This window comes from Melospiza melodia, chromosome 5, assembly GCF_035770615.1.
Source record: "Melospiza melodia melodia isolate bMelMel2 chromosome 5, bMelMel2.pri, whole genome shotgun sequence".
NCBI lineage: Eukaryota > Metazoa > Chordata > Aves > Passeriformes > Passerellidae > Melospiza > Melospiza melodia.
In genome coordinates this window covers 53,256,849-53,327,817 of record NC_086198.1, presented here as the reverse complement: position 1 = coordinate 53,327,817, position 70,969 = coordinate 53,256,849, and positions in this window count along the sequence as shown.

Below are 70,969 nucleotides of genomic sequence, written 5' to 3'. Positions count from 1 at the left end.
GGAGCCACTTGGTACTATCAAACCAGCCCAACTTGGCACTGTTGCCACCTTGGGTCTGGGAACCATGCTGCGTATCGTGGATTATAAGGAGCCAGCCGGCCACTCCCTGCCACAGGCCCCCAAACAGAAACAACGGCGCTTTTCCCTGGAAAACATAATTCCCCGGCCAACTATTTGATGGCAGATTGCAGGAGCCACTTGGTACTATCAAATCAGCCCAACTTGGCACTGGTGCCACCTCAGGTCTGGGAACCATCCTGCCTATCGTAGCTTTTCAGGAGCCAGCCGGTCACTCCCAGCCATAGGCGCCCAGACACAAAGCTCGGCCCGTTTCCCTGGCAAACCAAAGTAAGCTGCCCCGCTTCTTGATGGCAGATTGCAGGAACCACTTTTCACCATCAAAGTAGCCCGACTTGGAACTGGTGCCACCTCTGGTCTGGGAACCATGCTGCGTATCGTGGATTCTAAGGAGCCAGCCGGCCACTCCCAGCCACAGGCCCCCAAACACAAACAACGGCGCTTTTCCCTGGAAAACAAAACTCGCCTGCCAACTTTTTGATGGCAGATTGCAGGAGCCACTTGCTACTATCAAATCAGCCCAACTTGGCACTGGTGCCACCATGGGTCTGGTCACCATCCTGCCTATCGTAGCTTTTCAGGAGCCAGCCGGTCACTCCCAGCCATTGGCCCCCAGACAAAAACCTCGGCCCGTTTCCCTGGCAAACAAAAGTAAGCTGCCCCGCTTCTGGATGGCAGATTGCAGGAACCACTTGGTATTATAAAAACAGCCCGACTTGGCACTGGTGCCACCTCTGGTCTGGGAACCATGCTGCGTATCGGGGATTCTAGGGAGCCAGCCGGCCACTCCCACCCAAAGGCCCCCAAACACAAACAACGGCGCTTTTCCCTGGAAAACAAAACTCGCCTGCCAACTTTTTGATGGCAGATTGCAGGAGCCACTTGGTACTATCAAACCAGCTCAACTTGGCACTGGTGCCACCATGGGTCTGGTCACCATCCTGCCTATCTTAGCTTTTCAGGACCTAGCAGGTCACTCCCAGCCATAGGTCCCCAGAAACAAACCTCGGCCCGTTTCCCTGGCAAACAAAAGTAAGCTGCCCCGTTTCTGGATGGCATATTGCAGGAGCCACTTTGCACCATCAAACTTGCCCGACTTGGCACTGGTGCCACCTCAGGTCTGGGAACCATCCTGCGTATCGTGGATTTTAAGGAGCCAGCCGGCCACTCCCAGCCACAGGCCCCCAAACACAAACAACGGCGCTTTTCCCTGGAAAACAAAACTCGCCTGCCAAATTTTGACGGCAGATTGCAGGAGCCACTTGGTATTATCAAATCAGCCCAACTTGGGACTGGTGCCACCATGGGTCTGGTCACCATCCTGCCTATCGTAGCTTTTCAGGAGGCAGCCAGTCACTCCCAGCCATAGGCCCCCAGACAAAAACCTCGGCCCGTTTCCCTGGCAAACAAAAGTATGCTGCCTTGCTTCTGGATGGCAGATTGCAGGAACCACTTGGTACTATCAAACCAGCAAAACTTGGCACTGGTGCCACCTTGGGTCTGGATACCATGCTGCGTATCGTGGATTCTAAGGAGCCAGCCGGCCACTCCCAGCCACAGGTCCCCAAACACAAACAACGGCGCTTTTCCCTGGAAAACAAAACTCTCCTGCCAACTTTTTGATGGGAGATTGCAGGAGCCACTTGGTTTTATCAAATCAGACCAACTTGGCACTGGTGCCACCATGGGTCTGGTCACCATCCTGCCTATCGTAGCTTTTCAGGAGCCAGCCGGTCACTCCCAGCCATAGGACCCCAGACACAAAGCTCGGCCCGTTTCCCTGGCAAACAAAAGTAAGCTACCCCGCTTCTGGATGGCAGATTGCAGGACGCACTTGGTACTATCAAACCAGCCCAACTTGGCACTGGTGCCACCTTGGGTCTGGGAACCATCCTGCGTATCGTGGATTCTAATTAGCCATCCGGCCACTCCCACCCACAGGCCCCCAAACAAAAACAACGGCGCTTTTCCCTGGAAAACAAAACTCGCCTGCCAACTTTTTGATGGCAGATTGCCGGAGCCACTTGGTACTATCAAACCAGCCCAACTTGACACTGGTGCCACCATGGGTCTGGTCACCATCCTGCCTATCGTAGCATTTCAGGAGCCAGCCGGTCACTCCCTGCCATAGGCCCCCAGACAAAAACCTTGGCCCGTTTCCCTGGCAAACAAAATTAAGTTATCCCGCTACTGGATGGCAGATTGCAGGAGCCACTTTTCACCATCAAACCAGCCCAACTTGGCACTGGTGCTACCTCTGGTCTGGGAACCATGCTGCGTATCGTGGATTCTAAGGAGCCAGCCGGCCACTCCCAGCCACAGGCCCCCAAACAAAAACAACGGCGCTTTTCCCTGGAAAACAAAACTCGCCTGCCAACTTTTTGATGGCAGATTGCAGGAGCCACTTGGTACTATCAAACCAGCCCAACTTGACACTGGTGCCACCATGGGTCTGGTCACCATCCTGCCTATCGTAGCTTTTCAGGAGCCAGCGGGTCACTCCCAGCCATAGGCCCCCAGACACAAAGCTCGGCCCGTTTCCCTGACAAACAAAAGTAAGGTGTCCCGCTTCTGGATGGCAGATTCCAGGAGCCACTTGGTACTATCAAATCAGCCCAACTTGGCACTGGTGCCACCTCTGGTCTGGGAACCATCCTGCGTATCGTGGATTCTAATTAGCCATCCGTCCACTCCCAGCCACAGGCCCCCAAACGCAAACAGCGGCGCTTTACCCTGGAAAACAAAACTCGTCTGCCAACATTTTGATGGCAGATTGCCGGAGCCACTTGGTACTATCAAACCAGCCCAACTTGGCACTGTTGCCACCTTGGGTCTGGGAACCATGCTGCGTATCGTGGATTATAAGGAGCCAGCCGGCCACTCCCTGCCACAGGCCCCCAAACAGAAACAACGGCGCTTTTCCCTGGAAAACATAATTCCCCGGCCAACTATTTGATGGCAGATTGCAGGAGCCACTTGGTACTATCAAATCAGCCCAACTTGGCACTGGTGCCACCTCAGGTCTGGGAACCATCCTGCCTATCGTAGCTTTTCAGGAGCCAGCCGGTCACTCCCAGCCATAGGCGCCCAGACACAAAGCTCGGCCCGTTTCCCTGGCAAACCAAAGTAAGCTGCCCCGCTTCTTGATGGCAGATTGCAGGAACCACTTTTCACCATCAAAGTAGCCCGACTTGGAACTGGTGCCACCTCTGGTCTGGGAACCATGCTGCGTATCGTGGATTCTAAGGAGCCAGCCGGCCACTCCCAGCCACAGGCCCCCAAACACAAACAACGGCGCTTTTCCCTGGAAAACAAAACTCGCCTGCCAACTTTTTGATGGCAGATTGCAGGAGCCACTTGCTACTATCAAATCAGCCCAACTTGGCACTGGTGCCACCATGGGTCTGGTCACCATCATGCCTATCGTAGCTTTTCAGGAGCCAGCCGGTCACTCCCAGCCATTGGCCCCCAGACAAAAACCTCGGCCCGTTTCCCTGGCAAACAAAAGTAAGCTGCCCCGCTTCTGCATGGCAGATTGCAGGAACCACTTGGTATTATAAAAACAGCCCAACTTGGCACTGGTGCCACCTCTGGTCTGGGAACCATGCTGCGTATCGGGGATTCTAGGGAGCCAGCCGGCCACTCCCACCCAAAGGCCCCCAAACACAAACAACGGCGCTTTTCCCTGGAAAACAAACCTCGCCTGCCAACTTTTTGATGGCAGATTGCAGGAGCCACTTGGTACTATCAAACCAGCTCAACTTGGCACTGGTGCCACCATGGGTCTGGTCACCATCCTGCCTATCTTAGCTTTTCAGGACCTAGCAGGTCACTCCCAGCCATAGGTCCCCAGAAACAAACCTCGGCCCGTTTCCCTGGCAAACAAAAGTAAGCTGCCCCGTTTCTGGATGGCAGATTGCAGGAGCCACTTTGCACCATCAAACTTGCCCGACTTGGCACTGGTGCCACCTCAGGTCTGGGAACCATCCTGCGTATCGTGGATTCTAAGGAGCCAGCCGGCCACTCCCAGCCACAGGCCCCCAAACACAAACAACGGCGCTTTTCCCTGGAAAACAAAACTCGCCTGCCAAATTTTGACGGCAGATTGCAGGAGCCACTTGGTATTATCAAATCAGCCCAACTTGGGACTGGTGCCACCATGGGTCTGGTCACCATCCTGCCTATCGTAGCTTTTCAGGAGGCAGCCAGTCACTCCCAGCCATAGGCCCCCAGACAAAAACCTCGGCCCGTTTCCCTGGCAAACAAAAGTATGCTGCCTTGCTTCTGGATGGCAGATTGCAGGAACCACTTGGTACTATCAAACCAGCAAAACTTGGCACTGGTGCCACCTTGGGTCTGGATACCATGCTGCGTATCGTGGATTCTAAGGAGCCAGCCGGCCACTCCCAGCCACAGGTCCCCAAACACAAACAACGGCGCTTTTCCCTGGAAAACAAAACTCTCCTGCCAACTTTTTGATGGGAGATTGCAGGAGCCACTTGGTTTTATCAAATCAGACCAACTTGGCACTGGTGCCACCATGGGTCTGGTCACCATCCTGCCTATCGTAGCTTTTCAGGAGCCAGCCGGTCACTCCCAGCCATAGGACCCCAGACACAAAGCTCGGCCCGTTTCCCTGACAAACAAAAGTATGTTATCCCGCTTCTGGATGGCAGATTGCAGGAACCACTTGGTACTATCAAACCAGCCCAACTTGGCACTGGTGCCACCTTGGGTCTGGGAACCATGCTGCGTATCGTGGATTATAAGGAGCCAGCCGGCCACTCCCTGCCACAGGCCCCCAAACACAAACCACAGCGCTTTTCCCTGGAAAACAAAATTCGCCGGCCAAATTTTTGATGGCAGATTGCAGGAGCCACTTGGTACAATCAAATCAGCCAAACTTGGCACTGGTGCCACCATGGGTCTGGTCACCATCCTGCCTATCGTAGCTTTTCAGGAGCCAGCCGGTCACTCCCAGCCATAGGCGCCCAGACACAAAGCCCTGCCCTTTTCCCTGGCAAACCAAAGTAAGCTGCCCCGCTTCTGGATGGCAGATTGCAGGAACCACTTTTCACCATCAAATAGCCCGACTTGGAACTGGTGCCATCTCTGGTCTGGGAACCATGCTGCGTATCGTGGATTCTAAGGAGCCAGCCGGCCACTCCCAGCCACTGGCCCCCAAACACAAACAACGGCGCTTTTCCCTGGAAAACAAAACTCGCCTGCCAACTTTTTGATGGCAGATTGCAGGAGCCACTTGGTACTATCAAACCAGCCCAACTTGGCACTTGTGCCACCATGGGTCTGGTCACCATCCTGCCTATCTTAGATTTTCAGGACCTAGCCGGTCACTCCCAGCCATAGGCCCCCAGACACAAAGCTCGACCCGTTTCCCTGGCAAACAAAAGTAAGCTGCCCCGCTTCTGGATGGCAGATTGTAGGAAGCACTTGGTACTATCAAACCAGCCCAACTTGACACTGGTGCCACCTCTGGTCTGGGAACCATCCTGCGTATCGTGGATTCTAAGGAGCCAGCCGGCCACTCCCAGCCATAGGCACCCAAACACAAACAACGGCGCTTTTCCCTGGAAAACAAAACTCGCCTGCAACATTTTGATGGCAGATTGCAGGAGCCACTTGGTGCTATCAAACCAGCCCAACTTGGCACTTGTGCCACCATGGGTCTGCTCACCATCCTGCCTATCGTAGCTTTTCAGGAGCCAACCGCTCACTCCCAGCCAGAGGCCCCCCGACAAAAAGCTCGGCCCGTTTCCCTGGCAAACAAAAGTAAGCTGCCCCGCTTCTGGATGGCAGATTGCAGGAGCCACTTTGCACCATCATACTAGCCCGACTTGTCACTGGTGCCACCTTGGGTCTGGGAACCATCCTGCGTATCGTGGATTCTAAGGAGCCAGCCGGCCACTGCCAGCCACAGGCCCCCAAACAGAAACAACGGCGCTTTTCCCTGGAAAACAAAACTCGCCTGCCAAATTTTGACGGCAGATTGTAGGAGCCACTTGGTACTATCAAATCAGCCCAACTTGGGACTGGTGCCACCATGGGTCTGGTCACCATCCTGCCTATCGTAGCTTTTCAGGAGCCAGCCGGTCACTCCCAGCCATAGGCCCCCAGACACAAATCTCGGCCCGTTTCCCTGGTAAACAAAAGTAAGCTGCCCTGCTTCTGGATGGCAGATTGCAGGAACCACTTGGTACTATCAAACCAGCAATACTTGGCACTGGTGCCACCTTGGGTCTGGATACCATGCTGCGTATCGTGGATTCTAAGGAGCCAGCCGGCCACTCCCAGCCACAGGCCACCAAACACAAACAACGGCGCTTTTCCCTGGAAAACAAAACTCTCCTGCCAACTTTTTGATGGCAGATTGCAGGAGCCACTTGGTTTTATCAAATCAGCCCAACTTGGCACTGGTGCCACCATGGGTCTGGTCACCATCCTGCCTATCGTAGCTTTTCAGGAGCCAGCAGGTCACTCCCAGCCATAGGCCCCCAGACAAAAGTCTCGGCCCGTTTCCCTGGCAAACAAAAGTAAGCTACCCCGCTTCTGGATGGCAGATTGCAGGAGCCATTTTGCACCATCAAACTAGCCCGTCTTGGCACTGGTGCCACCTCTGGTCTGGGAACCATCCTGCGTATCGTGGATTCTAATTAGCCAGCCGGCCACTCCCTACCACAGGCCCCCAAACAAAAACAACGGCGCATTTCCCTGGAAAACAAAACTCGCCTACCATCTATTTGATGGCAGATTACAGGAGCCACTTGGTACTATCAAACCAGCCCAACTTGGCACTGGTGCCACCATGGGTCTGGTCACCATCCTGCCTATCGTAGTTTTCAGGAGCCAGCCGGTCACTCGCAGCCATAGGCCCCCAGACACAATACTCGGCCCGTTTCCCTGGCAAACAAAAGTAAGCTGCCCCGCTTCTGGATGGCAGATTGCAGGAGCCACTTGGTACTATCAAACCAGCCCGACTTGGCACTCGTGCCACCTCTGGTCTGGGACCCATCCTGCGTATCGTGGATTCTAAGGAGCCAGTCGGCCACTCCCAGCCACAGGCCCCCAAACACAAACAACGGCCCGTTTCCGTGGCAAACAAAAGTAAGCTGCCCCGCTTCTGGATGGCAGATTGCAGGAACCACTTGGTAGTATCAAACCAGCACAACTTGGCACTGGTGGCACCTCTTGTCTGGTAACCATGCTGCGTATCGTGGTTTCTAAGGAGCCAGCCGGGCACTCCCAACCACAGGCCCCCAAACACAAACAATGGCGCTTTTCCCTGGAAAACAAAACTCGCCTGCCAACTTTTTGATGGCAGATTGCAGGAGCCACTTGGTACTATCAAACCAGCCCAACTTGGCACTGGTGCCACCATGGGTGTGGTCACCATCCTGCCTATCGTAGCTTTTCAGGAGCAAGCCGGTCGCTCCCTGCCATAGGCCCCGAGACACAAAGCTCGGCCCGTTTCCCTGGCAAACAAAAGTAAGCACCCCCGCTTCTGGATGGCAGATTGCAGGAGCCACTTGGTACTATCAAACCAGCCCGACTAGGCACTGGTGCCACCTCTGGTCTGGGAACCATCCTGCGTATCGTGGATTTTAAGGAGCCAGTCGGCCACTCCAAGCCATACGCCTCCAAACACAAACAACGGTCCGTTTCCCTGGCAAAGAAAAGTAAGCTGCCCCGCTTCTGGATGGCAGATTGCAGGAACCACTTGTTGCCAAGTTGGGGTGGTTTGATAGTACCAAGTGGCTCCTGCAATCTGCCATCAAAAAGTTGGCAAGCGAGTTTTGTACTCCAGGGAAAATCGCCGTTGTTTGTGTTTGGGGGCCTGTGGCTGGGAGTGGCCAGCTGTCTCCTTAGAATCCACGATACGCAGGATGGGTCCCAGACCAGAGGTGGCACCAGTGCCAAGTCGGGCTGGTTTGATGGTGCAAAGTGACTCCTGCAATCTGCCATCCAGAAGCGGGGTAGCTTACTTTTGTTTGCCAGGGAAACGGGCAGAGCTTTGTGTCTGGGGGCCTATGGCTGGGAGTGACCAGCTGGCTCCTGAAAAGCTACGATAGGCAGGATGGTGACCAGACCCATGGTGGCACCAGTGCCAAGTTGGGCTGGTTTGATAGTACCAAGTGGCTCCTGCAATCTGCCATCAAAAAGTTGGCAGGTGAGTTTTGTTTTCCAGGGAAAAGCGCCGTTGTTTTTGTTTGGGGGCCTGTGGCTGGGAGTGGCCAGCTGGCTCCTTAGAATCCACGATACGCAGGATGGTTCCCAGACCAGAGGTGGCACCAGTGCCAAGTTGGGCTGGTTTGATGGTGCAAAGTGGCTCCTGCAATCTGCCATCCAGAAGCGGGGTAGCTTACTTTTGTTTGCCAGGGAAACGGGCCGAGGTTTGTGACTGGGGGCCAATGGCTGGGAGCACCGGCTGGCGCCTGAAAAGCTACGATAGGCAGGATGGTGACCAGACCCATGGTGGCACCAGTGCCAAGTTGGGCTGGTTTGATAGTACCAAGTGGCTCCTGCAATCTGCCATCAAAAAGTTGGCAGGCCAGTTTTGTTTTCCAGGGAAAAGCGCCGTTGTTTGTGTTTGGAGGCCTGTGGCTGGGAGTGGCCGGCTGCCTCCTTTGAACCCAGGATACGCAGGATGGTTCCCAGAGCCAAGGTGGCGTCAGTGCCAAGTTGGGCTGGTTTGATAGTACCAAGTGGCTCCTGCAATCTGCCATCCAGAAGCGGGACAGCTTAATTTTGTTTCCCAGGGAAACGGGCCGAGGTATTTGTCTGGGGGCCTATGGCTGGGTATGACTGGCTGGCTACTGAAAAGCTACGATAGGCAGGATGGCTACCAGACTCATGGTGGCACCAGTGCCAAGTCGGGCTGGTTTGATAATACTAAATAGCTCCTGCAATCTGCCATCCAGACGCGGGGCAGCGGATTTTTGTTTGCTGGAGAAAAGTTCTGTGGTTTTTTTTTGGGGGTATATGGCTGGACGTGGCCGGCTGGCTCCTTAAAAAGCTCGATACGCAGGATTGTTCCCTGACCCAAGTTGGCATCAGTGCCAAGTCGGGCTGTTTTCGTAGTACCAAGTGCGTCCTGCAATTTGCCATCCAGAAGAGGGGCAGTTGAGTTTTGTTTGCCAGAGAAAAGGGCCGTGGTGTATTTTTGGGGGCATATGGTTGAGAGTGGCCGGCTGGCCCCTGAAAATCCACGATAGGCAGGATGGTTCCCAGAACCAAGGTGGCACCAGTGCCATGTTGGCCTCGTTTGATAGTACCATGTGGCTCCTGCAATCTGCCATCCTGAAGCGGGGCTGCTTACTTTTGTTTGCCAGGGAAACGGGCCGAGATATTTGTCTGGGGGCCTATGGCTGGGAGTGAGCGGCTGGCTCCTGAAAAGCTACGATAGGCAGGATGGTGACCAGACCCATGGTGGCACCAGTGCCAAGTTGGGCTGGTTTGATAGTACCAAGTGGCTCCTGCAATCTGCCATCAAAAAGTTGGCAGGCGAGTTTTGTTTTCCAGGGAAAAGCGCCGTTGTTCTTGTTTAGAGGCCTGTGGCTGGGAGTGGCCGGCTGCCTCCTTTGAACCCAGGATACGCAGGATGGTTCCCAGAGCCAAAGTGGCACCAGTGCCAAGTTGGGCTGGTTTGATAATACCAAGTGGCTCCTGCAATCTGCCATCCAGAAGCGGGACAGCTTACTTTTGTTTCCCAGGGAAACGGGCCGAGGTATTTGTCTGGGGGCCTATGGCTGGGAGTGACCGGCTGGCTACTGAAAAGCTACGATAGGCAGGATGGTTACCAGACTCATGGTGGCACCAGTGCCAAGTCGGGCTGGTTTGATAATACTAAATAGCTCCTGAAATCTGCCATTCAGACGCGCGGCAGCGGATTTTTGTTTGCTGGAGAAAACTTCCGTGGTTTTTTTTTGGGGGTATATGGCTGGACGTGGCTGGCTGGCTCCTTAAAAAGAACGATACGCAGGATTGTTCCCTGACCCAAGGTGGCATCACTGCCAAGTCGGGCTGTTTTCGTAGTACCAAGTGCGTCCTGCAATTTGCCATCCAGAAGAGGGGCAGTTGAGTTTTGTTTGCCAGAGCAAAGGGCCGTGGTATGTGTTTGGGGGCATATGGCTGAGAGTGGCCGGCTGGCCCCTGAAAATCCACGATAGGCAGGATGGTTCCCAGAGCCAAGGTGGCACCAGTGCCATGTTGGCCTGGTTTGATAGTACCATGTGGCTCCTGCAATCTGCCATCCAGAAGCGGGGCAGCTTACTTTTGTTTGCCAGGGAAACGGGCCGAGGTTTGTGTCTGGGGGCCTATGGCTGGGAGTGACCGGCTGGCTCCTGAAAAGCTACGATAGGCAGGATGGTGACCAGACCCAAAGTGGAACCAGTACCAAGTTGGGCTGGTTTGATAGTACCAAGTGGCTCCTGCAATCTGCCATCAAAAAGTTGGCAGGCGAGTTTTGTTTTCCAGGGAAAAGCGCCGTTGTTTTTGTTTAGAGGCCTGTGGCTGGGAGTGGCCGCCTGTCCTCGCAGAATCTACGTTACGCAGCATGGTTCCCAGAGCCAAGGTGGCACGAGGGCCAAGTCGGGCAGGTTTGATAGTACCAAATGCATCCTGCAATCTGCCATCCAAAAGCGGGGCAGTTTACTTTTGTTTGCCAGGGAAACGGGCCGAGGTTTGTGTCTGGGGGCCTATGGCTGGGAGTGACCGTCTGGCTCCTGAAAAGCTACGATAGGCAGGATGTTTACCAGACCCATGGTGGCACCAGTGCCAAGTTGGGCTGATTTGATAGTACCAAGTGGCTCCTGCAATCTGCCATCCAGAATCGGGGCAGCTTACTTTTGTTTTCCAGGGAAACGGGCCGAGATTTGTGTCTGGGGGTCTATGGCTGGGAGTGACCGGCTGGCTCCTGAAAAGCTACGATAGGCAGGATGGTGACCAGACCCATGGTGGCACCAGTGCCAAGTTGGGCTGGTTTGATAGCACCAAGTGGCTCCTGCAATCTGCCATCAAAATGTTGGCAGGCGAGTTTTGTTTTCCAGGGAACAGCGCCGTTGTTTGTGTTTGGGCGCCTGTGGCTCACAGTGGCCGGGTGGCTGCTTAGAATCCACGATACGCAGGATGGTTCCCAGACCCAAGGTGGCACCAGTGCCAAGTCGGGCTGGTTTGACACTACCAAGTGGCTCCTGCAATCTGCCATCCAGAATCGGGGCAGCTTAATTTTGTTTGCCAGGGAAACGGTCCGAGGTTTTTGTCTGGGGGCCTATGGCTGAGAGTGACCGGCTGGCTCCTGAAATGCTACAATAGGCAGGATGGTTCCCAGACCCATAGTGGCACCAGTGCCAAGTTGGGATGATTTGATAGTACCAAGTGGCTCCTGCAATCTGCCATCAAAAAGCTGGCAGGCGAGTTTTGTTTTCCAGGGAAAAGCGCCGTTGTTTGTGTTTGGGGGCCTGTGGCTGGGAGTGGCCGGCTGGCTCCTTAGAATCCACGATATGCAGGATTGTTCCCAGACCCAAGGTGGCACCAGTGCCAAGTCGGGCTGGTTTGATGGTGCAAAGTGGCTCCTTCAATCTGCCATCCAGACGCGGGGCAGCGGATTTTTGTTTCCATGAGAAATGATCCGTGGTTTGTTTTTGGGGGTATATGGCTGGGCGTGGCCGGCTGGCTCCTTAAAAAGCTCGATATGCAGGATGCTTCCCTGACACAAGGTGGCACCAGTGCCACGTCGGGCGGTTTTCGTAGTACAAAGTGCGTCCTAAAATTTGCCATCCAGAAGAGGGGCAGTTGAGTTTTGTTTGCCAGAGAAAAGGGCCGTGGTTTGTTTTTGGGGGCATATGGCTGAGAGTGGCCGGCTGGCCCCTGAAAATCCACGATAGGCAGGATGGTTCCCAGACCAGAGGTGTCACCAGTGCCAAGTCGGGCTGGTTTGATAGTACTAAATAGCTCCTGCAATCTGCCATGCAGAAGCGGGGCAGCTTACTTTTGTTTGCCAGGGAAAAGGGCCGAGGTTTGTGTTTGGGGGCCTATGGCTGCGAGTGACCGGCTGGCTCCTGAAAAGCTACGATAGGCAGGATGGTGACCAGACCCATGGTGGCACCAGTGCCAAGTTGGGCTGCTTTGATAGTACCAAGTGGCTCCGGCAATCTGCCATCAAAAAGTTGGCAGGCGAGTTTTGTTTTCCAGGGAAAAGCGCCGTTGTTTGTGTTTGGGGGCCTGTGGCTGGGAGTGGCCAGCTGGCTCCTTAGAACCCACGATACGCAGGATGGTTCCCAGACCAGAGGTGGCACCAGTGCCAAGTTGGGCTGGTTTGATGGTGCAAAGTGGCTCCTGCAATCTGCCATCCAGAAGCGGGGAAGCTTACTTTTGTTTGCCAGGGAAACGGGCCGAAATATTTGTCTAGGGGCCTCTGGCTGGGGGTGGCTGGCTGGCACCTGAAAAGCTACGATAGGCAGGATGGTGACCAGACCCATGGTGGCACCAGTGCCAAGTTGCGCTGGTTTGATAGTACCAAGTGGCTCCTGCAATCTGCCATCAAATGTTTGGCAGGCGAGTTTTGTTTTCCAGGGAAAAGCGCCGTTGTGTGTGTTTTGGGGCCTGTGGCTGGGAGTGGCCAGCTGGCTCCTTAGAATCCACGATACGCAGGATGGTTCCCAGACCCAAGGTGGCACCAGTGCCAAGTCGGGCTGGTTTGTTAGTACCAAGTGGTTCCTGCAATCTGCCATCCAGAAGCGGGGCAGCTGAATTTTGTTTGCCAGAGAAAAAGGCTGTTGTTTGTGTTTCGGGGCCTGTGGCTGGCAGTGGACGGCTGGCTCCTGAAAATCCATGATACGCAGCATGGTTCCCAGACCCAAGGTGGCACCAGTGCCAAGTAGGGCTGGTTTCATAGTACCCAGTGTCTCCTGCAATCTGCCATCCAGAAGAGGGGCAGTTGAGTTTTGTTTTCCAGAGAAAAGGGCCGTGGTTTGTGTTTGGGGCCTATGGCTGAGAGTGACCAGCTGGCCCCTGAAAATCCACGATAGGAAGGATGGTTCCCAGATCCAAGGTGGCAGCAGTGCCATGTTGTGCTGGTGTGATAGTCCCAAGTGGCTCCTGCAATCTGCCATCCAGAAGCGGGGCAGCTGAATTTTGTTTGCCAGAGAAAAAGGCTGTGGTTTGTGTTTGGGGGCCTGTGGCTGGGAGTGGCCGGCTGGCTCTTGAACATCCATGATACGCAGCATGGTTCCCAGACCCAAGGTGGCACCAGTGCCAAGTGGGGCTGGTTTCACAGTGTCAAGTGCCTCCTGCAATCTCCCATCCAGAAGCGGGGCAGCTGAGTTTTGTTTGCCTGTGAAACGGGCCGTTGTTTTTGATTGGGGTCTGTGGCCGAGAGTGTTCGGCTGGCTCCTGACAACCCACAATACGCAGGATGGTTCCCAGACCCAAGGTGGCACCAGTGCCAAGTCGGGCTGGTTTGATAGTACCAAGTGGCTCCTGCAATCTGCCATCCAGAAGCGGTGCAGTTGAGTTTTGTTTGCCAGAGAAAAGGGCCGTGGGTTGTGTTTGGGGGCATATGGCTGGGAGTGGCCGGCTGTCTCATTAAAAAGATCGATACGCAGGATGGTTCCCAGACCCAAGGTGGCACCAGTGCCAAGTCGGGCTGTTTTTATAGTACCAAGTGCGTCCTGCAATTTGCCATCCAGGAGAGGGGCAGTGGAGTTTTGTTTGCCAGAGAATAGCGCAGATGTTTGTGTTTGGGGGCTTGTGGCTGGGAGTGGCCGACTGGCGCCTTAGAATCTGTGTTACGCAGCATGGTTCCCAGACCAGAGGTGGCACCAGTGCCAAGTTGGGCTGGTTTGATAGTACCAAGTGGCTCCTGCAATCTGCCATCCAGAAGCGGGGCAGCTTACTTTTGTTTGCCAGGGAAACGGGCCGAGGTTTGTGACTTGGGACCTAAGGCTGGGAGTGACCGGCTGGCTCCTGGAAAGCTACAATAGGCAGGATGGTGACCAGACCCATGGTGGCACCAGTGCCAAGTTGGGCTGGTTTGATAGTACCAAGTAGCTCCTGCAATATGCCATCAAAAAGTTGGCAGGCGAGTTTTGTTTTCCAGGGAAAAGCGCCGTTGTTTGTATTTGGGGGCTTGTGGCTGGGAGTGGCCGGCTCGCTCCTTTGAACCCACGATACGCAGGATGGTTCCCAGACCCAAGGTGGCACCAGTGCCAAGTTGGGCTGGTTTGATACTACCAAGTGCGTCCTGCAATCTGCCATCCAGAAGCGGGGCAGCTTAATTTTGTTTGCCAGGGAAACGGGCCGTGGGTTTTGTATGGGGGCCTATGGCTGGGAGTGACCGGCTGGCTCCTGAAAAGCTACGATAGGCAGGATGGTGACCAGACCCAAAGTGGAACCAGTACCAAGTTGGGCTGGTTTGATAGTACCAAGTGGCTCCTGCAATCTGCCATCAAAAAGTTGGCAGGCGAGTTTTGTTTTCCAGGGAAAAGCGCCGTTGTTTTTGTTTAGAGGCCTGTGGCTGGGAGTGGCCGCCTGTCCTCGTAGAATCTACGTTACGCAGCATGGTTCCCAGAGCCAAGGTGGCACGAGGGCCAAGTCGGGCAGGTTTGATAGTACCAAATGCATCCTGCAATCTGCCATCCAAAAGCGGGGCAGTTTACTTTTGTTTGCCAGGGAAACGGGCCGAGGTTTGTGTCTGGGGGCCTATGGCAGGGAGTGACCGTCTGGCTCCTGAAAAGCTACGATAGGCAGGATGTTTACCAGACCCATGGTGGCACCAGTGCCAAGTTGGGCTGATTTGATAGTACCAAGTGGCTCCTGCAATCTGCCATCCAGAATCGGGGCAGCTTACTTTTGTTTTCCAGGGAAACGGGCCGAGATTTGTGTCTGGGGGTCTATGGCTGGGAGTGACCGGCTGGCTCCTGAAAAGCTACGATAGGCAGGATGGTGACCAGACCCATGGTGGCACCAGTGCCAAGTTGGGCTGGTTTGATAGCACCAAGTGGCTCCTGCAATCTGCCATCAAAATGTTGGCAGGCGAGTTTTGTTTTCCAGGGAACAGCGCCGTTGTTTGTGTTTGGGCGCCTGTGGCTCACAGTGGCCGGGTGGCTGCTTAGAATCCACGATACGCAGGATGGTTCCCAGACCCAAGGTGGCACCAGTGCCAAGTCGGGCTGGTTTGACACTACCAAGTGGCTCCTGCAATCTGCCATCCAGAATCGGGGCAGCTTAATTTTGTTTGCCAGGGAAACGGTCCGAGGTTTTTGTCTGGGGGCCTATGGCTGAGAGTGACCGGCTGGCTCCTGAAATGCTACAATAGGCAGGATGGTTCCCAGACCCATAGTGGCACCAGTGCCAAGTTGGGATGATTTGATAGTACCAAGTGGCTCCTGCAATCTGCCATCAAAAAGCTGGCAGGCGAGTTTTGTTTTCCAGGGAAAAGCGCCGTTGTTTTTGTTTGGGGGCCTGTGGCTGGGAGTGGCCGGCTGGCTCCTTAGAATCCACGATATGCAGGATTGTTCCCAGACCCAAGGTGGCACCAGTGCCAAGTCGGGCTGGTTTGATGGTGCAAAGTGGCTCCTTCAATCTGCCATCCAGACGCGGGGCAGCGGATTTTTGTTTCCATGAGAAATGATCCGTGGTTTGTTTTTGGGGGTATATGGCTGGGCGTGGCCGGCTGGCTCCTTAAAAAGCTCGATATGCAGGATGCTTCCCTGACACAAGGTGGCACCAGTGCCACGTCGGGCGGTTTTCGTAGTACAAAGTGCGTCCTAAAATTTGCCATCCAGAAGAGGGGCAGTTGAGTTTTGTTTGCCAGAGAAAAGGGCCGTGGTTTGTTTTTGGGGGCATATGGCTGAGAGTGGCCGGCTGGCCCCTGAAAATCCACGATAGGCAGGATGGTTCCCAGACCAGAGGTGTCACCAGTGCCAAGTCGGGCTGGTTTGATAGTACTAAATAGCTCCTGCAATCTGCCATGCAGAAGCGGGGCAGCTTACTTTTGTTTGCCAGGGAAAAGGGCCGAGGTTTGTGTTTGGGGGCCTATGGCTGCGAGTGACCGGCTGGCTCCTGAAAAGCTACGATAGGCAGGATGGTGACCAGACCCATGGTGGCACCAGTGCCAAGTTGGGCTGCTTTGATAGTACCAAGTGGCTCCGGCAATCTGCCATCAAAAAGTTGGCAGGCGAGTTTTGTTTTCCAGGGAAAAGCGCCGTTGTTTGTGTTTGGGGGCCTGTGGCTGGGAGTGGCCAGCTGGCTCCTTAGAACCCACGATACGCAGGATGGTTCCCAGACCAGAGGTGGCACCAGTGCCAAGTTGGGCTGGTTTGATGGTGCAAAGTGGCTCCTGCAATCTGCCATCCAGAAGCGGGGAAGCTTACTTTTGTTTGCCAGGGAAACGGGCCGAAATATTTGTCTAGGGGCCTCTGGCTGGGGGTGGCTGGCTGGCACCTGAAAAGCTACGATAGGCAGGATGGTGACCAGACCCATGGTGGCACCAGTGCCAAGTTGCGCTGGTTTGATAGTACCAAGTGGCTCCTGCAATCTGCCATCAAATGTTTGGCAGGCGAGTTTTGTTTTCCAGGGAAAAGCGTCGTTGTGTGTGTTTTGGGGCCTGTGGCTGGGAGTGGCCAGCTGGCTCCTTAGAATCCACGATACGCAGGATGGTTCCCAGACCCAAGGTGGCACCAGTGCCAAGTCGGGCTGGTTTGTTAGTACCAAGTGGTTCCTGCAATCTGCCATCCAGAAGCGGGGCAGCTGAATTTTGTTTGCCAGAGAAAAAGGCTGTTGTTTGTGTTTCGGGGCCTGTGGCTGGGAGTGGCCGGCTGGCTCCTGAAAATCCATGATACGCAGCATGGTTCCCAGACCCAAGGTGGCACCAGTGCCAAGTAGGGCTGGTTTCATAGTACCCAGTGTCTCCTGCAATCTGCCATCCAGAAGAGGGGCAGTTGAGTTTTGTTTTCCAGAGAAAAGGGCCGTAGTTTGTGTTTGGGGCCTATGGCTGAGAGTGACCAGCTGGCCCCTGAAAATCCACGATAGGAAGGATGGTTCCCAGATCCAAGGTGGCAGCAGTGCCATGTTGTGCTGGTGTGATAGTCCCAAGTGGCTCCTGCAATCTGCCATCCAGAAGCGGGGCAGCTGAATTTTGTTTGCCAGAGAAAAAGGCTGTGGTTTGTGTTTGGGGGCCTGTGGCTGGGAGTGGCCGGCTGGCTCTTGAACATCCATGATACGCAGCATGGTTCCCAGACCCAAGGTGGCACCAGTGCCAAGTGGGGCTGGTTTCACAGTGTCAAGTGCCTCCTGCAATCTCCCATCCAGAAGCGGGGCAGCTGAGTTTTGTTTGCCTGTGAAACGGGCCGTTGTTTTTGATTGGGGTCTGTGGCCGAGAGTGTTCGGCTGGCTCCTGACAACCCACAATACGCAGGATGGTTCCCAGACCCAAGGTGGCACCAGTGCCAAGTCGGGCTGGTTTGATAGTACCAAGTGGCTCCTGCAATCTGCCATCCAGAAGCGGTGCAGTTGAGTTTTGTTTGCCAGAGAAAAGGGCCGTGGGTTGTGTTTGGGGGCATATGGCTGGGAGTGGCCGGCTGTCTCATTAAAAAGATCGATACGCAGGATGGTTCCCAGACCCAAGGTGGCACCAGTGCCAAGTCGGGCTGTTTTTATAGTACCAAGTGCGTCCTGCAATTTGCCATCCAGGAGAGGGGCAGTGGAGTTTTGTTTGCCAGAGAATAGCGCAGATGTTTGTGTTTGGGGGCTTGTGGCTGGGAGTGGCCGACTGGCGCCTTAGAATCTGTGTTACGCAGCATGGTTCCCAGACCAGAGGTGGCACCAGTGCCAAGTTGGGCTGGTTTGATAGTACCAAGTGGCTCCTGCAATCTGCCATCCAGAAGCGGGGCAGCTTACTTTTGTTTGCCAGGGAAACGGGCCGAGGTTTGTGACTTGGGACCTAAGGCTGGGAGTGACCGGCTGGCTCCTGGAAAGCTACAATAGGCAGGATGGTGACCAGACCCATGGTGGCACCAGTGCCAAGTTGGGCTGGTTTGATAGTACCAAGTAGCTCCTGCAATATGCCATCAAAAAGTTGGCAGGCGAGTTTTGTTTTCCAGGGAAAAGCGCCGTTGTTTGTATTTGGGGGCTTGTGGCTGGGAGTGGCCGGCTCGCTCCTTTGAACCCACGATACGCAGGATGGTTCCCAGACCCAAGGTGGCACCAGTGCCAAGTTGGGCTGGTTTGATACTACCAAGTGCGTCCTGCAATCTGCCATCCAGAAGCGGGGCAGCTTAATTTTGTTTGCCAGGGAAACGGGCCGTGGGTTTTGTATGGGGGCCTATGGCTGAGAGTGGCCGGCTGGCTCCTGAAAATCCACGCTAGGCAGCATGGTTCCCAGATGCAAGGTGGCACCAGTGCCAAGTCGGGCTGGTTTGATGGTGCAAAGTGGCTCCTGCAATCTGCCATCCAGAAGCGGGGCAGCTGATTTTTGTTTGCCAGAGAAAAATTCCGTGGATTGTTTTTGGGGGCATATTGCTTGGAGTGGCCGGCTGGCTCCTTAAAATGCTCGATACGCATGATGGTTCCCAGGCCCAAGGTGTCACCACTACCAAGTCGGCCTGCGGTTTTAGTATCAAGTTCATCCTGCAATTTGCCATCCAGAAGAGGGGCAGTTGAGTTTTGTTTGCCAGAGAAACGGGCCGAGGTTTCTATTTGGGGACATATGGCTGAGAGTGGCCGGGTGGCCCCTGAATATCCACGATACACAGCATGGTTCCCAGATCAGAGGTGGCACCAGTGCCAAGTCGGGCTGGTTTGATAGTCCCAAGTGTCTCCTGCAATCTGCCATCCAGAAGCGGGGCAGCTTACTTTTGTTTGCCAGAGAAATAGGCCTAGGTTTTTGTCTGGGGGCCTATGGCTAGGAGTGGCCGGCTGGCTCCTAAGAATCCACGATACGCAGGATGTTTCCCAGACCCAAGGTGGCACCAGTGCCAAGTCGGGCTGGTTTGATAGTACCAAGTGGCTCCTGCAAACTCCATCAAAATGTTGGCAGACGTGTTTTGTTTTCCAGGGAACAGCGCCGTTGATTTTGTTTGGGGACCTGTGGCTGGGAGTGGCCGGCTGGCTCCTTAGAATCCACGATACGCAGGATGGTTCCCAGACCCAAGGTGGCACCAGTGCCAAGTCGGGCTGGTTTGATTACACCAAGTGGCTCCTACAATCTGCCATCCAGAAGTGAGGCAGCTAAGTTTTGTTTGCCAGAAAAAAGGGCCGTGGTTTTTGTTGGGGGCCTGTGGCTGGGAGTAGCCGGCTGGCTCCTTAAAATCCACGATAGGCTGGATGGTTCCCAGACCCAAGGTGGCACCAGTGCCAAGTTGGGCTGGTTTGATAGTACCAAGTGGCTCCTGCAATCTGCCATCCAGAAGCGGGGCAGCTTACTTTTGTTTGCCAGAGAAATAAGCCTAGGTTTTTGTTTGGGGGCCTGTGGCTAGGAGTGGCCGGCTGGCTCCTTAGAATCCACGATACGCAGGATGTTTCCCAGACCCAAGGTGGCACCAGTGCCAAGTCGGGCTGGTTTGATAGTACCAAGTGGCTCCTGCAAACTCCATCAAAAAGTTGGCAGGCGTGTTTTGTTTTCCAGGGAAAAGCGCCGTTGATTTTGTTTGGGGGCCTGTGGCTGGGAGTGGCCGGCTGGCTCCTTAGAATCCACGATACGCAGGATGGTTCCCAGACCCAAGGTGGCACCAGTGCCAAGTCGGGCTGGTTTGATTACACCAAGTGGCTCCTGCAATCTGCCATCCAGAAGTGAGGCAGCTAAGTTTTGTTTGCCAGAAAAAAGGGCCGTGGTTTTTGTTGGGGGCCTGTGGCTGGGAGTGGCCGGCTGGCTCCTTAGAATCCACCATACGCAGGATGGTTCCCAGACCCAAGGTGGCACCAGTGCCAAGTCGGGCTGGTTTGATAGTCCCAAGTGGCTCCTGCAATCTGCCATCCAGACGCGGGGCAGCGGATTTTTGTTTCCATGAGAAATGGTCCGTGGTTTGTTTTTGGGGGTATATGGCTGGGCCTGGCCGGCTGGCTCCTTAAAAAGCTCGATATGCAGGATGGTTCCCTGACACAAGGTGGCACCAGTGCCACGTCGGGCGGTTTTCGTAGTACAAAGTGCGTCCTAAAATTTGCCATCCAGAAGAGGGGCAGTTGAGTTTTGTTTGCCAGAGAAAAGGTCCGTGGTTTGTTTTTGGGGGCATATGGCTGAGAGTGGCTGGCTGGCCCCTGAAAATCCACGATACACAGGATGGTTCCCAGATCCAAGGTGGCACCTGTGCCAAGTCGGGCTGATTTGATAGTACTAAGTAGCTCCTGCAATCTGCCATCCAGAAGCGGGGCAGCTTACTTTTGTTTGCCAGGGAAACGGGCCGAGGTTTCTGTTTGGGGGCCTATGGCTGAGAGTGACCGGCTGGCTCCTGAAAAGCTACGATAGGCAGGATGGTGACCAGACCCATGGTGGCACCAGTGCCAAGTTGGGCTGGTTTGATAGTACCAAGTGGTTCCTGCAATCTGCCATCCAGAAGCAGGGCAGCTGAGTTTTGTTTGCCAGAGAAAAGGGCCTTGGTTTGTGTTTGGGGGCATATGGCTGGGTGTGGCCAGCTGGCTCCTTAAAATGCACGATATGCAACATGGCTCCCAGACCCAAGGTGGCACCAGTGCCAAGTTGGGCTGGTTTGATAGTACCAAGTGGCTCCTGCAATCTTCCATGATCACGTGGAGAAATACTTTCTGGTTTCAGCCTCATGCTCTTTCTTCTCTCCCTCAACTTCTCTATCACCTCTCATCTGGTTCACATGCGCTGTCTTCAAGGTCCGCAGGCTACTTTTCACAGAATCTTCTGGCCTGATGAAGTAAGAATGATGAATAGAACAGAGCTGGGATCTATTTTCCAGTTTGGATAAAATGCATTCTGCACACAAATCCAAGGAGAACGGGCTGCCCCGATGCCCAGAAAATCTTTCACTCCTGCTAGTGTTCTACGTCAACCGCAACTTAGTCTGAAAGAAAAGCTTTTTCTCTGAGAGCATCTGAGAGGTTTGCATGAAGCACTGATATCTGACATATGCAATTTTGAATAGGAGAGGAAAAAGAAAATGGCAAGGAGTTTTTAATTTTAGTGGTTTCAATTTTAATTTCCGTGCACTTTTTCAAAACTTGTCAGCTCAAATGCCCATCAACATCTTTTAGTCATCTGTAAGTCAGTATTCATATAAAATGTGCTTCAAATCCAAAGAATTTCAAATTTGCACTCCAAGCTTCTATGCCTAGATTTATGATTTCCTACACATATTAGATGAAAGGAAGGCCTTTTTTACTGTGGGAGTGCTGGAACACTGGAACAGGTTGCCCAGAGAAGTTGTGGGTGTCCCATCCCTGAAAGTATTCAAGGTCGCCTTGGACGGGGCTTGGAGCAGCAACAAAGGAGAAGCTTGATGGTAGAGAAACAAAGTTGGACTATAGAAGAAACTCGGATTGAAGTATAGGATCAAGTTTTCTCTCAGCTCTTGGGGTAAATTCAAAGTTGTACAAAATGACATTTATCTGTGCTATTCACTACTGTAACAGAAAGTTTCATGAAAACTGTACAGAAGATAGTAAATTTTAAAAGAGATAAGAATTACAGCATAAAATCCATGGGATAGGTTACAACATGAGACACTCTCTAAGAGAAAATCTCTTTGTTTCAGCACTTCATCGGGGTAAGATTTCATGAAGTGCCAAAGAAGGCGGCAAAATATCATTCGGGACATTATTTACTGGAATTCAGCCTGGCCATTAGTAGGAACTGCCTTTGAACATATCATGTAGATATACCACACACACTTTCCCTTCACTGAAAAATTACTGTTTACAACAAATAAGCAATTGACGATCAAAATTGATTGAAAGCATCTTAAACATGTCAAGTATTTCATTGTAGATGATCTGTGATCCAAATGCTTCTTCCACCTTCGAGAGGGACAGAAGAATTCTTCCATATCATGATGGTTTAAAATTGTATCAACCAATGTTTTCTGCTGAAAAGATATCATCTATTTTTTTCTATTTTTGGAAGAAAATATTCCTAGACATACAACAGGTGAGAACTAAGTAATTTTAAAGAAACAAATGAAATGAAAATATTCTGTAAATAGAATGAAATGAAAAGCTGTGTTTTAAATAGGAGCTAAATATTAAACAGAATTTTTGTACCAGGCATTTGAATTACTGCACCAGCTCTTTTGCCCATCAAGAGAGGCATTTAGCATTTCAGTCTTTTCCAAGGTGTTCATGATCTGCTATGCTGATCTCTGTGTGTGCCTAGGTGTGTGTGGAGGGGGGGGCATATGAAGGGGAGTGTGTATGTTTGCTTTACAATTGTTGTGGCAGATTCATGCCTCAGCTCCACATTTTGTTTTAAAAAGGTCACACCGAGTGGATATGAAGTTTACTATCAACAAGAGATCGATTCCCAAATCATCCATTTGACTCTCCCTTATAAATCATGTGCTTTGTTGCATATTTATCAAATATACTTTCAAGCCAGATGGAGGAAGGAGGATGTGGGAATCCCTCCACCATCTTGCAACTTTTATGTAAGTAGGTTTTCAAGAAAATCATCATTTCTCTTTTAAATATGTCTGGAACAGGCATGATGGTAGTGTCAACCTGTTGGAGTTTTTGTTGCTGGAAGAAGTTGTACAAAAGGATTGGTTTTTACATTGACCAGTTACTGAATCAAGCGCAGGAATACATTGGAAATTTAGCTGGGGGTTCCTTTTCCCAGCAGACTACTTCTAGAACGAGCTTGTACACTGAAGCTGACTCTTTTGCTCTCTTTTTGTTTCTTTCCTATTTTCTTGGCTTCTTTGCCACTATCTAGACAATTTTGGAACTTTGTTCCCAACTAAAATGGTTTCAATAGTCTGATTGTGATCATACATTTTTACAAGGAATTTTTAAAATCTTTCCTCGAGTCCAGAAAGTCAAGGACTTAGATCTTTTTCTTCCCTTATCAATATTGCCATGAAATTGATAAATAAAGACCAACTCTTTATTTTTGTTTTTAACCCACGTAGATAATTCCCATCCATTAATCCATTTTGTGGACCAATAGCTGCCATTCTGATGGAAGCTGTCACTTCTTAACAATAGGCATTCTGTGACTATGTTGACTGCACTTTGGGTGAAGATCCTAACTGGTCTTAGATATACATAGGGAGAAATTTGCTCAGCCAGTGTCAGTCTTAAGCATGCGTATCAGAAGATCTTTCTAGAGCTGGGAATTTTCCCATGAAAGGGATTCAGTTAGGGAAGAGACACTTGTGCCAGAGTTTTACATTCTTCTTGAACACTGCTTAAGGAACTTAGATGCCATGTCCATTTGGATCTCTGTCTGCACAGAACTTTGTCATGCCAGCGCTTTGAAATGCATCTTGAAGAGAATTCACTAGCACAGAATGAAAGAGAGTGGAAGGGGTTGGTGGGGCTAACCAGGCCCAACCCCCCTGCCTAAACCAGGATACCTAGAGCCTCTTGCCCAGGATTCTATCTGGGTGTACTTTTAATGTCTTCAAAGATCCAGGCTCCACAATCTTTCTGGGCAGTCTGTGCCGTGGTTCAGTCACCCTGACAGTAAAGAAACATTTACTGATGTTCAAAGGCAATCTCCTGTATTTCAGTGTGTGCCCACTGCCTCTTGTCTTTTCCCTCAGCATCACTGAAAAGACACTGATTCCCTCCCCTTTGCACTATTGCTTCCATATGTATGTGTGATGCCATGTAGAGGTATGTCAAAAACCTCCCTGAAGCCCAGGCAGATAATATTCCCTTCATCTACCAGTCAAGTTGATTCATCAGAGGAGTTTAAAGTGATGTTCAGCATGAAATTCCCCTGAAAAATCATGCTAACTACATTATTTGGTCATCTGTCATGTGCCTGGCAAGGATTTCCAGGAAGAGCTGCTTCATCAACTTCCTGGGGATAAAAAAGAGGCTGGCTGGTTTGTACTATGGCGAGTCCTCTTAATTGCCTTTTTTGAAGATGGGTGTCATTTGCTAACATCCACTCTTTAGCTCCTCTTCTCATCTACACCTCGGCAAAAAGCTTTTCCACTATGTCTGGCTAGGAAAAACTGTGCCAGCACAGAAAACATCTCCCATCGTGTTCTAGAAGTTGCACGGATGTCTGCCAAGTGTTTGGCAGGAAGAAAAGAAAAGTTGTCCAAAACAGCTTCCAATCGAATGTTCCTGTGATTGGAAAAGTCAGGAGAGTGCAAAGGTACTGTTTTCTATCAGTTGGCAAGGTGCGCACACAATCCCAGTGTTGTACAGCTTGCTTCTTCACCTTCCCGAAGCTGCCGCTCTCGCCGGCTGCCGGAGCCCAAGAAGCGGCTTCTTCGCGCAAAGACGATTGTGCCGCTCACAGTGCTCTCCTTAGCGCGGCTTCTGCCGAAAGACGCCCGGCAGCGGCTCTTACCTCCGGAGAGCATCCTACCTTCGTCTTTAGCTCCTCTTCTCATCTACACCTCGGCAAAACGCTTTTCCACTATGTCTGGCTAGGAAAAACTGTGCCAGCACAGAAAACATCTCCCATCGTGTTCTAGAAGTTGCACGGATGTCTGCCAAGTGTTTGGCAGGAAGAAAAGAAAAGTTGTCCAAAACAGCTTCCAATCGAATGTTCATGTGATTGGAAAAGTCAGGAGAGTGCAAAGGTACTGTTTTCTATCAGTTGGCAAGGTGCGCACACAATCCCAGTGTTGTACAGCTTGCTTCTTCACCTTCCCGAAGCTGCCGCTCTCGCCGGCTGCCGGAGCCCAAGAAGCGGCTTCTTCGCGCAAAGACGATTGTGCCGCTCACAGTGCTCTCCTTAGCGCGGCTTCTGCCGAAAGACGCCCGGCAGCGGCTCTTACCTCCGGAGAGCATCCTACCTTCGTCTTTCGCGTCTTTTGTAGTCTACATCTTAGCAAAACGCTTTTCCACTATGTCTGGCTAGGAAAAACTGTGCCAGCACAGAAAACATCTCCCATCGTGTTCTAGAAGTTGCACGGATGTCTGCCAAGTGTTTGGCAGGAAGAAAAGAAAAGTTGTCCAAAACAGCTTCCAATCGAATGTTCCTGTGATTGAAAAAGTCAGGAGAGTGCAAAGGTACTGTTTTCTATCAGTTGGCAAGGTGCGCACACAATCCCAGTGTTGTACAGCTTGCTTCTTCACCTTCCCGAAGCTGCCGCTCTCGCCGGCTGCCGGAGCCCAAGAAGCGGCTTCTTCGCGCAAAGACGATTGTGCCGCTCACAGGGCTCTCCTTAGCGCGGCTTCTGCCGAAAGACGCCCGGCAGCGGCTCTTACCTCCGGAGAGCATCCTACCTTCGTCTTTCGCGTCTTATGTAGTCTACACCTCGGCAAAAAGCTTTTCCACTATGTCTGGCTAGGAAAAACTATGCCAGCACAGAAAACATCTCCCATCGTGTTCTAGAAGTTGCACGGATGTCTGCCAAGTGTTTGGCAGGAAGAAAAGAAAAGTTGTCCAAAACAGCTTCCAATCGAATGTTCCTGTGATTGGAAAAGTCAGGAGAGTGCAAAGGTACTGTTTTCTATCAGTTGGCAAGGTGCGCACACAATCCCAGTGTTGTACAGCTTGCTTCTTCACCTTCCCGAAGCTGCCGCTCTCGCCGGCTGCCGGAGCCCAAGAAGCGGCTTCTTCGCGCAAAGACGATTGTGCCGCTCACAGGGCTCTCCTTAGCGCGGCTTCTGCCGAAAGACGCCCGGCAGCGGCTCTTACCTCCGGAGAGCATCCTACCTTCGTCTTTCGCGTCTTTTGTAGTCTACACCTCGGCAAAAAGCTTTTCCACTATGTCTGGCTAGGAAAAACTGTGCCAGCACAGAAAACATCTCCCATCGTGTTCTAGAAGTTGCACGGATGTCTGCCAAGTGTTTGGCAGGAAGAAAAGAAAAGTTGTCCAAAACAGCTTCCAATCGAATGTTCCTGTGATTGGAAAAGTCAGGAGAGTGCAAAGGTACTGTTTTCTATCAGTTGGCAAGGTGCGCACACAATCCCAGTGTTGTACAGCTTGCTTCTTCACCTTCCCGAAGCTGCCGCTCTCGCCGGCTGCCGGAGCCCAAGAAGCGGCTTCTTCGCGCAAAGACGATTGTGCCGCTCACAGTGCTCTCCTTAGCGCGGCTTCTGCCGAAAGACGCCCGGCAGCGGCTCTTACCTCCGGAGAGCATCCTACCTTCGTCTTTCGCGTCTTTTGTAGTCTACACCTCGGCAAAAAGCTTTTCCACTATGTCTGGCTAGGAAAAACTGTGCCAGCACAGAAAACATCTCCCATCGTGTTCTAGAAGTTGCACGGATGTCTGCCAAGTGTTTGGCAGGAAGAAAAGAAAAGTTGTCCAAAACAGCTTCCAATCGAATGTTCCTGTGATTGGAAAAGTCAGGAGAGTGCAAAGGTACTGTTTTCTATCAGTTGGCAAGGTGCGCACACAATCCCAGTGTTGTACAGCTTGCTTCTTCACCTTCCCGAAGCTGCCACTCTCAGGAGGTAAGAGCCGCTGCCGGGCGTCTTTCGGCAGAAGCCGCGCTAAGGAGAGCACTGTGAGCGGCACAATCGTCTTTGCGCGAAGAAGCCGCTTCTTGGGCTCCGGCAGCCGGCGAGAGCGGCAGCTTCGGGAAGGTGAAGAAGCAAGCTGTACAACACTGGGATTGTGTGCGCACCTTGCCAACTGATAGAAAACAGTACCTTTGCACTCTCCTGACTTTTCCAATCACATGAACATTCGATTGGAAGCTGTTTTGGACAACTTTTCTTTTCTTCCTGCCAAACACTTGGCAGACATCCGTGCAACTTCTAGAACACGATGGGAGATGTTTTCTGTGCTGGCACAGTTTTTCCTAGCCAGACATAGTGGAAAAGCGTTTTGCTAAGATGTAGACTACAAAAGACGCGAAAGACGAAGGTAGGATGCTCTCCGGAGGTAAGAGCCGCTGCCGGGCGTCTTTCGGCAGAAGCCGCGCTAAGGAGAGCACTGTGAGCGGCACAATCGTCTTTGCGCGAAGAAGCCGCTTCTTGGGCTCCGGCAGCCGGCGAGAGCGGCAGCTTCGGGAAGGTGAAGAAGCAAGCTGTACAACACTGGGATTGTGTGCGCACCTTGCCAACTGATAGAAAACAGTACCTTTGCACTCTCCTGACTTTTCCAATCACAGGAACATTCGATTGGAAGCTGTTTTGGACAACTTTTCTTTTCTTCCTGCCAAACACTTGGCAGACATCCGTGCAACTTCTAGAACACGATGGGAGATGTTTTCTGTGCTGGCACAGTTTTTCCTAGCCAGACATAGTGGAAAAGCTTTTTGCCGAGGTGTAGATGAGAAGAGGAGCTAAAGACGAAGGTAGGATGCTCTCCGGAGGTAAGAGCCGCTGCCGGGCGTCTTTCGGCAGAAGCCGCGCTAAGGAGAGCCCTGTGAGCGGCACAATCGTCTTTGCGCGAAGAAGCCGCTTCTTGGGCTCCGGCAGCCGGCGAGAGCGGCAGCTTCGGGAAGGTGAAGAAGCAAGCTGTACAACACTGGGATTGTGTGCGCACCTTGCCAACTGATAGAAAACAGTACCTTTGCACTCTCCTGACTTTTCCAATCACAGGAACATTCGATTGGAAGCTGTTTTGGACAACTTTTCTTTTCTTCCTGCCAAACACTTGGCAGACATCCGTGCAACTTCTAGAACACGATGGGAGATGTTTTCTGTGCTGGCACAGTTTTTCCTAGCCAGACATAGTGGAAAAGCGTTTTGCCGAGGTGTAGATGAGAAGAGGAGCTAAAGACGAAGGTAGGATGCTCTCCGGAGGTAAGAGCCGCTGCCGGGCGTCTTTCGGCAGAAGCCGCGCTAAGGAGAGCACTGTGAGCGGCACAATCGTCTTTGCGCGAAGAAGCCGCTTCTTGGGCTCCGGCAGCCGGCGAGAGCGGCAGCTTCGGGAAGGTGAAGAAGCAAGCCGTACAACACTGGGATTGTGTGCGCACCTTGCCAACTGATAGAAAACAGTACCTTTGCACTCTCCTGACTTTTCCAATCACATGAACATTCGATTGGAAACTGTTTTGGACAACTTTTCTTTTCTTCCTGCCAAACACTTGGCAGACATCCGTGCAACTTCTAGAACACGATGGGAGATGTTTTCTGTGCTGGCACAGTTTTTCCTAGCCAGACATAGTGGAAAAGCGTTTTGCTAAGATGTAGACGACAAGAGAGGCTAAAGAGTGGATGTTAGCAAATGACACCCATCTTCAAAAAAGGCAATTAAGAGGACTCGCCATAGTACAAACCAGCCAGCCTCTTTTTTATCCCCAGGAAGTTGATGAAGCAGCTCTTCCTGGAAATCCTTGCCAGGCACATGACAGATGACCAAATAATGTAGTTAGCATGATTTTTCAGGGGAATTTCATGCTGAACATCACTTTAAACTCCTCTGATGAATCAACTTGACTGGTAGATGAAGGGAATATTATCTGCCTGGGCTTCAGGGAGGTTTTTGACATACCTCTACATGGCATCACACATACATATGGAAGCAATAGTGCAAAGGGGAGGGAATCAGTGTCTTTTCAGTGATGCTGAGGGAAAAGACAAGAGGCAGTGGGCACACACTGAAATACAGGAGATTGCCTTTGAACATCAGTAAATGTTTCTTTACTGTCAGGGTGACTGAACCACAGCACAGACTGCCCAGAAAGATTGTGGAGCCTGGATCTTTGAAGACATTAAAAGTACACCCAGATAGAATCCTGGGCAAGAGGCTCTAGGTATCCTGGTTTAGGCAGGGGGGTTGGGCCTGGTTAGCCCCACCAACCCCTTCCACTCTCTTTCATTCTGTGCTAGTGAATTCTCTTCAAGATGCATTTCAAAGCGCTGGCATGACAAAGTTCTGTGCAGACAGAGATCCAAATGGACATGGCATCTAAGTTCCTTAAGCAGTGTTCAAGAAGAATGTAAAACTCTGGCACAAGTGTCTCTTCCCTAACTGAATCCCTTTCATGGGAAAATTCCCAGCTCTAGAAAGATCTTCTGATATGCATGCTTAAGACTGACACTGGCTGAGCAAATTTCTCCCTATGTATATCTAAGACCAGTTAGGATCTTCACCCAAAGTGCAGTCAACATAGTCACAGAATGCCTATTGTTAAGAAGTGACAGCTTCCATCAGAATGGCAGCTATTGGTCCACAAAATGGATTAATGGATGGGAATTATCTACGTGGGTTAAAAACAAAAATAAAGAGTTGGTCTTTATTTATCAATTTCATGGCAATATTGATAAGGGAAGAAAAAGATCTAAGTCCTTGACTTTCTGGACTCGAGGAAAGATTTTAAAAATTCCTTGTAAAAATGTATGATCACAATCAGACTATTGAAACCATTTTAGTTGGGAACAAAGTTCCAAAATTGTCTAGATAGTGGCAAAGAAGCCAAGAAAATAGGAAAGAAACAAAAAGAGAGCAAAAGAGTCAGCTTCAGTGTACAAGCTCGTTCTAGAAGTAGTCTGCTGGGAAAAGGAACCCCCAGCTAAATTTCCAATGTATTCCTGCGCTTGATTCAGTAACTGGTCAATGTAAAAACCAATCCTTTTGTACAACTTCTTCCAGCAACAAAAACTCCAACAGGTTGACACTACCATCATGCCTGTTCCAGACATATTTAAAAGAGAAATGATGATTTTCTTGAAAACCTACTTACATAAAAGTTGCAAGATGGTGGAGGGATTCCCACATCCTCCTTCCTCCATCTGGCTTGAAAGTATATTTGATAAAATATGCAACAAAGCACATGATTTATAAGGGAGAGTCAAATGGATGATTTGGGAATCGATCTCTTGTTGATAGTAAACTTCATATCCACTCGGTGTGACCTTTTTAAAACAAAATGTGGAGCTGAGGCATGAATCTGCCACAACAATTGTAAAGCAAACATACACACTCCCCTTCATATGCCCCCCCCTCCACACACACCTAGGCACACACAGAGATCAGCATAGCAGATCATGAACACCTTGGAAAAGACTGAAATGCTAAATGCCTCTCTTGATGGGCAAAAGAGCTGGTGCAGTAATTCAAATGCCTGGTACAAAAATTCTGTTTAATATTTAGCTCCTATTTAAAACACAGCTTTTCATTTCATTCTATTTACAGAATATTTTCATTTCATTTGTTTCTTTAAAATTACTTAGTTCTCACCTGTTGTATGTCTAGGAATATTTTCTTCCAAAAATAGAAAAAAATAGATGATATCTTTTCAGCAGAAAACATTGGTTGATACAATTTTAAACCATCATGATATGGAAGAATTCTTCTGTCCCTCTCGAAGGTGGAAGAAGCATTTGGATCACAGATCATCTACAATGAAATACTTGACATGTTTAAGATGCTTTCAATCAATTTTGATCGTCAATTGCTTATTTGTTGTAAACAGTAATTTTTCAGTGAAGGGAAAGCGTGTGTGGTATATCTACATGATATGTTCAAAGGCAGTTCCTACTAATGGCCAGGCTGAATTCCAGTAAATAATGTCCCGAATGATATTTTGCCGCCTTCTTTGGCACTTCATGAAATCTTACCCCGATGAAGTGCTGAAACACAGAGATTTTCTCTTAGAGAGTGTCTCATGTTGTAACCTATCCCATGGATTTTATGCTGTAATTCTTATCTCTTTTAAAATTTACTATCTTCTGTACAGTTTTCATGAAACTTTCTGTTACAGTAGTGAATAGCACAGATAAATGTCATTTTGTACAACTTTGAATTTACCCCAAGAGCTGAGAGAAAACTTGATCCTATACTTCAATCCGAGTTTCTTCTATAGTCCAACTTTGTTTCTCTACCATCAAGCTTCTCCTTTGTTGCTGCTCCAAGCCCCGTCCAAGGTGACCTTGAATACTTTCAGGGATGGGACACCCACAACTTCTCTGGGCAACCTGTTCCAGTGTTCCAGCACTCCCACAGTAAAAAAGGCCTTCCTTTCATCTAATATGTGTAGGAAATCATAAATCTAGGCATAGAAGCTTGGAGTGCAAATTTGAAATTCTTTGGATTTGAAGCACATTTTATATGAATACTGACTTACAGATGACTAAAAGATGTTGATGGGCATTTGAGCTGACAAGTTTTGAAAAAGTGCACGGAAATTAAAATTGAAACCACTAAAATTAAAAACTCCTTGCCATTTTCTTTTTCCTCTCCTATTCAAAATTGCATATGTCAGATATCAGGGCTTCATGCAAACCTCTCAGATGCTCTCAGAGAAAAAGCTTTTCTTTCAGACTAAGTTGCGGTTGACGTAGAACACTAGCAGGAGTGAAAGATTTTCTGGGCATTGGGGCAGCACGTTCTCCTTGGATTTGTGTGCAGAATGCATTTTATCCAAACTGGAAAATAGATCCCAGCTCTGTTCTATTCATCATTCTTACTTCATCAGGCCAGAAGATTCTGTGAAAAGTAGCCTGCGGACCTTGAAGACAGCGCATGTGAACCAGATGAGAGGTGATAGAGAAGTTGAGGGAGAGAAGAAAGAGCATATGGCTGAAACCAGAAAGTATTTCTCCACGTGATCATGGAAGATTGCAGGAGCCACTTGGTACTATCAAACCAGCCCGACTTGGCACTGGTGCCACTATGGGTCTGGGAGCCATGTTGCATATCGTGCATTTTAAGGAGCCAGCTGGCCACACCCAGCCATATGCCCCCAAACACAAACCAAGCCCTTTTCTCTGGCAAACAAAACTCAGCTGCCCTGCTTCTGGATGGCAGATTGCAGGAGCCACTTGGTACTATCAAACCAGCCCAACTTGGCACTGGTGCCACCTTGGCTCTGGGAACCATGCTGCCTATTGTAGCTTTTCAGGAGCCAGCCGGTCACTCCCAGCCATAGGCCCCCAAACAGAAACCTCGGCCCGTTTCCCTGGCAAACAAAAGTAAGCTGCCCCGCTTCTGGATGGCAGATTGCAGGAGCTACTTAGTACTATCAAATCAGCCCGACTTGGCACAGGTGCCACCTTGGATCTGGGAACCATCCTGTGTATCGTGGATTTTCAGGGGCCAGCCGGCCACTCTCAGCCATATGCCCCCAAACACAAACCACGGAACTTTTCTCTGGCAAACAAAACTCAGCTGCCCCACTTCTGGATGGCAGATTGCAGGAGCCACTTGGGACTATCACACCAGCACAACATGGCACTGCTGCCACCTTGGATCTGGGAACAATCCTGCGTATCGTACATATTCAGGAACCAGCCGAACACTCCCAGCCACAGGCCCCCAAACACAAACAACGGCCCATTTCCCTGGCAAACAAAACTCAGCTGCCCCGCTTCTGGATGGCAGATTGCAGGAGCCACTTGGGACTATCAAACCAGCCCGACTTGGTAATGGTACCACCTTGGATCTGGGAACCATCCGGCGTATCGTGGATTTTCAGGGGCCAGCCGGTCATTCCCAGCCATATGCTCCCAAACACAAACCTCGGCCCTTTTCTCTGGCAAACAAAACTCAACTGCCCCTCTTCTGGATGGCAAATTGCAGGACGCACTTGGTACTACAAAAAGAGCCCGACTTGGCAGTGGTGCCACCTTGGCTCTGGGAACCATCCTGCGTATCGTGCATTTTAAGGAGCCAGCCGGCAATTCCCAGCCGTATGCCCCAAAAAGAAACCACGGACCTTTTCTCTGGCAAAAAAAACTCAGCTGTCCCGCTTCTGGATGGCAGATTGCAGGAGTCACTTTGAACCATACAACCAGCCTTACTTGGCACTGGTGCCACCTTGGATCTGGGAACCATCCTGCCTATCGTTGATTTTCAGGGGCCAGCCTACCACTCTCGGCCATAGGCCCCCAAACACAAACCACAGCCCTTTTCTCTAGCAAACAAAATTTAGCTGCCCCGCTTCTGGATGGCAAATTGCAGGAGCCACTGGGTACTACAAAAACAGCCCGACTGGGCACTGGTGCCACCTTGCGTCTGGTTACCATGCGGCGTATCGTGCATTTTAAGGAGCCAGGTGGCCACTCCCAGCCATATGCCCCCAAACACAACCCACGGCCCTTTTCTCTGGCAAACAAAACTCAGCTGCCCCGCTTCTGGATGGCAGATTGCAGGAGGCACTTGGTACTATCAAACCAGCCCGACTTGGCACTGGTGCCACCTTTGGTCTGGGAACCATCCTGCGTATTGTGGATTGTCAGGAGACAGCCGACCACTCTCGGCCACAGACCCCAATCAAAAACAAAGGTCCGTTTCCCTGGCAAAAAAAACTCAGCTGCCCCGCTTCTGGATGGGAGATTGCAGGAGGCACTTGACACTGTCAAACGAGCCCCACTTTGTACTGGTGCCACCTTGGGTCTGGGAACCATGCTGCGTATCGTGGATTTTCAGGAGCCAGACGTCCACTGCCAGCCACAGGCCCCCAAACAAAAACCACAGCCTTTTTCTCTGGCAAACAAAACTCAGCTTCCCCGCTTCTGGATGGCAGCTTGCAGGAGCCACTTGGTACTATCAAACCAGCCCGACTTGGCACTGGTGCCACCTTGGGTCTGGGAACCATCCTGCCTATCGTGGATTTTAAGGAGCCAGCCGGCTACTCCCAGCCACAGGCCCCCAACAAAAACCACGGCCCTTTTTTCTCGCAAACAAAACTTAGCTGCCTCACTTCTGGATGGCAGATTGCAGGAGCCACTTGGTGTAATCAAACCAGCCCGACTTGGCACTGGTGCCACCTTGGGTCTGGGAACCATCCTGCGTATCGTGGATTCTAAGGAGCCAGCCGGCCACTCCCAGCCACAGGCCCCCAAACAAAATCAACGGCGCTGTTCCCTGGAAAACAAAACACGCCTGCCAACTTTTTGATGGAGTTTGCAGGAACCACTTGGTATTATCAAACCAGCCCAACTTGGCACTGGTGCCACCTTGGGTCTGGATACCATGCTGCGTATCGTGGATTCTAAGGAGCCAGCCGGCCACTCCCAGCCACAGGCCCCCAAACACAAACAACGGCGCTATTCCCTGGAAAACAAAACACGCCTGCCAACTTTTTGATGGCAGATTGCAGGAGCCACTTGGTACTATCAAACCAGCCCGACTTGGCACTGGTGCCACCATGGGTCTGGTCACCATCCTGCCTATCGTAACTTTTCAGGAGCCAGCCGGCCACTCCCACCCACAGGCCCCCAAACACAAACAACGGCGCTTTTCCCTGGAAAACAAAAGTAAGCTGCCCCGCTTCTGGATGGCAGATTGCAGGAGCCACTTGGTACTATCAAACCAGCCCGACTAGGCACTGGTGCCACCTCTGGTCTGGGAACCATCCCGCGTATCGTGGATTCTAAGGAGCCAGTCGGCAACTCCCAGCCACAGGCCCCCCAACACAAACAACGGCCCGTTTCCCTGGCAATCAAAAGTAAGCTGCCCCGCTTCTGCATGGCAGATTGCAGGACGCACTTGGTACTATCAAACCAGCCCGACTTGGCACTGGTGCCACCTCTGGTCTGGGAACCATCCTGCGTATCGTGGATTCTAAGGAGCCAGCCGGCCACTCCCACCCACAGGCCCCCAAACACAAACAACGGCGCTTTTCCCTGGAAAACGAAACTCGCCTGCCAACTTTTTGATGGCAGATTGCAGGAGCCACTTGGTACTATCAAACCAGCCCAACTTGGCACTGGTGCCACCTTGGGTCTGGGAACCATCCTGCGTATCGTGGATTCTAAGGAGCCAGCCGGTCACTCCCAGCCATAGGCCCCCAGACACAAACCTCGGCCTGTTTACCTGGCACACAAAAGTAAGCTACCGCACTTCTGGATGGCAGATTGCAGGAGCCACTTTGCACCATCAAACCAGCCCGACTTGGCACTGGTGCCACCTCTGGTCTGGGAACCATGCTGCGTATCGTGGATTCTAAGGAGCCAGCCGGCCACTCCCAGCCACCGGCCCCCAAACACAAACAACGGCGCTTTTCCCTGGAAAACAAAACTCGCCTGCCAACATTTTGATGGCAGAGTGCAGGAGCCACTTGGTACTTTCAAACCAGCCCAACTTGGCACTGGTGCCACCATGGGTCTGGTCACCATCCTGCCTATCGTAGCTTTTCAGGAGCCAGCCCTTCACTCCCAGCCATAGGCCCCCAGAAAAAAACCTCGGTCCGTTTCCCTGGAAAACAAAAGTAAGCTGCCCTGCTTCTGGATGGCAGATTGCAGGAGCCACTTGGTGTTATCAAACCAGCCCGACTTGGCACTGGTGCCACCTTGGGTCTGGGAACAATCCTGCGTATCGTGTGTTCTAAGGAGCCAGCCGGCCACTCCCAGCCACAGTCCCCCAAACACAAACAATGGCGCTTTTCCCTGGAAAACAAAACTGGCCTGCCAACTTTTTGATGGCAGATTGCAGGAGCCACTTGGTACTATCAAACCAGCCCAACTTGGCACTGGTGCCACCATGGGTCTGGTCACCATCCTGCCTATCGTAGCTTTTCAGGAGCCAGCCGGTCACTCCCAGCCATAGGTCCCCAGACAAATACCTCGGCCCGTTTCCCTGGCAAACAAAAGTAAGCTGCCCCGCTTCTGGATGGCAGATTGCAGGAGCCACTTGGTACTATCAAACCAGCCCAACTTGACACTGGTGCCACCTTGGCTCTGGGAACCATGCTGCGTAACCCGGATTCTAAGACGACAGGCAGCCACTGCCAGCCACCGGCCTCCAAACAAAATCAACGGCGCTTTTCCCTGGAAAACAAAACTCGCCTGACATCTTTTAGATGGCAGATTGCAGGAGCCAGTTGGTACCATCAAACCAGCCCAACTTGGCACTGGTGCCACCTTGGGTCTGGGAACCATCCTGCCTATTGTTGCTTTTCAGGAGCCAGCCGGTCACTCCTAGCCCTAGGCCCCTAGTCATAAACCTCGGCCCGTTTCCCTGGTACACAAATGTAAGCTACCCCGCTTCAGGATGGCAGATTGCAGGAGCCACTTTTCACCATCAAACCAGCCCGACGTGGCACTGGTGCCACCTTGGGTCTGGGAACCATCCTGCGTATCGTGTGTTCTAAGGAGCCAGCCGGCCACTCCCACCCACAGACCCCCAAACACAAACAACGGCGCTTTTCCCTGGAAAACAAAACTCGCCTGACAACTTTTTGATGGCAGATTGCAGGAGCCACTTGGTACTATCAAACCAGCCCAACTTGGCACTGGTGCCACCATGGGTCTGGTCACCATTCTGCCTATCGTAGCTTTTCAGGAACCAGGCTGTCACTCCCAGCCATAGGCCCCCAGACACAAACCTCGGCCCGTTTCCCTGGCAAACAAAAGTAAGCTGCCCCGCGTCAGGATGGCAGATTGCAGGAGCCACTTTGCACCATCAAACCACCCCGACTTGGCACTGGTGCCATCTTGGATCTGGGAACCATCCTGCCTATCGTAGCTTTTCAGGAGCCAGCCGGTCACTCCCAGCCATAGGCCCCCAGACACAAACCTCGGACCGTTTCCCTGGCAAACAAAATTAAGCTGCCCCGATTCTGGATGGCAGAGTGCAGGACGCACTTGGTAGTGTCAAACCAGCGCGACTTGGCACTGGTGCCACCTTGGGTCTGGGAACCATCCTGCGTATCGTGGATTCTAAGCAGCCACCCGGCCACTCTGAGCCACAGGCCCCAAACACAAACAACGGCGCTTTTCCCTGGAAAACAAAACTCGCCTGCCAACATTTTGATGGCAGATTGCAGGAGCCACTTGGTACTATCAAACCAGCCCAACTTGGCACTGGTGCCACCATGGGTCTGGTCACCATCCTGCCTATCGTAGCTTTTCAGGAGCCAGCCGGTCACTCCCAGCCATAGGCCCCCAGACACAAACCTCGGCCCGTTTCCCTGGAAAACAAAAGTAAGCTGCCCCGATTCTGGATGGCAGATTGCAGGAGCCACTTGGTACTATGAAATCAGCCCAACTTGGCACTGGTGCCACCATGGGTCTGGTAAACATCCTGCCTATCGTAGCTTTTCAGGAGCCAGCCGGTCACTCCCAGCCATAGGCCTCCAGACACAAACCTCGGCCCGTTTCCCTGGCAAACAAAAGTAAGCTGCCCCGCTTTTGGATGGCTGATTGCAGGATGCACTTGGTACTATCAAACCAGCCCGACTTGGCCCTGGTGCCACCTTGGCTCTGGGAACCATGCTGCGTAACGTAGATTCTACGAGGACAGGCGGCCACTCCCTGCCACAGGCCTCTAAACAAAAGCAACGGCGCTTTTCCCTGGAAAACAAAACTCGCCTGACAACTTTTCGATGGCAGATTGCAGGAGCCTCTTGGTACTATCAAACCAGCCCAATTTTGCACTGGTGCCACCTTGGCTCTGGGAACCATCCTACGTATCCTGGGTTCAAAGGAGGCAGCCGGCCACTCCCAGCCACAGGCCTCTAAACAAAAACAACGGCGCTTTTCCCTGGAAAACAAAACTCGCCTGACAACTTTTTGATGGCAGATTGCAGGAGCCACTTGGTACTATCAAACCAGGCCAACATGGCACTTGTGCCACCTTGGTTCTGTGAACCATCCTGCCTATCGTGGATTTTCAGGGGCCAGCCGGCCACTCTCAACCATATGCCCCCAAACATATACCACGGCCCTTTTCTCTGGCAAACAGAACTCAACTGCCCCTCTTCTGGATGGCAAATTGCAGGACGCACTTGGTACTACGAAAACAGCCCGACTTGGCACTGATGCCACCTTGGGTCAGGGAACAATCCTGCGTATCGAGCTTTTTAAGGAGCCAGCCGGCCACGTCCAGGCATATACCCCCAAAAAAAAACCACGGAACTTTTCTCCAGCAAAAAAAAATCCGCTGCCCCGCGTCTGGATGGCAGATTGCAGGAGCTATTTAGTATCATCAAACCAGCCCGACTTGACACTGGTGCCACCATGAGTCTGGTAACCATCCTGCCTATCGTAGCTTGTCAGGAGCCAGCCGGTCACTCCCAGCCGTAGGCCCCCAGTCACAAACCTCGGCCCGTTTCCCTGGCAAACAAAAGTAAGCTACCCCGCTTCTGGATGGCAGATTGCAGGAACCACTTTGCACCATCAAACCAGCCCGACTTGGCACTGGTGCCACCTCTGGTCTGGGAACCATCCTGCGTATCGTGGATTCTAAGGAGACAGCCGGCCACTCCCACCCACAGGCCCCCAAACACAAACAACGGCGCTTTTCCCTGGAAAACAAAACTCGCCTGCCAACTTTTTGATGGCAGATTGCAGGAGCCACTTGGTACTATCAAACCAGCCCAACTTGGCACTGGTGCCACCATGGGTCTGCTCACCATCCTGCCTATCGTAGCTTTTCAGGAGCCAGCCAAACACTCCCAGCCATAGGCCCCCAGACAAAAACCTCGGCCCGTTTCCCTGGCAAACAAAAGTAAGTTATCCCGCTTCTGGATGGCAGATTGCAGGAGCCACTTTTCACCATCAAACCAGCCCGACTTGGCACTGGTGCCACCTCTGGTCTGGGAACCATCCTGCGTATCGTGGATTCTAAGGAGCCAGCCGGCCACTCCCAGCCACAGGCCCCCAAACACAAACAACGGCGCTTTCCCTGGATAACAAACTCGCCTGCCAACATTTTGATGGCAGATTGCAGGAGCCACTTGGTACTATCAAACCAGCCCAACTTGGCACTGGTGCCACCATGGGTCTGGTCACCATCCTGCCTATCGTAGCTTTTCAGGAGCCAGCCGGTCACTCCCAGCCATAGGCCCTGAGACACAAACCTCGGCCCGTTTCCCTGGCAAACAAAAGTAAGCTGCCCCGCTTCTGCATGCCAGATTGCAGGACGCACTTGGTACTATCAAACCAGCCCAACTTGGCACTGGTGCCACCTCTGGTCTGGGAACCATGCCGCGTATCGTGGATTCTAAGGAGCCAGCCGGCCACTCCCAGCCACAGGCCCCCAAACACAAACAACGGCGCTTTTCCCTGGAAAACAAAACTCGCCTGCCAACTTTTTGATGGCAGATTGCAGGAGCCACTTGGTACTATCAAATCAGCCCAACTTGGCACTGGTGCCACCATGGGTCTGGTCACCATCCTGCCTATCGTAGCTTTTCAGGACCTAGCCGGTCACTCCAAGCCATAGGCGCCCAGACACAAACCTCGGCCCGTTTCCCTGGCAAACAAAAGTAAGCTACCCCGCTTCTGGATGGCAGATTGCAGGAGCCACTTTGCACCATCAAACTAGCCCGACTTGGCACTGGTGCCACCTCAGGTCTGGGAACCATCCTGCGTATCGTTCATTGTAAGGAGCCAGCCGGCCACTCCAGCCACAGGCCCCCAGATACAAACAACGGCGCTTTTCCCTGGAAAACAAAACTCGCCTGCCAAATTTTTGATGGCAGATTGCAGGAGCCACTTGGTACTATCAAATCAGCCCAACTTGGCACTGGTGCCACCATGGGTGTGGTCACCATCCTGCCTATCGTAGTTTTCAGGAGCCAGCCGGTCACTCGCAGCCATAGGCCCCCAGACACAATACTCGGCCCGTTTCCCTGGCAAACAAAAGTAAGCTACCCCGCTTCTGGATGGCAGATTGCAGGAAACACTTGGTACTATCAAACCAGCCCGACTTGGCACTGGTGCCACCTTGGGTCTGGGAACCATCCTGCGTATCGTGGATTCTAAGCAGCCAGCCGGCCACTCCCTGCCACAGGCACCCAAACACAAACAACGGCGCTTTTCCCTGGAAAACAAAACTCGCCTGCCAGCTTTTTGATGGCGGATTGCAGGAGCCACTTGGTACTATCAAACCAGCCCAACTTGGCACTGGTGCCACCATGGGTCTGCTCACCATCCTGCCTATCGTAGCTTTTCAGGACCTAGCAGGTCACTCCCAGCCATAGGCGCCCAGACAAAAAGCTCGGCCCGTTTCCCTGGGAAACAAAAGTAAGCTGCCCCGCTTCTGGATGGCAGATTGCAGGAGCCACTTTGCACCATCAAACCAGCCCAACTTGGCACTGGTGCCACCTCTGGTCTGGGAACCATGCCGCGTATCGTGGATTCTAAGGAGCCAGCCGGCCACTCCCACCCAAAGGCCCCCAAACACAAACAACGGCGCTTTTCCCTGGAAAACAAAACTCGCCTGCCAACTTTTTGATGGCAGATTGCAGGAGCCACTTGGTACTATCAAATCAGCCCAACTTGGCACTGGTGCCACCATGGGTCTGGTCACCATCCTGCCTATCGTAGCTTTTCAGGACCTAGCCGGTCACTCCAAGCCATAGGCGCCCAGACACAAAGCTCGGCCCGTTTCCCTGGCAAACAAATGTAAGCTGTCCCGCTTCTGGATGGCAGATTGCAGGATCCACTAGGTATTATCAAACCAGCCCGACTTGGCACTGGTGCCACCTCTGGTCTGGGAACCATCCTGCGTATCGTGGATTCTAAGCAGCCAGGCGGCCACTCCCAGCCACAGGCCCCCAAACACAAACAACGGCGCTTTTCCCTGGAAAACAAAACTCGCCTGCCAACATTTTGATGGCAGATTGCAGGAGCCACTTGGTACTATCAAACCAGCCCAACTTGGCACTGGTGCCACCATGGGTCTGCTCACCATCCTGCCTATCGTAGCTTTTCAGGAGCCAGCCGGTCACTCCAAGCCATAGGCCCCCAGACAAAAACCTCGGCCCGTTTCCCTGGCAAAGAAAAGTAAGCTGCCCCGCTTCTGGATGGCAGATTGCAGGAGCCACTTTGCACCATCAAACGAGCCAGACTTGGCACTTGTGCCACCTCTGGTCTGGGAACCATCCTGCGTATCGTGGATTCTAAGGAGCCAGCCGGCCACTCCCACCCACAGGCCCCCAAACAAAAACAACGGCGCTTTTCCCTGGAAAACAAAACTCGCCTGCCAACTTTTTGATGGCAGATTGCCGGAGCCACTTGGTACTATCAAACCAGCCCAACTTGACACTGGTGCCACCATGGGTCTGGTCACCATCCTGCCTATCGTAGCATTTCAGGAGCCAGCCGGTCACTCCCTGCCATAGGCCCCCAGACAAAAACCTTGGCCCGTTTCCCTGGCAAAAAAAATTAAGTTATCCCGCTATTGGATGGCAGATTGCAGGAGCCACTTTTCAACATCAAACCAGCCCGACTTGGCACTGGTGCCACCTCTGGTCTGGGAACCATGCTGCGTATCGTGGATTCTAAGGAGCCAGCCGGCCACTCCCAGCCACAGGCCCCCAAACAAAAACAACGGCGCTTTTCCCTGGAAAACAAAACTCGCCTGCCAACTTTTTGATGGCAGATTGCAGGAGCCACTTGGTACTATCAAACCAGCCCAACTTGACACTGGTGCCACCATGGGTCTGGTCACCATCCTGCCTATCGTAGCTTTTCAGGAGCCAGCGGGTCACTCCCAGCCATAGGCCCCCAGACACAAAGCTCGGCCCGTTTCCCTGACAAACAAAAGTAAGCTGTCCCGCTTCTGGATGGCAGATTCCAGGAGCCACTTGGTACTATCAAATCAGCCCAACTTGGCACTGGTGCCACCTCTGGTCTGGGAACCATCCTGCGTATCGTGGATTCTAATTAGCCATCCGTCCACTCCCAGCCACAGGCCCCCAAACGCAAACAACGGCGCTTTACCCTGGAAAACAAAACTCGTCTGCCAACTTTTTGATGGCAGATTGCCGGAGCCACTTGGTACTATCAAACCAGCCCAACTTGGCACTGTTGCCACCTTGGGTCTGGGAACCATGCTGCGTATCGTGGAATATAAGGAGCCAGCCGGCCACTCCCTGCCACAGGCCCCCAAACAGAAACAACGGCGCTTTTCCCTGGAAAACATAATTCCCCGGCCAACTATTTGATGGCAGATTGCAGGAGCCACTTGGTACTATCAAATCAGCCCAACTTGGCACTGGTTGCACCTCAGGTCTGGGAACCATCCTGCCTATCGTAGCTTTTCAGGAGCCAGCCGGTCACTCCCAGCCATAGGCGCCCAGACACAAAGCTCGGCCCGTTTCCCTGGCAAACAAAAGTAAGCTGCCCCGCTTCTTGATGGCAGATTGCAGGAACCACTTTTCACCATCAAAGTAGCCCGACTTGGAACTGGTGCCACCTCTGGTCTGGGAACCATGCTGCGTATCGTGGATTCTAAGGAGCCAGCCGGCCACTCCCAGCCACTGGCCCCCAAACACAAACAACGGCGCTTTTCCCTGGAAAACAAAACTCGCCTGCCAACTTTTTGATGGCAGATTGCAGGAGCCACTTGCTACTATCAAATCAGCCCGACTTGGCACTGGTGCCACCATGGGTCTGGTCACCATCCTGCCTATCGTAGCTTTTCAGGAGCCAGCCGGTCACTCCCAGCCATTGGCCCCCAGACAAAAACCTCGGCCCGTTTCCCTGGCAAACAAAAGTAAGCTGCCCCGCTTCTGCATGGCAGATTGCAGGAACCACTTGGTATTATAAAAACAGCCCGACTTGGCACTGGTGCCACCTCTGGTCTGGGAACCATGCTGCGTATCGGGGATTCTAAGGAGCCAGCCGGCCACTCCCACCCAAAGGCCCCCAAACACAAACAACGGCGCTTTTCCCTGGAAAACAAAACTCGCCTGCCAATATTTTGATGGCAGATTGCAGGAGCCACTTGGTACTATCAAACCAGCTCAACTTGGCACTGGTGCCACCATGGGTCTGGTCACCATCCTGCCTATCTTAGCTTTTCAGGACCTAGCAGGTCACTCCCAGCCATAGGTCCCCAGACACAAACCTCGGCCCGTTTCCCTGGCAAACAAAAGTAAGCTGCCCCGTTTCTGGATGGCATATTGCAGGAGCCACTTTTCACCATCAAACTAGCCCGACTTGGCACTGGTGCCACCTCAGGTCTGGGAACCATCCTGCGTATCGTGGATTCTAAGGAGCCAGCCGGCCACTCCCAGCCACAGGCCCCCAAACACAAACAACGGCGCTTTTCCCTGGAAAACAAAACTCGCCTGCCAAATTTTGACGGCAGATTGCAGGAGCCACTTGGTATTATCAAATCAGCCCAACTTGGGACTGGTGCCACCATGGGTCTGGTCACCATCCTGCCTATCGTAGCTTTTCAGGAGGCAGCCAGTCACTCCCAGCCGTAGGCCCCCAGACAAAAACCTCGGCCCGTTTCCCTGGCAAACAAAAGTAAGCTGCCCTGCTTCTGGATGGCAGATTGCAGGAACCACTTGGTACTATCAAACCAGCAAAACTTGGCACTGGTGCCACCTTGGGTCTGGATACCATGCTGCGTATCGTGGATTCTAAGGAGCCAGCCGGTCACTCCCAGCCACAGGTCCCCAAACACAAACAACGGCGCTTTTCCCTGGAAAACAAAACTCTCCTGCCAACTTTTTGATGGGAGATTGCAGGAGCCACTTGGTTTTATCAAATCAGACCAACTTGGCACTGGTGCCACCATGGGTCTGGTCACCATCCTGCCTATCGTAGCTTTTCAGGCGCCAGCCGGTCACTCCCAGCCATAGGCCCCCAGACACAAAGCTCGGCCCGTTTCCCTGACAAACAAAAGTAAGTTATCCCGCTTCTGGATGGCAGATTGCAGGAACCACTTGGTACTATCAAACCAGCCCGACTTGGCACTGGTGCCACCTCTGGTCTGGGAACCATCCTGCGTATCGTGGATTCTAATTAGCCATCCGTCCACTCCCAGCCACAGGCCCCCAAACAAAAACAACGGCGCTTTTCCCTGGAAAACAAAACTCGTCTGCCAACTTTTTGATGGCAGATTGCCAGAGCCACTTGGTACTATCAAACCAGCCCAACTTGGCACTGGCGCCACCTTGGGTCTGGGAACCATGCTGCGTATCGTGGATTATAAGGAGCCAGCCGGCCACTCCCTGCCACAGGCCCCCAAACACAAACCACAGCGCTTTTCCCTGGAAAACAAAATTCGCCGGCCAAATTTTTGATGGCAGATTGCAGGAGCCACTTGGTACAATCAAATCAGCCAAACTTGGCACTGGTGCCACCATGGGTCTGGTCACCATCCTGCCTATCGTAGCTTTTCAGGAGCCAGCCGGTCACTCCCAGCCATAGGCGCCCAGACACAAAGCCCTGCCCTTTTCCCTGGCAAACCAAAGTAAGCTGCCCCGCTTCTGGATGGCAGATTGCAGGAACCACTTTTCACCATCAAATAGCCCGACTTGGAACTGGTGCCATCTCTGGTCTGGGAACCATGCTGCGTATCGTGGATTCTAAGGAGCCAGCCGGCCACTCCCAGCCACTGGCCCCCAAACACAAACAACGGCGCTTTTCCCTGGAAAACAAAACTCGCCTGCCAACTTTTTGATGGCAGATTGCAGGAGCCACTTGGTACTATCAAACCAGCCCAACTTGGCACTTGTGCCACCATGGGTCTGGTCACCATCCTGCCTATCTTAGATTTTCAGGACCTAGCCGGTCACTCCCAGCCATAGGCCCCCAGACACAAAGCTCGACCCGTTTCCCTGGCAAACAAAAGTAAGCTGCCCCGCTTCTGGATGGCAGATTGTAGGAAGCACTTGGTACTATCAAACCAGCCCAACTTGGCACTGGTGCCACCTCTGGTCTGGGAACCATCCTGCGTATCGTGGATTCTAAGGAGACAGCCGGCCACTCCCAGCCATAGGCACCCAAACACAAACAACGGCGCTTTTCCCTGGAAAACAAAACTCGCCTGCCAACATTTTGATGGCAGATTGCAGGAGCCACTTGGTGCTATCAAACCAGCCCAACTTGGCACTTGTGCCACCATGGGTCTGCTCACCATCCTGCCTATCGTAGCTTTTCAGGAGCCAACCGCTCACTCCCAGCCAGAGGCCCCCCGACAAAAAGCTCGGCCCGTTTCCCTGGCAAACAAAAGTAAGCTGCCCCGCTTCTGGATGGCAGATTGCAGGAGCCACTTTGCACCATCATACTAGCCCGACTTGGCACTGGTGCCACCTTGGGTCTGGGAACCATCCTGCGTATCGTGGATTCTAAGGAGCCAGCCGGCCACTGCCAGCCACAGGCCCCCAAACAGAAACAACGGCGCTTTTCCCTGGAAAACAAAACTCGCCTGCCAAATTTTGACGGCAGATTGTAGGAGCCACTTGGTACTATCAAATCAGCCCAACTTGGGACTGGTGCCACCATGGGTCTGGTCATCATCCTGCCTATTGTAGCTTTCTAGGAGCCAGCCGGTCACTCCCAGCCATAGGCCCCCAGACACAAATCTCGGCCCGTTTCCCTGGCAAACAAAAGTAAGCTGCCCTGCTTCTGGATGGCAGATTGCAGGAACCACTTGGTACTATCAAACCAGCAATACTTGGCACTGGTGCCACCTTGGGTCTGGATACCATGCTGCGTATCGTGGATTCTAAGGAGCCAGCCGGCCACTCCCAGCCACAGGCCACCAAACACAAACAACGGCGCTTTTCCCTGGAAAACAAAACTCTCCTGCCAACTTTTTGATGGCAGATTGCAGGAGCCACTTGGTTTTATCAAATCAGCCCAACTTGGCACTGGTGCCACCATGGGTCTGGTCACCATCCTGCCTATCGTAGCTTTTCAGGAGCCAGCCGGTCACTCCCAGCCATAGGCCCCCAGACAAAAAGCTCGGCCCGTTTCCCTGGCAAACAAAAGTAAGCTACCCCGCTTCTGGATGGCAGATTGCAGGAGCCATTTTGCACCATCAAACTAGCCCGTCTTGGCACTGGTGCCACCTTGGGTCTGGGAACCATCCTGCGTATCGTGGATTCTAATTAGCCAGCCGGCCACTCCCTACCACAGGCCCCCAAACAAAAACAACGGCGCATTTCCCTGGAAAACAAAACTCGCCTACCAACTATTTGATGGCAGATTACAGGAGCCACTTGGTACTATCAAACCAGCCCAACTTGGCACTGGTGCCACCATGGGTCTGGTCACCATCCTGCCTATCGTAGTTTTCAGGAGCCAGCCGGTCACTCGCAGCCATAGGCCCCCAGACACAATACTCGGCCCGTTTCCCTGGCAAACAAAAGTAAGCTGCCCCGCTTCTGGATGGCAGATTGCAGGAGCCACTTGGTACTATCAAACCAGCCCGACTTGGCACTGGTGCCAGCTCTGGTCTGGGACCCATCCTGCGTATCGTGGATTCTAAGGAGCCAGTCGGCCACTCCCAGCCACAGGCCCCCAAACACAAACAACGGCCCGTTTCCGTGGCAAACAAAAGTAAGCTGCCCCGCTTCTGGATGGCAGATTGCAGGAACCACTTGGTAGTATCAAACCAGCAAAACTTGGCACTGGTGGCACCTCTTGTCTGGTAACCATGCTGCGTATCGTGGTTTCTAAGGAGCCAGCCGGGCACTCCCAACCACAGGCCCCCAAACACAAACAATGGCGCTTTTCCCTGGAAAACAAAACTCGCCTGCCAACTTTTTGATGGCAGATTGCAGGAGCCACTTGGTACTATCAAACCAGCCCAACTTGGCACTGGTGCCACCATGGGTGTGGTCACCATCCTGCCTATCGTAGCTTTTCAGGAGCAAGCCGGTCGCTCCCTGCCATAGGCCCCGAGACACAAAGCTCGGCCCGTTTCCCTGGCAAACAAAAGTAAGCACCCCCGCTTCTGGATGGCAGATTGCAGGAGCCACTTGGTACTATCAAACCAGCCCGACTAGGCACTGGTGCCACCTCTGGTCTGGGAACCATCCTGCGTATCGTGGATTTTAAGGAGCCAGTCGGCCACTCCCAGCCATACGCCTCCAAACACAAACAACGGTCCGTTTCCCTGGCAAAGAAAAGTAAGCTGCCCCGCTTCTGGATGGCAGATTGCAGGAACCACTTGTTGCCAAGTTGGGGTGGTTTGATAGTACCAAGTGGCTCCTGCAATCTGCCATCAAAAAGTTGGCAAGCGAGTTTTGTACTCCAGGGAAAATCGCCGTTGTTTGTGTTTGGGGGCCTGTGGCTGGGAGTGGCCAGCTGTCTCCTTAGAATCCACGATACGCAGGATGGGTCCCAGACCAGAGGTGGCACCAGTGCCAAGTCGGGCTGGTTTGATGGTGCAAAGTGACTCCTGCAATCTGCCATCCAGAAGCGGGGTAGCTTACTTTTGTTTGCCAGGGAAACGGGCAGAGCTTTGTGTCTGGGGGCCTATGGCTGGGAGTGACCAGCTGGCTCCTGAAAAGCTACGATAGGCAGGATGGTGACCAGACCCATGGTGGCACCAGTGCCAAGTTGGGCTGGTTTGATAGTACCAAGTGGCTCCTGCAATCTGCCATCAAAATGTTGGCAGGTGAGTTTTGTTTTCCAGGGAAAAGCGCCGTTGTTTTTGTTTGGGGGCCTGTGGCTGGGAGTGGCCAGCTGGCTCCTTAGAATCCACGATACGCAGGATGGTTCCCAGACCAGAGGTGGCACCAGTGCCAAGTTGGGCTGGTTTGATGGTGCAAAGTGGCTCCTGCAATCTGCCATCCAGAAGCGGGGTAGCTTACTTTTGTTTGCCAGGGAAACGGGCCGAGGTTTGTGACTGGGGGCCAATGGCTGGGAGCACCGGCTGGCGCCTGAAAAGCTACGATAGGCAGGATGGTGACCAGACCCATGGTGGCACCAGTGCCAAGTTGGGCTGGTTTGATAGTACCAAGTGGCTCCTGCAATCTGCCATCAAAAAGTTGGCAGGCGAGTTTTGTTTTCCAGGGAAAAGCGCCGTTGTTTGTGTTTGGAGGCCTGTGGCTGGGAGTGGCCGGCTGCCTCCTTTGAACCCAGGATACGCAGGATGGTTCCCAGAGCCAAGGTGGCGTCAGTGCCAAGTTGGGCTGGTTTGATAGTACCAAGTGGCTCCTGCAATCTGCCATCCAGAAGCGGGACAGCTTAATTTTGTTTCCCAGGGAAACGGGCCGAGGTATTTGTCTGGGGGCCTATGGCTGGGAGTGACTGGCTGGCTACTGACAAGCTACGATAGGCAGGATGGCTACCAGACTCATGGTGGCACCAGTGCCAAGTCGGGCTGGTTTGATAATACTAAATAGCTCCTGCAATCTGCCATCCAGACGCGGGGCAGCGGATTTTTGTTTGCTGGAGAAAAGTTCCGTGGTTTTTTTTGGGGGTATATGGCTGGACGTGGCCGGCTGGCTCCTTAAAAAGCTCGATACGCAGGATTGTTCCCTGACCCAAGGTGGCATCAGTGCCAAGTCGGGCTGTTTTCGTAGTACCAAGTGCGTCCTGCAATTTGCCATCCAGAAGAGGGGCAGTTGAGTTTTGTTTGCCAGAGAAAAGGGCCGTGGTGTATTTTTGAGGGCATATGGTTGAGAGTGGCCGGCTGGCCCCTGAAAATCCACGATAGGCAGGATGGTTCCCAGAACCAAGGTGGCACCAGTGCCATGTTGGCCTGGTTTGATAGTACCATGTGGCTCCTGCAATCTGCCATCCTGAAGCGGGGCTGCTTACTTTTGTTTGCCAGGGAAACGGGCCGAGATATTTGTCTGGGGGCCTATGGCTGGGAGTGAGCGGCTGGCTCCTGAAAAGCTACGATAGGCAGGATGGTGACCAGACCCATGGTGGCACCAGTGCCAAGTTGGGCTGGTTTGATAGTACCAAGTGGCTCCTGCAATCTGCCATCAAAATGTTGGCAGGCGAGTTTTGTTTTCCAGGGAAAAGCGCCCTTGTTCTTGTTTAGAGGCCTGTGGCTGGGAGTGGCCGGCTGCCTCCTTTGAACCCAGGATACGCAGGATGGTTCCCAGAGCCAAAGTGGCACCAGTGCCAAGTTGGGCTGGTTTGATAATACCAAGTGGCTCCTGCAATCTGCCATCCAGAAGCGGGACAGCTTACTTTTGTTTCCCAGGGAAACGGGCCGAGGTATTTGTCTGGGGGCCTATGGCTGGGAGTGACCGGCTGGCTACTGAAAAGCTACGATAGGCAGGATGGTTACCAGACTCATGGTGGCACCAGTGCCAAGTCGGGCTGGTTTGATAATACTAAATAGCTCCTGAAATCTGCCATTCAGACGCGCGGCAGCGGATTTTTGTTTGCTGGAGAAAAGTTCCGTGGTTTTTTTTTGGGGGTATATGGCTGGACGTGGCTGGCTGGCTCCTTAAAAAGAACGATACGCAGGATTGTTCCCTGACCCAAGGTGGCATCAGTGCCAAGTCGGGCTGTTTTCGTAGTACCAAGTGCGTCCTGCAATTTGCCATCCAGAAGAGGGGCAGTTGAGTTTTGTTTGCCAGAGCAAAGGGCCGTGGTATGTGTTTGGGGGCATATGGCTGAGAGTGGCCGGCTGGCCCCTGAAAATCCACGATAGGCAGGATGGTTCCCAGAGCCAAGGTGGCACCAGTGCCATGTTGGCCTGGTTTGATAGTACCATGTGGCTCCTGCAATCTGCCATCCAGAAGCGGGTTAACTTACTTTTGTTTGTCAGGGAAACGGGCCGAGATTTGTGTCTGGGGGCCTATGGCTGGGAGTGACCGGCTGGCTCCTGAAAAGCTACGATAGGCAGGATGGTGACCAGACCCATGGTGGCACCAGTGCCAAGTTGGTCTGATTTGATAAAACCAAGTGGCTCCTGCAAACTCCCATCAAAAAGTTGGCAGGAGAGTTTTGTTTTCCAGGGAAAAGCGCCGTTGTTTGTGTTTGGGGACCTGTGGCTGGGTGTGGCCGGCTGGCTCCTTAGAATCCACGATACGCAGCATGGTATCCAGACCCAAGGTGGCACCAGTGCCAAGTTTTGCTGGTTTGATAGTACCAAGTGGTTCCTGCAATCTGCCATTTGGAAGCAGGGCAGCTTACTTTTGTTTGCCAGGGAAACGGGCCGAGGTTTTTGTCTGGGGGCCTATGGCTGGGAGTGACTGGCTGCCTCCTGAAAAGCTACGATAGGCAGGATGGTGACCAGACCCATGGTGGCACCAGTCCCAAGTTGGGCTGATTTGATAATACCAAGTGGCTCCTGCAATCTGCCGTCAAAATTTGGCAGGCGAGTTTTGTTTTCCAGGGAAAAGCGCCGTTGTTTGTGTTTGGGGGCCTGTGGCTGGGAGTGGCCGGCTGGCTCCTTAGAATCCACGATACGCAGGATGGTTCAAAGACCTGAGGTGGCACCAGTGCCAAGTCGGGCTAGTTTGATGGTGCAAATTGGTTCCTGCAATATGCCATCCAGAAACGGGGCAGCTTACTTTTGTTTGCCAGGGAAACGGGCCGAGGTTTGTGTCTGGGGACCTATGGCTGGGAGTGACCTGCTAGGTCCTGAAAAGCTAAGATAGGCAGGATGGTGACCAGACCCATGGTGGCACCAGTGCCAAGTTGAGCTGGTTTGATAGTACCAAGTGGCTCCTGCAATCTGCCATCAAAAAGTTGGCAGGCGAGTTTTGTTTTCCAGGGAAAAGCGCCGTTGTTTGTGTTTGGGGGCCTTTGGGTGGGAGTGGCCGGCTGGCTCCTTAGAATCCCCGATACGCAGCATGGTTCCCAGACCAGAGGTGGCACCAGTGCCAAGTCGGGCTGTTTTTATAATACCAAGTGGTTCCTGCAATCTGCCAAGCAGAAGCGGGGCAGCTTACTTTTGTTTGCCAGGGAAACGGGCCGAGGTTTTTGTCTGGGGGCCAATGGCTGGGAGTGACCGGCTGGCTCCTGAAAAGCTACGATAGGCAGGATGGTGACCAGACCCATGGTGGCACCAGTGCCAAGTTGGGCTGATTTGATAGTAGCAAGCGGCTCCTGCAATCTGCCATCAAAAAGTTGGCAGGCGAGTTTTGTTTTCCAGGGAAAAGCGCCGTTGTTTGTGTTTGGGGGCCTGTGGCTGGGAGTGGCCGGCTGGCTCCTTAGAATCCACGATACGCAGCATGGTTCCCAGACCAGAGGTGGCACCAGTTCCAAGTCGGGCTACTTTGATGGTGAAAAGTGGTTCCTGCAATCTGCCATCAAGAAGCGGGGCAGCTTACTTTGGTTTGCCAGGGAAACGGGCCGAGCTTTGTGTCTGGGCGCCTATGGCTGGGAGTGACCGGCTGGCTCCTGAAAAGCTACGATAGGCAGGAGGGTTCCCAGACCTGAGGTGGCACCAGTGCCAAGTTGGGCTGATTTGATAGTACCAAGTGGCTCCTGCAATCTGCCATCAAATAGTTGGCCGGGGAATTATGTTTTCCAGGGAAAAGCGCCGTTGTTTCTGTTTGGGGGCCTGTGGCAGGGAGTGGCCGGCTGGCTCCTTATAATCCACGATACGCAGCATGGTTCCCAGACCCAAGGTGGCAACAGTGCCAAGTTGGGCTGGTTTGATAGTACCAAGTGGCTCCGGCAATCTGCCATCAAAAAGTTGGCAGACGAGTTTTGTTTTCCAGGGTAAAGCGCCGTTGTTTGCGTTTGGGGGCCTGTGGCTGGGAGTGGACGGATGGCTAATTAGAATCCACGATACGCAGGATGGTTCCCAGACCAGAGGTGGCACCAGTGCCAAGTTGGGCTGATTTGATAGTACCAAGTGGCTCCTGGAATCTGCCATCCAGAAGCGGGACAGCTTACTTTTGTTTGTCAGGGAAACGGGCCGAGCTTTGTGTCTGGGGGCCTATGGCTGGGAGTGACCCGCTGGCTCCTGAAAAGCTACGATAGGCAGGATGGTGACCAGACCCATGGTGGCACCAGTGTCAAGTTGGGCTGGTTTGATAGTACCAAGTGGCTCCTGCAATCTGCCATCAAAAAGTTGGCAGGCGAGTTTTGTTTTCCAGGGAAAAGCGCCGTTGTTTTTGTTTGGGGGCCTGTGGCTGGGAGTGGCCGGCTGGCTCCTTAGAATCCACGATACGCAGCATGGTTCCCAGACCAGAGGTGGCACCAGTGCCAAGTTGGGCTGGTTTGATGGTGCAAAGTGGCTCCTGCAATCTGCCATCCAGTAGCGGGATAACTTAATTTTGTTTGCCAGGGAAACGGGCCAAGGTTTTTGTCTGGGGGCCTATGGCAGGGAGTGACCGGCTGGCTCCTGAAATGCTACGATAGGCAGGATGGTGACCAGACCCATGGTGGCACCAGTGCCAAGTTGGGCTGATTTGATAGTACCAAGTGGCTCCTGCAATCTGCCATCAAAATGTTGGCAGGCGAGTTTTGTTTTCCAGGGAAAAGCGCCGTTGTTTTTGTTTGGGGGCCTGTGGGTGGGAGTGGCCGGATGGCTAATTAGAATCCACGATACGCAGCATGGTTCCCAGACCCAAGGTGGCACCAGTGCCAAGTTGGGCTGGTTTGATAGCACCAAGTGCGTCCTGCAATCTGCCATCCAGAAGCGGGGTAGCTTACTTTTGTTTGCCAGGGAAACGGGCCGAGGTTTGTGTCTGGGGGCCTATGGCTGGGAGTGACCGGCTGGCTCCTGAAAAGCTACGATAGGCAGGATGGTGACCAGACCCATGGTGGCACCAGTGTCAAGTTGGGCTGGTTTGATAGTACCAAGTGGCTCCTGCAATCAGCCATCAAAATGTTGGCAGGCGAGTTTTGTTTTCCAGGGAAAAGCGCCGTTGATTTTGTTTGGGGGCCTGTGGGTGGGAGTGGCCGGATGGCTAATTAGAATCCACGATACGCAGCATGGTTCCCAGACCTGAGGTGGCACCAGGGCCAAGTCGGGCTAGTTTGATGGTGCAAAGTGGCTCCTGCAATATGCCATCCAGAAGCGGGGCAGCTTGCTTTTGTTTCCCAGGGAAACGGGCCGAGCTTTGTGTCTGGGGGCCTATGGCTGGGAGTGACCGGCTAGGTCCTGAAAAGCTACGATAGGCAGGATGGTGACCAGACCCATGGTGGCACCAGTGCCAAGTTGGGCTGATTTGATAGTACCAAGTGGCTCCTGCAATCTGCCATCAAAATTTGGCAGGCGAGTTTTGTTTTCCAGGGAAAAGCGCCGTTGTTTGTGTTTGGGGGCCTGTGGCTGGAGTGGCCGGCTGGCTCCTTAGAATCCACGATACGCAGGATGGTTCCCAGACCTGAGGTGGCACCAGTGCCAAGTCGGGCTAGTTTGATGGTGTAAAGTGGCTCCAGCAATGTGCCATCCAGAAGCGGGGTAGGTTACTTTTTTTTGCCAGGGAAACTTGCCGAGGATTTCTCTGGGGCCCTATGGCAGAGAGGGACCGGCTGGCTCCTGAAAAGCTATGATAGGCAGGATGGTGACCAGACCCATGGTGGCACCAGTGCCGAGTTGGGCTGATTTGATAGTACCAAGTGGCTCCTGCAATCTGCCATCAAAATGTTGGCAGGCGGGTTTTGTATTCCAGGGAAAAGCGCCGTTGTTTGTGTTTGGGGGCCTGTGGCTGGGAGTGACCGGCTGGCTCCTTAGAATCCACGATACGCAGGATGGTTCCCAGACCAGAGGTGGCACCAGTGCCAAGTTGGACTGGTTTGATAGTACCAAGTGGCTCCTGCAATCTGCCATCCAGAAGCGGGGCAGCTTACTTTTGTTTGCCAGGGAAACGGGTCGAGCTTTGTGTCTGGGGGCCTATGGCTGGGAGTGACCGGCTGGCTCCTGAAAAGCTAAGATAGGCAGGATGGTGACCAGACCCATGGTGGCAGCAGTGCCATGTTGGGCTGGTTTGATAGTACCAAGTGGCTCCTGCAATCTGCCATCAAAATTTTGCAGGCGAGTTTTGTTTTCCAGGGAAAAGCGCCGTTGTTTGTATTTGGGGGCCTGTGGCTTGGAGTGGCCGGCTGGCTCCTTAGAATCCACGATACGCAGGATGGTTCCCAGACCAGAGGTGGCACAAGTGCCAAGTCTGGCTCGTTTGATGGTGCAAAGTGGCTCCTGCAATCTGCCATCCAGAAGCGGGGCAGCTTACTTTTCTTTGCCAGGGAAACGGGCCGAGGTTTTTGTCTGGGGGCCTATGGCTTGGAGTGACCGGCTGGCTCCTGAAAAGCTACGATAGGCAGGATGGTGAGCAGACCCATGGTGGCACCAGTGCCAAGTTGGGCTGGTTTGATAGTACCAAGTGGCTCCTGCAATCTGCCATCAAAATGTTGGCAGGCGAGTTTTGTTTTCCAGGGAAAAGCGCCGTTGTTTGTGTTTGGGGGCCTGTGGCTGGGAGTGGCCGCCTGGCTGCTTAGAATCCACGATACGCAGGATGGTTCCCAGACCAGAGGTGGCACCAGTGCCAAGTCGGGCTGGTTTGAAAATACCTAGTGGATCCTGCAATCTGCCATCCAGAAGCGGGACAGCTTACATTTGTTTGCCAGGGAAACGGGCCGAGCTTTGTGTCTGGGCGCCTATGGCTTGGAGTGACCGGCTAGGTCCTGAAAAGCTACGATAGGCAGGATGGTGACCAGACCCATGGTGGCACCAGTGCCAAGTTGGGCTGATTTGATAGTACCAAGTGGCTCCTGCAATCTGCCATCAAAAAGTTGGCAGGCGAGTTTTGTTTTCCAGGGAAAAGCGCCGTTGTTTCTGTTTGGGGGCCTATGGCTGGGAGTGGCCGGCTGGCTCCTTAGAATCCACGATACGCGGCATGGTTCCCAGACCAGAGGTGGCACCAGTGCCAAGTTGGGCTGGTTTGATGGTGCAAAGTGGCTCCTGCAATCTGCCATCCAGAAGCGGGGCAGCTTACTTTTGTTTCCCAGGGAAACGGGCCGAGGTTTTTCTCTGGGGGCCTATGGCTGGGAGTGACCGGCTGGCTCCTGAAAAGCTACGATAGGCAGGATGGTGACCAGACCCATGGTGGCACCAGTGCCAAGTTGGGCTGATTTGATAGTAGCAAGTGGCTCCTGCAATCTGCCATCAAAATGTTGGCAGGCGAGTTTTGTTTTCCAGGGAAAAGCGCCGTTGTTTGTGTTTGGGGGCCTGTGGCTGGGAGTGGCCGGCTGGCTCCTTAGAATCCACGATACGCAGCATGGTTCGCAGACCAGAGGTGGCACCAGTGCCAAGTCGGGCTGGTTTGATAGTACCAAGTGGCTCCTGCAATCTGCCATCCAGAAGCGGGGCAGCTTACTTTTGTTTGCCAGGGAAACGGGCCGAGCTTTGTGTCTGGGCGCCTATGGCTGGGAGTGACCTGCTAGGTCCTGAAAAGCTACGATAGGCAGGATGGTGACCAGACCCATGGTGGCACCAGTGCCAAGTTGGGCTGGTTTGATAGTACCAAGTGGCTCCTGCAATCCGCCATCAAAAAGCTGGCAGGCGAGATTTGTTTTCCAGGGAAAAGCGCCGTTGTTTGTGTTTGGGTGCCTGTGGCAGGGAGTGGCCGGCTGGCTGCTTAGAATCCACGATACGCAGGATGGTTCCCAGACCCAAGGTGGCACCAGTGCCAAGTTGGGCTGGTTTGATAGTACCAAGTGGTTCCTGCAATCTGCCATCCAGAAGCGGGGCAGCTTGCTTTTGTTTCCCAGGGAAACGGGCCGAGCTTTGTGTCTGGGGGCCTATGGCTGGGAGTGACCGGCTAGGTCCTGAAAAGCTACGATAGGCAGGATGGTGACCAGACCCATGGTGGCACCAGTGCCAAGTTGGGCTGATTTGATAGTACCAAGTGGCTCCTGCAATCTGCCATCAAAATTTGGCAGGCGAGTTTTGTTTTCCAGGGAAAAGCGCCGTTGTTTGTGTTTGGGGGCCTGTGGCTGGAGTGGCCGGCTGGCTCCTTAGAATCCACGATACGCAGGATGGTTCCCAGACCTGAGGTGGCACCAGTGCCAAGTCGGGCTAGTTTGATGGTGTAAAGTGGCTCCAGCAATGTGCCATCCAGAAGCGGGGTAGGTTACTTTTTTTTGCCAGGGAAACTTGCCGAGGATTTCTCTGGGGCCCTATGGCAGAGAGGGACCTGCTGGCTCCTGAAAAGCTATGATAGGCAGGATGGTGACCAGACCCATGGTGGCACCAGTGCCGAGTTGGGCTGATTTGATAGTACCAAGTGGCTCCTGCAATCTGCCATCAAAATGTTGGCAGGCGGGTTTTGTATTCCAGGGAAAAGCGCCGTTGTTTGTGTTTGGGGGCCTGTGGCTGGGAGTGACCGGCTGGCTCCTTAGAATCCACGATACGCAGGATGGTTCCCAGACCAGAGGTGGCACCAGTGCCAAGTTGGACTGGTTTGATAGTACCAAGTGGCTCCTGCAATCTGCCATCCAGAAGCGGGGCAGCTTACTTTTGTTTGCCAGGGAAACGGGTCGAGCTTTGTGTCTGGGGGCCTATGGCTGGGAGTGACCGGCTGGCTCCTGAAAAGCTAAGATAGGCAGGATGGTGACCAGACCCATGGTGGCAGCAGTGCCATGTTGGGCTGGTTTGATAGTACCAAGTGGCTCCTGCAATCTGCCATCAAAATTTTGCAGGCGAGTTTTGTTTTCCAGGGAAAAGCGCCGTTGTTTGTATTTGGGGGCCTGTGGCTTGGAGTGGCCGGCTGGCTCCTTAGAATCCACGATACGCAGGATGGTTCCCAGACCAGAGGTGGCACAAGTGCCAAGTTGGGCTGGTTTGATGGTGCAAAGTGGCTCCTGCAATCTGCCATCCAGAAGCGGGGCAGCTTACTTTTCTTTGCCAGGGAAACGGGCCGAGGTTTTTGTCTGGGGGCCTATGGCTTGGAGTGACCGGCTGGCTCCTGAAAAGCTACGATAGGCAGGATGGTGAGCAGACCCATGGTGGCACCAGTGCCAAGTTGGGCTGGTTTGATAGTACCAAGTGGCTCCTGCAATCTGCCATCAAAATGTTGGCAGGCGAGTTTTGTTTTCCAGGGAAAAGCGCCGTTGTTTGTGTTTGGGGGCCTGTGGCTGGGAGTGGCCGCCTGGCTGCTTAGAATCCACGATACGCAGGATGGTTCCCAGACCAGAGGTGGCACCAGTGCCAAGTCGGGCTGGTTTGAAAATACCTAGTGGATCCTGCAATCTGCCATCCAGAAGCGGGACAGCTTACATTTGTTTGCCAGGGAAACGGGCCGAGCTTTGTGTCTGGGCGCCTATGGCTTGGAGTGACCGGCTAGGTCCTGAAAAGCTACGATAGGCAGGATGGTGACCAGACCCATGGTGGCACCAGTGCCAAGTTGGGCTGATTTGATAGTACCAAGTGGCTCCTGCAATCTGCCATCAAAAAGTTGGCAGGCGAGTTTTGTTTTCCAGGGAAAAGCGCCGTTGTTTCTGTTTGGGGGCCTATGGCTGGGAGTGGCCGGCTGGCTCCGTAGAATCCACGATACGCGGCATGGTTCCCAGACCAGAGGTGGCACCAGTGCCAAGTTGGGCTGGTTTGATGGTGCAAAGTGGCTCCTGCAATCTGCCATCCAGAAGCGGGGCAGCTTACTTTTGTTTGCCAGGGAAACGGGCCGAGGTTTTTCTCTGGGGGCCTATGGCTGGGAGTGACCGGCTGGCTCCTGAAAAGCTACGATAGGCAGGATGGTGACCAGACCCATGGTGGCACCAGTGCCAAGTTGGGCTGATTTGATAGTAGCAAGTGGCTCCTGCAATCTGCCATCAAAATGTTGGCAGGCGAGTTTTGTTTTCCAGGGAAAAGCGCCGTTGTTTGTGTTTGGGGGCCTGTGGCTGGGAGTGGCCGGCTGGCTCCTTAGAATCCACAATACGCAGCATGGTTCCCAGACCAGAGGTGGCACCAGTGCCAAGTCGGGCTGGTTTGATAGTACCAAGTGGCTCCTGCAATCTGCCATCCAGAAGCGGGGCAGCTTACTTTTGTTTGCCAGGGAAACGGGCCGAGCTTTGTGTCTGGGCGCCTATGGCTGGGAGTGACCTGCTAGGTCCTGAAAAGCTACGATAGGCAGGATGGTGACCAGACCCATGGTGGCACCAGTGCCAAGTTGGGCTGGTTTGATAGTACCAAGTGGCTCCTGCAATCCGCCATCAAAAAGCTGGCAGGCGAGTTTTGTTTTCCAGGGAAAAGCGCCGTTGTTTGTGTTTGGGTGCCTGTGGCAGGGAGTGGCCGGCTGGCTGCTTAGAATCCACGATACGCAGGATGGTTCCCAGACCCAAGGTGGCACCAGTGCCAAGTTGGGCTGGTTTGATAGTACCAAGTGGTTCCTGCAATCTGCCATCCAGAAGCGGGGTAGCTTACTTTTGTTTGCCAGGGAAACGGGCCGAGTATTGTGTCTGGGGGCCTATGGCTGCGAGTGACCGGCTGGCTCCTGAAAACTACGATAGGCAGGATGGTGACCAGACCCATGGTGGCACCAGTGCCAAGTTGGGCTGATTTGATAGTACCAAGAAGCTCCTGCAATCTGCCATCAAAAATTTGGCAGGCGAGTTTTGTTTTCCAGGGAAAAGCGCCGTTGTTTGTGTCTGGGGGCCTGTGGCTGGAGTGGCCGGCTGGCTCCTTACAATGAACGATACGCAGGATGGTTCCCAGACCTGAGGTGGCACCAGTGCCAAGTCGGGCTAGTTTGATGGTGCAAAGTGGCTCCTGCAATCTGCCATCCAGAAGCGGGGTAGCTTACTTTTGTTTGCCAGGGAAACGGGCCGAGGTTTGTGTCTGGGCGCCTATGGCTTGGAGTGACCGGCTAGGTCCTGAAAAGCTACGATAGGCAGGATGGTGACCAGACCCATGGTGGCACCAGTGCCAAGTTGGGCTGATTTGATAGTACCAAGTGGCTCCTGCAATCTGCCATCAAAAAGTTGGCAGGCGAGTTTTGTTTTCCAGGGAAAAGCGCCGTTGTTTGTGTTTGGGGGCCTGTGGCTGGGAGTGGCCGGCTGGCTCCTTAGAATCCACGATACGCGGCATGGTTCCCAGACCAGAGGTGGCACCAGTGCCAAGTTGGGCTGGTTTGATAGTACCAAGTGCGTCCTGCAATCTGCCATCCAGAAGCGGGGCAGCTTACTTTTGTTTGCCAGGGAAACGGGCCGAGGTTTGTGTCTCAGGGCCTATGGCTGGGAGTGACCGGCTGGCTCCTGAAAAGCTACGATAGGCAGGATGGTGACCAGACCCATGGTGGCACCAGTGCCAAGTTGGGCTGGTTTGATAGTACCAAGTGGCTCCTGCAATCTGCCATCAAAATGTTGGCAGGCGAGTTTGTTATCCAGGGAAAGCGCCGTTGTTTGTGTTTGGGGGCCTGTGGCTGGGAGTGGCCGGCTGGCTCCTTAGAATCCACGATACGCAGCATGGTTCCCAGACCAGAGGTGGCACCAGTGCCAAGTCGGGCTGGTTTGATGGTGAAAAGTGGCTCCTGCAATCTGCCATCCAGAAGCGGGATAACTTACTTTTGTTTGCCAGGGAAACGGGCCGAGGTTTTTGTCTGGGGGCCTATGGCTGGGAGTGTTTGGCTGGCTCCTGAAAAGCTACGATAGGCAGGATGGTGACCAGACCCATGGTGGCACCAGTGCCAAGTTGGGCTGGTTTGATAGTACCAAGTGGCTCCTGCAATCTGCCATCAAAAAGTTGGCAGGCGAGTTTTGTTTTCCAGGGAAAAGCGCCGTTGTTTGTGTTTGGGGGCCTGTGGGTGGGAGTGGCCGGCTGTCTCCTTAGAATCCACAATACGCAGGATGGTTCCCAGACCAGAGGTGGCACCAGTGCCAAGTCGGGCTGGTTTGATGGTGCGAAGTGGTTCCTGCAATCTGCCATCCAGAAGCGGGGTAGCTTACTTTTGTTTGCCAGGGAAACGGGCCGAGGTTTGTGACTGGGGGCCTACGGCTGGGAGTGACCGGCTGGCTCCTGAAAAGCTGCGATAGGCAGGATGTTTACCAGACCCATGGTGGCACCAGTGCCAAGTTTGGCTGATTTCATAGTACCAAGTGGCTCCTGCAATCCGCCATCCAGAATCGGGGCAGCTTACTTTTGTTTTCCAGGGAAACGGGCCGAGGTTTGTGTCTGGGGGCCTATGGCTGGGAGTGACCAGCTGGCTCCTGAAAAGCTACGATAGGCAGGATGGTGACCAGACCCATGGTGGCACCAGTGCCAAGTTGGGCTGATTTGATAGTACCAAGTGGCTCCTGCAATCTGCCATCAAAATGTTGGCAGGCGAGTTTTGTTTTCCAGGGAAAAGCGCCGTTGTTTGTGTTTGGGGGCCTGTGGCTCAGAGTGGCCGGGTGGCTGCTTAGAATCCACGATACGCAGGATGGTTCCCAGACCCAAGGTGGCACCAGTGCCAAGTCGCGCTGGTTTGACACTACCAAGTGCGTCCTGCACTCTGCCATCCAGAATCGGGGCAGCTTAATTTTGTTTGCCAGGGAAACGGTCCGATGTTTGTGTCTGGGGGCCTATGGCTGGGAGTGACCGGCTGGCTCCTGAAAAGCTACGATAGGCAGGATGGTTCCCAGATCCAAGATGGCACCAGTGCCAAGTCGGGGTGGTTTGATGGTGCAAAGTGGCTCCTGCAATCTGCCATCCTGACGCGGGGCAGCTTACTTTTGTTTGCCAGGGAAACGGGCCGAGGTTTGTGTCTGGGGGCCTATGGCTGGGAGTGACAGCCTGGCTCCTGAAAAGCTACGATAGGCAGAATGGTGACCAGACCCATGGTGGCACCAGTGCCAAGTTGGGCTGGTTTGATAGTACCAAGTGGCTCCTGCAATCTGCCATCAAAAAGTTGTCAGGCGAGTTTTGTTTTCCAGGGAAAAGCGCCGTTGTTTGTGTTTGGGGGTCTGTGGGTGGGAGTGGCCGGCTGGCTCCTTAGAACACACGATACGCAGGATGGTTCCCAGACCCAAGGTGGCACCAGTGCCACGTCGGGCTGGTTTGATGGTGAAAAGTGGCTCCTGCAATCTGCCATCCTGAAGCGGGGTAGCTTACATTTGTGTACCAGGGAAACGGGCCGAGGTTTATGACTAGGGGCCTAGGGCTAGGAGTGACCGGCTGGCTCCTGAAAAGCAACAATAGGCAGGATGGTTCCCAGACCCAAGGTGGCACCAGTGCCAAGTTGGGCTGGTTTGATGGTACCAACTGGCTCCTGCAATCTGCCATCTAAAAGATGTCAGGCGAGTTTTGTTTTCCAGGGAAAAGCGCCGTTGATTTTGTTTGGAGGCCGGTGGCTGGCAGTGGCTGCCTGTCGTCTTAGAATCCGGGTTACGCAGCATGGTTCCCAGAGCCAAGGTGGCACCAGTGTCAAGTTGGGCTGGTTTGATAGTACCAAGTGGCTCCTGCAATCTGCCATCCAGAAGCGGGGCAGCTTACTTTTGTTTACCAGGGAAACGGGCCGAGGTATTTGTCTGGGGACCTATGGCTGGGAGTGACTGGCTGGCTCCTGAAAAGCTACGATAGGCAGGATGGTGACCAGACCCATGGTGGCACCAGTGCCAAGTTGGGCTGGTTTGATAGTACCAAGTGGCTCCTGCAATCTGCCATCAAAAAGTTGGCAGGCCAGTTTTGTTTTCCAGGGAAAAGCGCCATTGTTTGTGTTTGGGGGACTGTGGCTGGGAGTGGCCGGCTGGCTCCTTAGAACACACGATACGCAGGATGGTTCCCAGACCCAAGGTGGCACCAGTGCCAAGTCGGGCTGGTTTGATAACACCAAGTGGCTCCTGCAATCTGCCATCCAGAAGCAGGGCAGCTTACTTTTGTTTTCCAGGGAAACGGACCGAGGTTTTTTTCTGGGGGCCTATGGCTGGGAGTGAAGGGCTGGCTCCTGAAAAGCTACGATAGGCAGGATGCTGACCAGACCCATGGTGGCACCAGTGCCAAGTTGGGCTGGTTTGAAAGTAGCAAGTGGCTCCTGCACTCTGCCATCAAAATGTTGGCAGGCGAGTTTTGTTTTCCAGGGAAAAGCGCCGTTGTTTGTGTTTGGGGGCCTGTGGCTGGGAGTGGCCGGCTGGCTCCTTAGAATCCACGATACGCAGCATGGTTCCCAGACCAGAGGTGGCACCAGTGCCAAGTCGGGCTGGTTTGATGGTGCAAAGTGGCTCCTGCAATCTGCCATCCAGAAGTGCGGTAGCTTACTTTTGTGTGCCAGGTAAACAGGCCGAGGTTTGTGTCTGGGGGCCTATGGCTGGGAGTGACCGGCTGGCTCCTGAAAAGCTACGATAGGCAGGATGGTGACCAGACCCATGGTGGCACCAGTGCCAAGTTGGGCTGGTTTGATAGTACCAAGTGGCTCCTGCAATCTGCCATCAAAAAGTTGGCAGGCGAGTTTTGTTTTCCAGGGAAAAGCGCCGTTGTGTGTGTTTTGGGGCCTGTGGCTGGGAGTGGCCAGCTGGCTCCTTAGAATCCACGATACGCAGGATGGTTCCCAGACCCAAGGTGGCACCAGTGCCAAGTCGGGCTGGTTTGTTAGTACCAAGTGGTTCCTGCAATCTGCCATCCAGAAGCGGGGCAGCTGAATTTTGTTTGCCAGAGAAAAAGGCTGTTGTTTGTGTTTCGGGGCCTGTGGCTGGCAGTGGACGGCTGGCTCCTGAAAATCCATGATACGCAGCATGGTTCCCAGACCCAAGGTGGCACCAGTGCCAAGTAGGGCTGGTTTCATAGTACCCAGTGTCTCCTGCAATCTGCCATCCAGAAGAGGGGCAGTTGAGTTTTGTTTTCCAGAGAAAAGGGCCGTGGTTTGTGTTTGGGGCCTATGGCTGAGAGTGACCGGCTGACCCCTGAAAATCCACTATACGCCGGATGGTTCCCAGATCCAAGGTGGCACCAGTGCCATGTTGTGCTGGTGTGATAGTCCCAAGTGGCTCCTGCAATCTGCCATCCAGAAGTGGGGCAGCTGAATTTTGTTTGCCAGAGAAAAAGGCTGTGGTTTTTGTTTGGGGGCCTATGGCTGGGAGTGGCCGGCTGGCTCCTGAAAATCCATGATACGCAGCATGGTTCCCAGACCCAAGGTGGCACCAGTGCCAAGTGGGGCTGGTTTCACAGTGTCAAGTGCCTCCTGCAATCTCCCATCCAGAAGCGGGGCAGCTGAGTTTTGTTTGCCTGTGAAACGGGCCGTTGTTTTTGATTGGGGTCTGTGGCCGAGAGTGTTCAGCTGGCTCCTGACAATCCACAATACGCAGGATGGTTCCCAGACCCAAGGTGGCACCAGTGCCAAGTCGTGCTGGTTTGATAGTACCAAGTGGCTCCTGCAATCTGCCATCCAGAAGCGGTGCAGCTGAGTTTTGATTGCCAGAGGACAGGGCCGTGGGTTGTGTTCGGGGGCATATGGCTGGGAGTGGCCGGCTGTCTCATTAAAAAGATCGATACGCACGATGGTTCCCAGACCCAAGGTGGCACCAGTGCCAAGTCGGGCTGTTTTTATAGCACCAAGTGCGTCCTGCAATTTGCCATCCAGAAGAGGGGCAGTTGAGTTTTGTTTGCCAGAGAAAAGCGCCGTTGTTTGTGTTTGGGGGCTTGTGGCTGGGAGTGGCCGACTGGCGCCTTAGAATCTGCGATACGCAGCATGGTTCCCAGACCCAAGGTGGCACCAGTTCCAAGTTGGGCTGGTTTGATAGTACCAAGTGGCTCCTGCAATCTGCCATCCAGAAGCGGGGTAGCTTACTTTTGTTTGCCAGGGAAACGGGCCGAGGTTTGTGACTGGGGGCCTATGGCTGGGAGTGACCGGCTGGCTCCTGAAAAGCTACGATAGGCAGGATGGTGACCAGACCCATGGTGGCACCAGTGCCAAGTTGGGCTGGTTTGATAGTACCAAGTGGCTCCTGCAATCTGCCATCAAAAAGTTGGCAGGCGAGTTTTGTTTTCCAGGGAAAAGCGCCGTTGTTTGTGTCTGGGGGCCTGTGGCTGGGAGTGGCCGACTGGCGCCTTAGAATCTGCGATACGCAGGATGGTTCCCAGACCAGAGGTGGCACCAGTGCCAAGTCGGGCTGGTTTGATACTACCAAGTGCGTCCTGCAATCTGCCATCCAGAAGCGGGGCAGCTTACTTTTGTTTGCCAGGGAAACGGGCCGAGGTTTGTGTCTGGGCGCCTATGGCTGGGAGTGACCGGCGAGGTCCTGAAAAGCTACGATAGGCAGGATGGTGACCACATCCATTGTGGCACCAGTGACAAGTTGGGCTGCTTTGATAGTACCAAGTGGCTCCTGCAATCCGCCATCAAAAAGTTGGCAGGCGAGTTTTGTTTTCCAGGGAAAAGCGCCGTTGTTTGTGTTTGGGCGCCTGTGGCTGGGAGTGGCCGGCTGGCTCCTTAGAATCCACGATACGCGGCATGGTTCCCAGACCAGAGGTGGCACCAGTGACAAGTCGGGCTGGTTTGATAGTACCAAGGGCGTCCTGCAATCTGCCATCCAGAAGCGGGGCAGCTTACTTTTGTTTGCCAGGGAAACGGGCCGAGGTTTGTGTCTGGGGGCCTATGGCTGGGAGTGACCGGCTGGCTCCTGAAAAGCTACGATAGGCAGGATGGTGAGCAGACCCATGGTGGCACCAGTGCCAAGTTGGGCTGGTTTGATAGTACCAAGTGGCTCCTGCAATCTGCCCTCAAAAATTTGGCAGGCGAGTTTTGTTTTCCAGGGAAAAGCGCCGTTGTTTGTGTTTGGGGGCCTGTGGGTGGGAGTGGCCGGCTGGCTCCTTAGAATCCACGATACGCAGGATGGTTCCCAGACCTGACGTGGCACCAGTGCCAAGTCGGGCTGGTTTTATAGTACCAAGTGGTTCCTGCAATCTGCCATCCAGAAGCGGGGCAGCTTACTTTTGTTTGCCAGGGTAACGGGCCGAGGTTTTTGTCTGGGCGCCTATGGCTGGGAGTGACCTGCTAGGTCCTGAAAAGCTACGATAGGCAGGATGGTGACCATATCCATGGTGGCACCAGTGCCAAGTTGGGCTGGTTTGATAGTACCAAGTGGCTCCTGCAATCCGCCATCAAAAAGTTGGCAGGCGAGTTTTGTTTTCCAGGGAAAAGCGCCGTTGTTTGTGTTTGGGTGCCTGTGGCAGGGAGTGGCCGGCGGGCTCCTCAGAATCCACGATACGCAGGATGGTTCCCAGACCCAAGGTGGCACCAGTGCCAAGTTGGGCTGGTTTGATACTACCAAGTGCGTCCTGCAATCTGCCATCCAGAAGCGGGGTAGCTTACTTTTTTTTGCCAGGGAAACGGACCGAGGTTTTTTTCTCGGGGCCTATGGCTGGGGGTGACCTGCTGGCTCCTGAAAAGCTACGATAGGCAGGATGGTGACCAGACCCATGGTGGCACCAGTGCCAAGTTGGGCTGGTTTGATAGTACCAAGTGGCTCCTGCAATCTGCCATCAAAATGTTGGCAGGCGAGTTTTGTTTTCCAGGGAAAAGCGCCGTTGTTTGTGTTTGGGGGCCTGTGGCTGGGAGTGGCCGGCTGGCTAATTAGAATCCACGATACGCAGGATGGTTCCCAGACCAGAGGTGGCACCAGTGCCAAGTCGGGCTGGTTTGATACTACCAAGTGCGTCCTGCAATGTGCCATCCAGAAGCGGGACAGCTTACTTTTGTTTGCCAGGGAAACGGGCCGAGGTTTGTGTCTGGGGGCCTATGGCTGGGAGTGACCGGCTGGCTCCTGAAAAGCTACGATAGGCAGGATGGTGACCAGACCCATGGTGGCACCAGTGCCAAGTTGGGCTGGTTTGATAGTACCAAGTGGCTCCTGCAATCTGCCATCAAAAAGTTGGCAGGCGAGTTTGTTATCTAGGGAAAAGCGCCGTTGTTTGTGTTTGGGGGCCTGTGGCTGGGAGTGGCCGGCTGGCTCCTTAGAATCCACGATACGCAGGATGGTTCCCAGACCCATGGTGGCACCAGTGCCAAGTTGGGCTGGTTCGATAGTACCAAGTGGCTCCTGCAATCTGCCATGAAAAAGTTGGCAGGCGAGTTTTGTTTTCCAGGGAAAAGCGCCATTGTTTGTGTTTGGGGGCCTGTGGGTGGGAGTGGCCGGGTGGCTCCTTAGAATCCACGATACGCAGGATGGTTCCCAGACCTGAGGTGGCACCAGTGCCAAGTCGGGCTAGTTTGATGCTGCAAAGTGGCTCCTGCAATCTGCCATCCAGAAGCGGGGTAGCTTACTTTTGTTTGCCAGGGAAACGGGCCGAGCTTTGTGTCTGGGGGCCTATGGCTGGGAGTGACCGGCTGGCTCCTGAAAAGCTACGATAGGCAGGATGGTGACCAGACCCATGGTGGCACCAGTGCCAAGTTGGGCTGGTTTGATGGTGAAAAGTGGCTCCTGCAATCTGCCATCCTGAAGCGGGGTAGCTTACATTTGTTTGCCAGGGAAACGGGCCGAGGTTTATGACTGGGGGCCTAGGGCTAGGAGTGACCGGCTGGCTCCTGAAAAGCAACAATAGGCAGGATGGTTCCCAGACCCAAGGTGGCACCAGTGCCAAGTTGGGCTGGTTTGATGGTACCAACTGGCTCCTGCAATCTGCCATCTAAAAGATGTCAGGCGAGTTTTGTTTTCCAGGGAAAAGCGCCGTTGATTTTGTTTGGAGGCCGGTGGCTGGCAGTGGCTGCCTGTCGTCTTAGAATCCGGGTTACGCAGCATGGTTCCCAGACCAGAGGTGGCACCAGTGTCAAGTTGGGCTGGTTTGATAGTACCAAGTGGCTCCTGCAATCTGCCATCCAGAAGCGGGGCAGCTTACTTTTGTTTGCCAGGGAAACGGGCCGAGGTATTTGTCTGGGGACCTATGGCTGGGAGTGACCGGCTGGCTCCTGAAAAGCTACGATAGGCAGGATGGTGACCAGACCCATGGTGGCACCAGTGCCAAGTTGGGCTGGTTTGATAGTACCAAGTGGCTCCTGCAATCTGCCATCAAAAAGTTGGCAGGCCAGTTTTGTTTTCCAGGGAAAAGCGCCATTGTTTGTGTTTGGGGGACTGTGGCTGGGAGTGGCCGGCTGGCTCCTTAGAACACACGATACGCAGGATGGTTCCCAGACCCAAGGTGGCACCAGTGCCAAGTCGGGCTGGTTTGATAACACCAAGTGGCTCCTGCAATCTGCCATCCAGAAGCAGGGCAGCTTACTTTTGTTTTCCAGGGAAACGGACCGAGGTTTTTTTCTGGGGGCCTATGGCTGGGAGTGAAGGGCTGGCTCCTGAAAAGCTACGATAGGCAGGATGGTGACCAGACCCATGGTGGCACCAGTGCCAAGTTGGGCTGGTTTGATAGTACCAAGTGGCTCCTGCACTCTGCCATCAAAATGTTGGCAGGCGAGTTTTGTTTTCCAGGGAAAAGCGCCGTTGTTTGTGTTTGGAGGCCTGTGGCTGGGAGTGGCCGGCTGGCTCCTTAGAATCCACGATACGCGGCATGGTTCCCAGACCAGAGGTGGCACCAGTGCCAAGTCGGGCTGGTTTGATGGTGCAAAGTGGCTCCTGCAATCTGCCATCCAGAAGTGCGGTAGCTTACTTTTGTGTGCCAGGTCAACAGGCCGAGGTTTGTGTCTGGGGGCCTATGGCTGGGAGTGACCGGCTGGCTCCTGAAAAGCTACGATAGGCAGGATGGTGACCAGACCCATGGTGGCACCAGTGCCAAGTTGGGCTGGTTTGATAGTACCAAGTGGCTCCTGCAATCTGCCATCAAAAAGTTGGCAGGCGAGTTTTGTTTTCCAGGGAAAAGCGCCGTTGTGTGTGTTTTGGGGCCTGTGGCTGGGAGTGGCCAGCTGGCTCCTTAGAATCCACGATACGCAGGATGGTTCCCAGACCCAAGGTGGCACCAGTGCCAAGTCGGGCTGGTTTGTTAGTACCAAGTGGTTCCTGCAATCTGCCATCCAGAAGCGGGGCAGCTGAATTTTGTTTGCCAGAGAAAAAGGCTGTTGTTTGTGTTTCGGGGCCTGTGGCTGGCAGTGGACGGCTGGCTCCTGAAAATCCATGATACGCAGCATGGTTCCCAGACCCAAGGTGGCACCAGTGCCAAGTAGGGCTGGTTTCATAGTACCCAGTGTCTCCTGCAATCTGCCATCCAGAAGAGGGGCAGTTGAGTTTTGTTTTCCAGAGAAAAGGGCCGTGGTTTGTGTTTGGGGCCTATGGCTGAGAGTGACCGGCTGACCCCTGAAAATCCACTATACGCCGGATGGTTCCCAGATCCAAGGTGGCACCAGTGCCATGTTGTGCTGGTGTGATAGTCCCAAGTGGCTCCTGCAATCTGCCATCCAGAAGCGGGGCAGCTGAATTTTGTTTGCCAGAGAAAAAGGCTGTGGTTTTTGTTTGGGGGCCTATGGCTGGGAGTGGCCGGCTGGCTCCTGAAAATCCATGATACGCAGCATGGTTCCCAGACCCAAGGTGGCACCAGTGCCAAGTCGGGCTGGTTTGTTAGTACCAAGTGGTTCCTGCAATCTGCCATCCAGAAGCGGGGCAGCTGAGTTTTGTTTGCCTGTGAAACGGGCCGTTGTTTTTGATTGGGGTCTGTGGCCGAGAGTGTTCAGCTGGCTCCTGACAATCCACAATACGCAGGATGGTTCCCAGACCCAAGGTGGCACCAGTGCCAAGTCGTGCTGGTTTGATAGTACCAAGTGGCTCCTGCAATCTGCCATCCAGAAGCGGTGCAGCTGAGTTTTGATTGCCAGAGGACAGGGCCGTGGGTTGTGTTCGGGGGCATATGGCTGGGAGTGGCCGGCTGTCTCATTAAAAAGATCGATACGCACGATGGTTCCCAGACCCAAGGTGGCACCAGTGCCAAGTCGGGCTGTTTTTATAGTACCAAGTGCGTCCTGCAATTTGCCATCCAGAAGAGGGGCAGTTGAGTTTTGTTTGCCAGAGAAAAGCGCCGTTGTTTGTGTTTGGGGGCTTGTGGCTGGGAGTGGCCGACTGGCGCCTTAGAATCTGCGATACGCAGCATGGTTCCCAGACCCAAGGTGGCACCAGTTCCAAGTTGGGCTGGTTTGATAGTACCAAGTGGCTCCTGCAATCTGCCATCCAGAAGCGGGGTAGCTTACTTTTGTTTGCCAGGGAAACGGGCCGAGCTTTGTGACTGGGGGCCTATGGCTGGGAGTGACCGGCTGGCTCCTGAAAAGCTACGATAGGCAGGATGGTGACCAGACCCATGGTGGCACCAGTGCCAAGTTGGGCTGGTTTGATAGTACCAAGTGGCTCCTGCAATCTGCCATCAAAAAGTTGGCAGGCGAGTTTTGTTTTCCAGGGAAAAGCGCCGTTGTTTGTGTCTGGGGGCCTGCGGCTGGAGTGACCGGCTGGCTCCTTAGAATCCACGATACGCAGGATGGTTCCCAGACCAGAGGTGGCACCAGTGCCAAGTTGGGCTGGTTTTATAGTACCAAGTGGTTCCTGCAATCTGCCATCCAGAAGCGGGGCAGCTTACTTTTGTGTGCCAGGGAAACGGGCCGAGCTTTGTGTCTGGGCGCCTATGGCTGGGAGTGACCGGCGAGGTCCTGAAAAGCTACGATAGGCAGGATGGTGACCACATCCATTGTGGCACCAGTGACAAGTTGGGCTGCTTTGATAGTACCAAGTGGCTCCTGCAATCCGCCATCAAAAAGTTGGCAGGCGAGTTTTGTTTTCCAGGGAAAAGCGCCGTTGTTTGTGTTTGGGCGCCTGTGGCTGGGAGTGGCCGGCTGGCTCCTTAGAATCCACGATACGCGGCATGGTTCCCAGACCAGAGGTGGCACCAGTGACAAGTCGGGCTGGTTTGATAGTACCAAGGGCGTCCTGCAATCTGCCATCCAGAAGCGGGGCAGCTTACTTTTGTTTGCCAGGGAAACGGGCCGAGGTTTGTGTCTGGGGGCCTATGGCTGGGAGTGACCGGCTGGCTCCTGAAAAGCTACGATAGGCAGGATGGTGAGCAGACCCATGGTGGCACCAGTGCCAAGTTGGGCTGGTTTGATAGTACCAAGTGGCTCCTGCAATCTGCCCTCAAAAATTTGGCAGGCGAGTTTTGTTTTCCAGGGAAAAGCGCCGTTGTTTGTGTTTGGGGGCCTGTGGGTGGGAGTGGCCGGCTGGCTCCTTAGAATCCACGATACGCAGGATGGTTCCCAGACCTGACGTGGCACCAGTGCCAAGTCGGGCTGGTTTTATAGTACCAAGTGGTTCCTGCAATCTGCCATCCAGAAGCGGGGCAGCTTACTTTTGTTTGCCAGGGTAACGGGCCGAGGTTTTTGTCTGGGCGCCTATGGCTGGGAGTGACCTGCTAGGTCCTGAAAAGCTACGATAGGCAGGATGGTGACCATATCCATGGTGGCACCAGTGCCAAGTTGGGCTGGTTTGATAGTACCAAGTGGCTCCTGCAATCCGCCATCAAAAAGTTGGCAGGCGAGTTTTGTTTTCCAGGGAAAAGCGCCGTTGTTTGTGTTTGGGTGCCTGTGGCAGGGAGTGGCCGGCGGGCTCCTCAGAATCCACGATACGCAGGATGGTTCCCAGACCCAAGGTGGCACCAGTGCCAAGTTGGGCTGGTTTGATACTACCAAGTGCGTCCTGCAATCTGCCATCCAGAAGCGGGGTAGCTTACTTTTTTTTGCCAGGGAAACGGGCCGAGGTTTTTTTCTCGGGGCCTATGGCTGGGGGTGACCTGCTGGCTCCTGAAAAGCTACGATAGGCAGGATGGTGACCAGACCCATGGTGGCAGCAGTGCCAAGTTGGGCTGGTTTGATAGTACCAAGTGGCTCCTGCAATCTGCCATCAAAATGTTGGCAGGCGAGTTTTGTTTTCCAGGGAAAAGCGCCGTTGTTTGTGTTTGGGGGCCTGTGGCTGGGAGTGGCCGGCTGGCTAATTAGAATCCACGATACGCAGGATGGTTCCCAGACCAGAGGTGGCACCAGTGCCAAGTCGGGCTGGTTTGATACTACCAAGTGCGTCCTGCAATCTGCCATCCAGAAGCGGGACAGCTTACTTTTGTTTGCCAGGGAAACGGGCCGAGGTTTGTGTCTGGGGGCCTATGGCTGGGAGTGACCGGCTGGCTCCTGAAAAGCTACGATAGGCAGGATGGTGACCAGACCCATGGTGGCACCAGTGCCAAGTTGCGCTGGTTTGATAGTACCAAGTGGCTCCTGCAATCTGCCATCAAAAAGTTGGCAGGCGAGTTTGTTATCTAGGGAAAAGCGCCGTTGTTTGTGTTTGGGGGCCTGTGGCTGGGAGTGGCCGGCTGGCTCCTTAGAATCCACGATACGCAGGATGGTTCCCAGACCCATGGTGGCACCAGAGCCAAGTTGGGCTGGTTCGATAGTACCAAG